We start from the raw sequence: 71546 nt of genomic DNA on the forward strand, positions 1-71546 counted from the left end.
GTGAATGGTTGATGTTCTTTCTGGTTGATCATATGAATTTTCCTCCACCCCAGCAATGTATCCAAAAATGACTTACTACTGAGCCCCTTTGATTTAGGAGGTCACATTATTTGAGAATATTCCCTTTAGGATGGTTTCAGCCCAGTGGTCTTTTTTTTTTTTTAATTTTTTTGTATTCAATCATGAGACAGAAAGAGAGAGAGGCAGAGAAACAGGCAGAGGGAGAAGCAGGCTCCCTGAACCTGATAGTTCTGCAAATGTTATAAGATGAAGGTGGAAGGGCGACCTTTTGGTTGTAAAAGATCCTTGAAAGTAGAGGTGAAGTTAGGTTTAGTTCTGGTTTGGGCCTGGCAGTGGTAGTGTGTCCTCAGTAACTGCTCGATCTCTGCTTTCTTATTTGTCATATAGACATTCTAGAAATGCTTGTCTACACTGTAAACTATTCTAGTGGTCACATGGAGTAATTTAGGTAAGACTATTTCACCAAACACTATGTAGCCCATTAGTTATTTCTGTTGTTAATGTTCTTCCTGTAGAAGATGAGAGCACAGAGAGGGATTGGGGGCTCTTCATCTTGGACAGATCTTCCATAATGGTAATGAGATCTCCTTTATTTGATCCTTCCTAGACCAATAGCAGAGATTGGGATGCATTTTACTGGGTTTGGGAGCAGATCCGGTAAGAGATGGATGAGCATGTTCCCCAAACATTGCTTATTGGCTGGTACAAGCTTGATCCTCTAAACCTGCTTTAGTTAGCACCCTGAGCTAATGAGACCAGCCACCAGGTCCAAATCTCTATGGCCAAAATTCCATTCCAGTAACAAAGAGATTTCTCTATGAAATGGCAAAGCAGGTATAATGCTGGCTACCAGAGGAAGAGAAGGCGGAGGCAGAAATCTGGGATTTCAGACAACTCTATTCTCACTGTCATTGCCATCACTCCTTGTCTCCAGAAGTCAGAGGAAGCTGACCGGCTACAGGTCCTAAAAGTAGAAATTATATGTGAGGGATTCAACTAAACTCCTGGAAATGGCTGGGAATATTCAAGTCCTGCTTGGCACCCTAAATTCAAATCATCACATTTTGGATTTTAAAATTAGTGCAGGAAATAACGCTGTGTAAAACAGTATTCCCAGCTCCACCCATCTGCTGTGAAAGGAGAGCAGAGCACAGGCTGCTTCTCTATTCTATTTCTGAAGGCCAGCACTCCCAGGAACCAGGGGGGAGGTTTACAAAACAGGGGAGGGGGAGGGAATAGCAGTTTGCTTAGAAAATGCCGCCACAGATTCAAGAAAATCCCATGAGAAGCTCAATGGGGAGCTGACCATTCCTATCAGTCTTAGGATGGTCCACAGAAGAGCCAGCGGCTTTATCACCTGCCTCTTCACCATTCCATCCATTTGCGATTACCTGGTAGAAATTGAGCCAAAATGAAGAGAAAGGCAAAGACCAAAGAAGACATCTTTCTGCTCAGGGTCACCTCTGAGGGAAGCCTCTTCAGAGCAGAGGTTTGGGGCCTCTGGGAGGACAGAAGACTCCCTTATATTTGCGAGAAATGGGGAACGTTCTTGGTCAGTGAAGTGAATCAATGAAGAAAGCACATTTATATGCTCCATTTCCCAGGATCAAGGCCCGATGTGATGGTCCCCATAAAGCCTTACCTTCGGAGAGTTCTGGCTGGGGGAGTGCAAGGAACAGGAGGCAGGAGCTGGAAAAGCAGGAGCCTCCCACTGATCCTCCTGGCCCAGCAAGTAGGAGCCTGCTACTCCCCTTCTCTCTCTCACAATTCAGTTTTCTCCTCCAAAGAATAAGGAGCAACTATGGTTACTGAGAGACAACACAGTTCCTTCTGCCAGCCTCAGGGTTTGTGTCCAGTTCGAGTGATGATGATTGGGACATGCTTGGGACACGGGGATTGCCCTGTAAGAAGAGCCCAGAAGCAGGCACTGTTCCATCTCTGGCTTTCCTTTGTGCTACCTGTGAATGTCCCCAGGAGCAAAGGGAAAGGGGTGGCAGTCATTTCACCAAAGGAGCTCTGAATCCCTGAGCCTGTACCAATGTCACCTGGCAGCACGAAGGCATAATTACCACATCCTTTTCGTTCTCCAAGAATCTGGGTATCAAAATTAACATTTATATCCCGGTACCCTCAAATGAGTCCCGTCCTATTGCCTCTGCTTATTCAAGGCTCTGCTCTTCATTTTGGGAAGGCAAGATGGGGGCACTGAACCACGTAGACTAAAGTCAGATTGGTTTAGCAAGTATGTGACCTCGGTTGTGTAGTTTGTTGAACTAGTTTCTAAATCTTTAAATGGGGATGTAATAAAGTATGGACTTTATAGGATATTTAAAAGGTCTCACTGAAATGATTATAAAGTGGCTACCGACTGTTCGCTTGGACTCAGTGCAGATGTACCTAGATCTGGGGTTGGGGTGTCTCAGGGCCTAGCATACCATTCACCCCTCCCTGAGATAAGCGTGCCATGGTGTAGGTGGGCAACTTGGCAGGAACAGGCTCCAAGTCGCGGGGTCCTGGTTGAGATGCTGGCAGGTGTCCTTGCAGGGGGACTGGGAGGCGAGAGCCCAGGGAGGAGGCGGCGACAAGGGGCCATGTGTAGCGCGTCACAGATGGAGGCCTCGTAGGAACTCCTGCCCTAACAGGGATGAGGACGGTTCCCTACCGACATGCAGGCCTGTGCCCCGTAGTGATGAGCGGGTGGCGGGACACTCCCCCGTGTGCAGGCTCAGGTGAGGGCCCGCGCTCCTGCACCTGTCAGCCCGGAGGCCAAACAGCCTCCCCTGCGGCAGTGAGTGCGCTCAGAGTTTTGGTTCATCATATTCCCCCATAAAAAAAGAAACTGTCCTCCCCTCGCAGACACTCGCAACCCCCTGGTTCATCGCTGATCCACGCTCATCCTGGGCGGTCAATCAGCACTAGGGCTGAACAGGATCCGGAACCTGACTCCAGGGGATCGCTGTCAACCTCGCCATCCTCTTAGAGGACTAGGAGCCACGGGGATCCCTTCTCCCAAAGAAACCCAAATCGAAGTCCTACATCCGGCATCCCAAACCTCCATTCTCCCTACAGCCTCCGTGCAAATTAATGGAAACTCTTGCCTCATTTTGGGGGGTGGCTCTCCCTTGACTATGTATGTAGCGTCTCCCCCCCCCATTTTTTTTAGAATGTTTTCCTTCACATGTGTGCCCCTTATTAAAGGAATCATAATGAAAGAGGGACTGGTCATAGGGGTGTTCGGATGGAGGGGCCAAGGCAACCTGGGATCTCCAAGTTCAAGTTGAAAAGTCTTCTGGATTACCCAGGGTGAGAATGGGGGTGGCAGGATACACCAGGCCTTCGTGGTTTCTCAGACAACAAGGGTGGCTCCTACCTGGTCTAGGTCTGAGGACCTGTCCTCCTTCCTGACACCCCCTCCGAGTGCCACTGGGATTGAGTCAGGGGTGTTTTCGGTTGTGGTGATCCTGAGACTCAGGTATTGATGAGGTGAGGCATGTGCAGGCATGTGGGGATGCCTCAGGTCAGGATTTAAGAGATTGTAGTTTGGAGGCGGGGCTGTTATTTGGCACCTGAATTGGTTCCTCCTTGCTGGGGATGGTGCTTCCAGTCAGGTATGGGGCTACACGAGAAGGCGGGAGCAGCAGTTCTCTGGTTCTGGAGCATATCCAGAAATACCGCAAAGGCTCCAGAGGGTGAGAACCTCCTCTCTGGCCTCCTGTGCTTGCTGCATCTACTCCTGGGTCCTTAGGGGGGTCTTAGAACAATTTTATTGAGCCTGGTGGGCCATGGATGCCTTCCCTGGGTCTTGCAGGCAGTCACAAATGGTTGCTGGAACCAGAGGTGACTCATAATATTTCCCAGAGGCTCAGGCCTACCAGCGTTAACCAGAGTAAAACTACTTAATAGAATGGCACAAAAAAGAGACACTGTCTTGCACTGCAGATAGGAGCATGAGGGTGCTATGTTGGGTTTTGCAACCAGGAAAACCTATTCATGTTGAAAATACAAGCAAGCCCACCGTTAAAAACACCGCCTGTAGACCGTCCCTCAAAGTAACAAACCTCTTATTAAGTAAAGGAAGATACTCATGTTGACATCACTGCCAGAGGCAGAGAAAGGATACAAGCATATTAGCCAAGCAGAGCAGGTGGTGTAACAATGTGAGGGTCATTTTGCATGGTGACAGTCAATTCAGTGAGTTATGTCAATAAAAAATATACAAAAAAATTTTAAAAACAACAAAAAAGAAAACCCTATTGCTGATGCTAAAAAAAAAAAAAAAAAAAGAAAGAAAGAAAAAAAGAAAAAAAGAATTATGTCACAGGCAGAGGACCCAAAGAACATTTCAGCATTTCAGCCTGTGATTCTTTTCATTATTTTCATAAGATTATGTATCATGAAATTAACAATCTTAACGATTTGGGGGTGTAGAGTTCATTGGTATCAAGTACATTCATACTGTTGTGTCTGATATTTCCCACACATTTCTTCACCCTTCCCTTATATTCCCTTCACTATTATTTATATTCCCCAAATGAATGAGAACATATAATGTTTGTCCTTCTCCGATTGACTCACTTCACTCAGCATAATACCCTCCAGTTCCGGGGAACCCTGGGTGGCGCAGCGGTTTAGCGCCTGCCTTTGGCTCAGGGCACGATCTTGGAGGCCCGGGATCGAATCCCACGTTGGGCTCCCGGTGCATGGAGTCTGCTTCTCCCTCTGCCTGTGTCTCTGCCTCTCTCTCTCTCTCTGTAACTCTCGTAAATAAATAAAAATTAAAAAAATAAATTAAAAAAATATCCTCCAGTTCCATCCACTCTGAAGCAAATGGTGGGTATTCGTCATTTCTAATGGCTGAGGAATATTCCATTGTATACATAAACCACATCTTTATCCATTATCTTTCGATGGACACCGAGGCTCCTTCCACAGTTTGGCTATTGTGGACATTGCTGCTATAAACACCGGGGTGCAGGTGTCCTGGCGTTTCATTGCATCTGTATCCTGGGGTAAATCCCCAACAGTGCAATAGCTGCATCATAGGGCAGGTCTATTTTTAACTCTTTGAGGAACCTCCACACAGTTTTCCAGGGTGGCTGCACCAGTTCACATTCCCACCAACAGTGTAAGAGGGTTCCCTTTTCTCTGCATCCTCTCCAACATTTGTGGTTTCCTGCCTTGTTAATTTTCCCTATTCTCATTGGGGTGACATGAGATCTCAATGTGGTTTTTTTTTTTCATTGTGGTTTTGATTTGTATTACCCTGATGACAAGTGATGCAGAGCATTTTCTCATGTGCTTGTTGGCCATGTCTATGTCTTCCTCTGTGAGATTTCTCTTCATGTCTTTTGCCCATTTCATGATTGGATTGTTTGTTTCTTTGGTGTTGAGTTTAAGAAGTTCTTTATAGATCTTGGATACTAGCCCTTTATCTGATACGTCATTTGCAAATATCTTCTCCCATTCTGTAGGTTGTCTTGTAGTTTTGTTGACTGTATCCTTTGCTGTGCAAAAGCTTCTTATCTTGATGAAGTCCCAATAGTTCATTTTTGCTTTTGTTTCTTTTGCCTTTGTGGATGTATCTTGCAAGAAGTTACTGTGGCCGAGTTCAAAAAGGGTGTTGCCTGTGTTCTCCTCTAGGATTATGATGGAATCTTGTCTCACATTTAGATCTTTAATCCATTTTGAGTTTATCTTTGCATAAACTCAAAAGAGTTTAAAGAGTGAAAACGTGAAAAGAGTGGTCTAGTTTCATTCTTCTGCATGTGGATGTCCAATTTTCCCAGCACCATTTATTGAAGAGACTGTCTTTCTTCCAATGAATAGTCTTTCCTCCTTTATTGAATATTAGTTCACCATAAAGTTCAGGGTCCACTTCCGGGTTCTCTATTCTGTTCCATTGATCTATGTGTCTGTTTTTGTGCCAGGACCACACTGTCTTGATGACCACAGCTTTGTAGTACAACCTGAAATCTGGCATTGTGATGTCCCCGGATATGGTTTTCTTTTTTAAAATTCCCCTGGCTATTCGGGGTCTTTTCTGATTCCACACAAATCTTAAAATAATTTCTTCTAACTCTCTGAAGAAAGTCCATGGTATTTTGATAGGGATTGCATTAAACGTGTAAATTGCCCTGGGTAACATTGACATTTTCACAATATTAATTCTGCCAATCCATGAGCATGGAATATTTTTCCATCTCTTTGTGTCTTGCTCCATTTCTTTCATAAGTGTTCTATAGTTTTTAGGGTATAGATCCTTTACCTCTTTGGTTAGGTTTATTCCTAGGTATCTTATGTTTTTGGGTGCAATTGTAAATGGGATTGACTCCTTACTTTCTCTTTCTTCAGTCTCATTGTTAGTGTATAGAAATGCTACTGGTTTCCGGGCATTGATTTTGTATCCTGCCACGCTACCAAATTGCTGTATGAGTTCTAGCAATCTTGGGGTGGAGGCTTTTGGGTTTTCTATGTAGAGTATCATGTCATTTGTGAAGAGGGAGTGTTTGACTTCTTCTTTGCCAATTTGAATGCTTTTAATGTCTTTTTGTTGTCTGATTGCTGAGGCTAGGACATCTAGTACTATGTTGAATAGCAGTGGTGGGAGTGGACATCCTTAACTTGTTCCTGATCTTAGGGGAAAGGCTCCCAGTGCTTCCCCATTGAGAATGATATCTGCTGTGGGCTTTACGTAGATGGCTTTTAAGATGTTGAGGAATGTTCCCTCTATGCCTACACTCTGAAGAGTTTTGATCAGGAATGGATGCTGTATTTTGTCAAATGCTTTCTCTGCATCTAATGAGAGGATCATATGGTTCTTGGTTTTTCTCTTGCTGATATGATGAATCACATTGATTGTTTTACGAGTGTTGAACCAGCCTTGTGTCCCGGGGATAAATCCTACTTGGTCATGGTGAATAATTTTCTTAATGTGTTGTTGGATCCTATTGGCTAGTATCTTGTTGAGAATTCTTGCATCCATGTTCATCAGGGATATTGGTCTATAATTCTCCTTTTTGGTGGGGTCTTTGTCTGGTTTCAGAATTAAGGTGATGCTGGCCTCATAGAACGAATTTGGAAGTACTCCATCTCTTTCTATCTTTCCAAACAGCTTTAGTAGAATAGGTATGGTTTCTTCTTTAAACGTTTGATAGAATTCCCCTGGGAAGCCATCTGGCCCTGGACTTTTGTGTCTTGGGAGGTTTTTGATGACTGCTTCAATTTCCTCCCTAGTTATTGGCCTGTCAGGTTTTCTATTTCTTCCTGTTCCAGTTTTGGTAGTTTGTGGCTTTCCAGGAATGTGTCCATTTCTTCTAGATTGCCTAGTTTATTGGCGTACAGCTGTTCATAATATGTTTTTAAAATCATTTGTATTTCCTTGGTGTTGGTAGTGATCTCTCCTTTCTCATTCATGATTTTATTAATTTGAGTCTTCTCTCTCTTCTTTTTAATAAGGCTGGCTAATGGTTTATCTATCTTATTAATTCTTTCAAAGAACCAACTCCTGGTTTTGTGGATCTGTTCCACAGTTCTTCTGGTCTCGATTTCATTGAGTTCTGCTCGAATCTGTATTAACTCTCTTTTTCTGCTGGGTGTAGGACCTATTAGCTGTTTTTTCTCTAGCTCCTTTATGTGTAAGGTGAGCTTTTGTATTTGAGTTCTTTCCAGTTTTTGAATGGATGCTTGTATTGCGATGTATTTCCCCCTTAGGACTGCTTTTGCTGCATCCCAAAGATTTTGAACGGTTGTATCTTCATTCTCATTAGTTTCCATGAATCTTTTTAATTCTTCCTTAAATTCCTGGTTGACCCTTTCATCTTTTAGCAGGATGGTCCTTAACCTCCACGTGTTTGAGGTCCTTCCAAACTTCTTGTTGTGATTTAGTTCTAATTTCAAGGCATTATGGTCTGAGAGCATGCAGGGGATGATTCCAATCTTTTGGTATCAGTTCAGACCCGATGTGTGTCCCAGTATGTGGTCTATTCTGGAGAAAGCTCCATGTGCACTTGAGAAGAATGTGTATTCAGTTGAGTTTGGAGGTAAAGTTCTGTAGATATCTGTGAAATCCATCTGGTCCAGTGTATCATTTAAAGCTCTCATTTCTTTGGAGATGTTGTGCTTAGAGGACCTATCGAGTATAGAAAGAGCTAGATTGAAGTCACCAAGTATAAGTGTATTATTATCTAAGTATTTCTTCACTTTGGTTATTAATTGATTTAAATATTTGGCAGCTCCCACATTCGGGGCATACCAAGAAATATCGAATTGTTTATGAAAGGAAGACTGCACTAATGTCTACATTACCATGGGAAAACATTCAGTTATAAAGACATGACTTAGAAGGTAGAATACAAAACTGTTATATTCTATATGATCCCAACTATGTAAAACCAAACTAACCAAAAGATGCCCTAAGAAGGCCAAAAGTCAAAATGTTAGGGGCTGTATTCAAGTAGTGTATCTGCAATGATTTTTCTTTTCTTTTACTTAACTGTCTTTACCAAAATTTTCTCGATTGGGGGCAATTTTTTTTTTTAACTATTAGTTACCAAAAAAAGAAAGCCTGATAGAACTTTTGAATTTCAGTTAATCAATTTAAGTCGGGGCCTATAAGAAAGGATTTGTACATTTATAAAACTATGAAACATTCCAGGCTACTCCCTGAATCCACTGTGTATAATGAGTAACTTCCAAAAGGTAGAGGGCTACCGCCTCTCCCCACCCAGGTGTAAAGTGTCTCCAGATCCTCCTGCCTGATGAAAAATGCCGAACCAGGCAGCCCTGCAAGTCCAGATGAGCCAGTGAGTGGCTCCCCTTAGTGGTCCCTGCTGCCCCAACACTGCTGGCCCCTGGTTAAAACACTGCCAGCATTTAAGGAAACAAAACAAAACAATGCTAAGCCAAACAGAAAGGTAGCAGATTTACCAAAAGTAACAGAAATACTCACACTTACCAATAACTTATTTACAATATAGTAGTAGCTCCTTAATACTACATCTAAGAGGACAATTATTTTCTCCTATCTTCTGTGCATATGTCAAGTTTCAAAAAAAGCAATCACCACAATAACTGCAGAAAGGTAATCCTGGTTTAGAAACAAAATAAACTACAATAACAGTGGGCAGAGAAAAGCACAAAGTTTAGAAATTTATAAAAAGTTCTTCCTATAAAAGAGATTCCCTTTAAAACATTTGTTTACTGTATACGATGTAAGGTACCCACCTCCCTACCCCCTAAAAAGGGCAAAACCTTCAAACACTTTCTACCAAAGTATCTGCTGGTTTGTTCATTCAACAAACACTGACTGAAGGCTCATAATGTGTGAGGCACTGGGGTCTCAAAGGAGGAGACAGACTTGTCCCTGCCTTAAGGACATCTCTGTCTTCTGAAAGCAGGAGGCAGACACATCACCTACCACAATACAGCAATTGAAAGCAGATGCCACTGCTTTCTTACAATCAAAGAATATGCTGCAATTCTTATTGAATTACTTACACAGAAGTCCTCACATAGAAACTTTCCTGACTTACTAGGAGGCAAAAACACAACTATTTGAAGAATACTTCTAGAAGGGACAGGCATTAAGTTACGTCTTGTGATATTTGCCCCGAAACATCATAATGCCTAGTGCAGTCAGTTCACTTTCCTTTAAGCGATGGAGGATTTTTTACTCTGAGAATGAGACCCCTTGAATCTGAGAATGAGTGACCAGTCCTAAATATAGATCAAGACTAGTCAGTACCATCAAAGGCTGAGACTCAGGAGTGCAGATTTCAATTAAAGTACTCAGTCTCCCCTTCCATCTGCTGATTTTCAATGTGCTCCTGTACCAGCCGCTCCAGGTCTTTCCTTACATTCGGGTGGTCTTCCAAATCGTCCTAGAGGGATCTCACGAGGTCCAGGCTCCTGTGGTTCTCAGCCTTGACTGGGCTTCGGACAACCTGGAGGCACCGCTCCTTCAGAGTATCCCCTGGCAGGGTGGTGTCGCCAAGAATTGGCTGCCCTTCAACATTGAGAGGTGGCACACATAGCTCAGCTGGGTGAACCAGGAGCCCATCATATGTCCCGGCATCTCGGAAGAGCCAAAGGTGACCGCGGTAGCTGTGGATGCGGCCCGTGCCCGGCGGCAGCGTGGGGTAGGGCTGCGGGTCGCCGTGGAGCTGAGCCACACGCGCAGCACGAGGCGCGGGCAGCGGATGCAGAAGACGACCTGGGCCGGCTCCCCGGGCTCCCCGGGCTCCCCGAGCGCAGCACCGGCCGCGGCCGCCGGCTCCTCCACGGTCCCCGCCTTCGGGGCATTACCTCCCGGAGCCTGGACAGCCCGAGGCCGCCGCCGGGGACGTGCGGCCTCACGGGGCGGGGCGGGGCGTGCGGGCCCCGAGCTCTTTTCATTTGCTGAACTAGAACTGTCCCCATTGAACACACCCCATTGCCTCTCTGCACCCCATCCCCTGAGGACCACCATACAGCACCCTGCCTCTGTGAACCTGACGTGTATAAGAAGAATCACACAGTATTTTTCTTTTGTGAATGGCTTATTACGCTTAGCATAATGCCCTGCAGGTTCACCGATGTTCTGGAATCTGTACATCATAATCTCCTTCCTTTGTAAGCCTGAGCAATACTCTATTATATGGATATATCTCATCTTGCTTATCAATTTATCGGTAGCCTATGGTTTAGCTTAAACACATAATATGAATGGATGTTTCTAAAAATGTGGAGGTTTCTTAAATGCGTTGGTTCTACCCCTGTGAATGATGACAAATTGTTAGCCTAGGTGAGATGGAGAGGGATCCGGAGAGGCGAGGAGGATATAAGTCTACCATCTCTATGGAAATATATCACTTTGTAAAAACAAAAACAAAACCAAAACAAAGCAAAAAAACATAATCAGGTATTTTTCTAGAGGATCACGCTGGCAAAGGAAATCTTCCTCAGGGCTCCCCTTCACCACAGACCCCGTCACTGTCTCTAGAGGGGGACATGCAATATTTCAAGGGGCTCATTGGAGGAACACACTCAAACTCATACACTGGGGACATGAAGCAGTGTGTAAATTATGAATTATAGGTCTGTTGGAGAACCCTCCATAATCATCTTCCAAAAAATCTGACCTGTTTCATGAAAAGAGAGACTATACAATGTCATATGGCATCAACAACAAAAATAATCCATGATAAAAATTTATTGATAAAAATAATCAATTATAAAAGTCATCATGAATAATAGTAATTCCACTGCTATTAATATGGGACATAATGATAAATAAGGAGGTTGGGTATAGAATCCTCTAAGTGAATGATAACGTGACTGTGCTGGGCCTTACAGGGTAGAGAGTTTAAAACCCTGCGTGTGCACATGACATCTGTAACATGAGGCAGAGATGAGCAACAGGAGGGAAAAAGCCAGCCAGAATGAGGGTCTAGGCCAACTTGGGAAATTGCATGCAGACCCCTTGAGGGAAAGCCCGTGGGGCAGAGGGGGTGCAGCAGGACAGCCACCAGATTTCAGGAGCTTGGTCTGTGGCAGGCCAGGCAGGACCCCACGTCCACACCTGCACAGAAGAGCCCAGCGTCAAGTGGACATTCAAGCTGCCTTTTCTATTCCCACCCTCTCTGCCCAACATCCCTTCTGTTTCTTTTCCCCTTAGACCCTGGAGCTCCAGGACTCTAAGTTCACATCTCCGAGGTCACTTAAAGTATTTGCAGAGGATCAGATGGGCGTGGGCTGGAGGAGGGTGTCACCCACGATACTCCCATACTAGCAGGGAGGACATTGCCTTGCGAGTGGTTGCCAAGCTCCCTTGGAAGACGGAGAGTAGTCGTGGGATGGACAGGATGGGCGTTCACAATCTCTGTGCCTTCCGGTACTGCACCAGCAGCCTCTCCTGTGTACCTGAGAGGACTTAGATCTCCAGTTTCGGGCTGGCCTAGGGAGCCTTTTCTGTACCTACGATGTTAGCTACAGTGGCTCTAGGATTCCAGATCAGATAACCTCATGTGGATGTTCATATGGACAGAGACACCAGGTCCCACCTTTCCAAGAAGGCAAGAGTTATTATGGGGACCCCTGATGTGACTAATGTTGTGGCAGTTCTGTTCATCCAAGGACAACTTTCCAGGACTTCTAGGCTGGCACAAGCAGCCAGTGGGCCCTAGAGGGAATTTTGAATTTTAACAGAGGCATATGTGTAAAGGATGTCCTTCAGGAGGCTCCTGTGGTATCGAGGGCTGGTCCTGCTTCTGGAGGCTGACTTGGAATATTTCAAGATGCTGCTCCTGAGCAAAATAAATATCATGTAGTGCAGAAGGGGTTGCTTTCCTGTGGAGAAACTCTACTGAAGGTTGTATATCAAACAACTGCAAAAACAATTCATGGCAAGAACATAATGAAAATAATGATGAATAACAAGATCACAGAAATGATCATAGTTAGGGAATTGTCATTGCTAATGATAATCATAACCTAACGAGATGGGGGATCAGAAGACAGGTTTCCCTAAGTGAGGGGCACAGGAATATCATTTTTCTTTTTTTTTTCTTTTTTAAAAGAATGTATTTATTCACAGAGACCCAGAGAGAGACAGAGAGAGAGAGACAGAGAGAGGGAGAGGCAGAGACACAGGCAGAGGGAGTCGCAGGCTCCATGCAGGGAGCCCAACGTGGGACTCAATCCCGGGTCTCCATGATCAGGCCCTGGGCCGCAGGCAGCGCTAAACAGCTGCACCACCGGGGCTGCCCAGGAATATCATTTTTCATGAGGTAGTTGGAGTCACTGTTCTAGATTCAACAGTGAAATATGTGCCATGTGGGCAAAGCCTGTTAGCAAATAAAAAAAAGAAGCCCAACCCAGTGGTGGGCATTAGATCTAGTGTGCCAACCATGGAAGAAGGGCCTGTGGGCAAAGGTAGAAGGACCTTGGTCCGGGGCCCTGAAGACCCCTCCCACCTTCCAGGAGCAAGGACAGCTGGTTGACAGGGTGTGGCTCCATGTAAGGACAGACACGGGACCCAATCCACACCCGGTATGCAGAAGCCCCACTAGAACCAACATTGAGCTCCTAGTGTTCTGTTACCCTTTGTATGCTAGCTGCCTCTCTGCCACCTGTTTTTTCTTTGCCAGGACCATCAGCTTCAGACATCTCGAGGTCCCTGTATGGGCCAGTTATTACAGAACTTATTCCCTTCTGACCTGCAGGGTGGGACGCGAAATGGTAGGATCCATGCATAAGCTTCCCGGAGGACTTTGTCAACAGAGGCAGAGTTTGACTCAGCTGCAAAGAGCCATCTGCCTCAAGACAACTGCTCCCCAGAGTGAGTGACAGGCAATGATTATTCACAGAGGCCACTTGGCTTCAATTTAGGATAAGTGTATGGGTCCTGCTTGTTCCTCAGCACCCTGTGGGGTGGGCTGATGCTGTGAGGTTGCCCAGTGGTCAGACTTCTCCCTCTGCCTGTGTTTCTTCCTCCCCACCCTTTCCAACCATGTTCGCCTTGATGTCACTGCCTAGGAAACACCCAGCTCCCTGAACTCCATCTCATCTGCAGTCGGGGACAACAGAGGAAAGACTCCAGGGAAGACAGGGCCTGCACACAAGAGGAATCAAATTCTACTGAGGCTGAAACTAACATAAAGACTGATGACACTGTGTGTGACAGTGTTTTGTTGATTGAAGCATTTGAATTGTGAACAAGGAAGAGGTCCACGAATTAATGGGGACCAAAAAATCAGATGGGTGTGGGCGGAGGAGACAAGTTGATTAGGGGACCTTACCTCTTCTTGGATTGCAAAGAAGATAAGAGAGAAGTAGGTGGAAATATATGGAGATTGAAGCATTTTTGTTTTTCAATGAAAATTTCAGTCTGGGTGATGCCATCACTTGTTGCAATATTAGGAGGGAGAATCGGATTGGGGAGGAGTACTTTCAAATAAAGTGTATATGTTTTAAATTATACAGATATATGTAAGTATACAGAAAATATATCTAAAATTCATGATACAGAAAGAATAGGAACCCAACACAAATGTAGAAATAAATTGCCTGAGATGAAAGGTAATTCCTTTCCTGTTCTGAGGGAGATGAATGAAAGTGTGAAAAATGGTAAATCTAGTGGTTGAAAGCATCTACATCCCAAATTATCTACTTCATTTATGAAATAATTTATACACCATCTGATGAAGGTGAAAGTAGCATCCATGGGGACTACATGACAATGGCAAAGGTCTGACGTACTCTTTGACGAGCAGAAAAGGAACTGGAATGCGTGGCTTACTAGGCCTGCCAAGCATTTTTGGAGAAAGAAATAAAATGACATCACATACAATGGGATATTTACTATGTCCTCTGGTGTAGTTATTTCCTCTTGGAAATTTTAAGGAATTTTAAGCCAGAAGAGCCTATCTCTCCAGCTGTTAAGAATCCCACTCAAATGTGTAAATTGACTGTGAATGGCCTGGAAACAAAGTTATTGACCATATTTTATCATATGATACTGTTTTCATTTCTCCTCTAACCAAGAAATAAAATATAAGATTGTTTTCTCCATTTTCTTTGGATTATTAATAAATTCTTTTTTAAATTTATTTTTTAATGATGTTCAATTTGCCAACATATAAAATAACACCCTGTTCTCCTCTGGCTGGCGGTGGGGGTGGGGGCGGGGGGTGGCCCCGGAGGTGGAGGCGGAACAGGGGATGGGCGGGTGGGGTCCGCTACAAGAAAGGGGGCGCTGGCTGCAGATGAGGGGTGACCCGGTGAGAGGATGTGTCCTGTGCCTGAAGTTCTTCTCTCTAGAGACTCCTGACGCTGTTGCTTTTTTGTTTGGAAGTTTGTTTGTTTGGTTTTTTGTTGTTGTTGTTTTCATACAGGTTTGCTTTTATGTCCACACTCAGCCCATTGAGAGAACCTGGCACAACCTGAATGGCCCCAGGACCCTGTGGAGCGCGGCCTCCCTGTTGCGTCCTGCACGCAGCCACACTGGCCCAGGCACATGGAACAGACAAGTCCTTGAGGGGAGACGGCTTGGCTGTGCACCTCAGGAGGCCGAGGGGCCACTGTGGCCGTGCACGAGAGTGGGATTAACAAATGCTGGTGGCGTGATTTTAAAAACCTCAAACAAGAAAAATCTTAAAGTAGTGCCTTTCATCCTCCACGTGCAAGTAGTGCCTTCCACGAACCTTATTTCCTTGCCCTTTTGCAATGTGCAGGAATGAGTGAGTGGCTGGCGTCCGATGCTCTCTAGGTCAGACTCCTCCCCGGCACAAGAAATTACAGTCACGTGAAGCAAACTGCCCTTTGTCTTGAAAGAAATTGTTTCAAAAGAAAAGTTTTTTTAAAAGATTTGTTTGATGTTATCAGCCTCGTTCTTATCAACTTGAAATGTTGGCATTTTCTAACTGTGTTTTGTTGGGTACAGTAATTCAGTATTCCTGTCAAAATTGAAAAGTGCCCTAATTGAATGTGTTTGAATGTTATCCTTGCACAGTTCTTTATATTGAGAGACAAAATGTTTTACCTCACTGTTGGACATAGATGCCAAGCTTTTCAACTTTAGGAGAAAAAAAAATCATATTTTCCTGTATTGTAAATTTTAGACTATTTTATATACATTGTATTAAAACTGCCACATCAATTTTAATGTAGAGATTCTGCAAATCCTAGGGGAGGTGGTGGCCCTGGTGAGCCAGAGCCTGTAGGAGGGAGAACGGGACTTCAAGGTGAAAGTGAGGTCCATCCTGTGCTGCCTGCACCACCAGCCCAACTGGTCCCTGGAGGTGGTGGAGCTGTGTCCGAAGTACCAGCAGACTGTGGTGGCCATCGACCTGGCAGGAGATGAGACCATTAAAGGGAGCAGTGTCTTCCCGGGACACGTGAAGGCCGACCAGGAGGCTGTGAGGAGAGGCATCCACCGCACTGTGCACGCAGGGGAGGTGGGCTTGGCGGAGGTGGTCCAAGAGGCTGTGGACGCGCTCAAGACGGAGAGGCTGGGCCACGGCTACCACACGCTGGAGGACGAGGCCCTTTATGCCAGGCTGCGGCAGGAAAACATGCACTTCGAGATCTGCCCCCGGTCCAGCTACCTCACAGGCGCCTGGAAGTCGGACACGGAGCACACGGTGGTTCGGCTTAAAAATGACCAGGCTAACTACTCCCTCAACACAGATGACCCACTCATCTTCAAGTCCACTCTGGACACGAATTATCAGATGACCAAACAGGGCTGGACTTTACCAAGGAGGAGTTGAAGAGACTGAACATCAATGTGGCAAAGTTTAGTTTCCTCCCAGAAGATGAAAAGAAGCAGCTTCTTGATCTGCTCTCTAAAGCCTATGGGATGCTATCTTTGGATGCTGCAGCATCCCTGCAGACATATGGCCACCTCTCCAAGCCCTCCCCCTGGGGACGGAGCCTCAGTTCTCTGGGGTTGAACGGCACTCACCTTTACTCTTTCAAGGAGGACGATGATGACCATAGTCAACTTCTGCTGCTCTTGAAGCCATGTGCCTTTCTCTACACAGGAATACCTGGGCACACCACATCTCTCCTGACTACGGGCCAGAGTCTGGTTGAATCTGAAGCCTCCCTCCTATAGTGACGCATGCTGAAAATGTGGTGCTCAGTAAAGAAGCCAATGGGTGGTATTGTGGGAAAAAAAAAAAAAGGGAGATGATCATCTTTCTTTATTTTTTATTTTTTATTTTTTTTTTGGAGGACTGACTTTATTTATTAGGGAACCAAGAACAGATCACGTACCCTGGAACCTGGGTTATGCAGGAAGGTAGAAAATATCTACAGTGACTGGGTGACAGAACGGAGCACAGCACAAGGTCCCAGGCCAGCCCACCATGGGAAACTGCCCCACTCACTGCACGGAAGACTAAAACCGAGTGGTTTTAGCAGCTGCCCCAAGACTCCAGTAATGATGAAATGGAACAAGGATTCTATACGGCTCCCCTCAGCTTCCCTGGAGAGAGTGGATGTAAATAGGTCAGAGGCCTGTCCGTGACAAAGTGGGGCAGCCAAGGCTGCCTCTGTCCTGGCCACTTGGGGCTGGAGCAAAGGCAAGCCTGGCCTCCCCCCGGGGCAGATGGCAAGGCCAGTCAAATCCACAAGCCGCCTCACGGGCTGGGGGAGGTTGGAAGATGTGGCATCAGGGAAGCGTTCCCACACCAGGTATCCATCCCTCAGAACAGCCGTGGATCCACGGTGACCCTGCTCACCCCACTGCCTCCACAGGGGTATGGAAACAACCCCTGCAGCCCACACTGAAAGTGTGACAAGGCTGGAGGAGAAGGTAGGAGGCCAGGGAAGCCTGGGGTGTGGAGCCGCCAACAGAAGTGGAGCCCTGGAGGCTTCTGTGAAATGGGCCGACAAGTGTCCCCAACTTCATGTGCACCCACAATCCCAGAATGGCCCCTTGTTTGGAAAAGCAATGAGGGTGACAGTGGTGACACGGACCTGCAGATCTTCTGCGTCTCCACGGGCACCCTATCAACCCACGTGTTGCCTTGCGCCACATGGAGGGCTGCTACGCCAAGGATGAGAGCCAGACGTCCTTTGGGTCCATGTACCCCACAAGCATTGAGGGAGCTACACGACTCTTCTGTGATGTCTACAACCCTCAGAGCAAGACATCCTGTAAACGGCTCCAGGCGCTGTGCCCAAGCACTCCCGGGACCCCAAAGTGCCAGCTGATGAGATATGTGGGTGCCCTCTTGTACGTGATGTCTGAGCTCACGGGTGACTTCTGCCGCCTGCCCAAACGCCAGTGTACCCGCATTACTGCTGGGAAAAGTTGCGGCTGCTGGAGTGGACCTGGAGCGTGTGCGCGTGTGGCACAAGCTGGATGAGCTGTTTGAGCAGGAACGCACCGTTCGCACGGCCGTGACTGACCGGGCAGGATTACTGGCCTGATGCTGCACCACACGATCCAGCATGACCCGCTCACTACCGCCCCACGCTCCAGTGCTGACCACTGAGCCTCACTGGCCCCGAAGTCCCCAGGCCCTGCATTCCAGGCCCGGGAGCCCCCCCGAATCCCCCGTTTGTCTGCTCTGCCATTCATCTGTTTCTCCAATGGTCCCTGAGTTTCTCCCTGTGCCCATCCACCATTTGACTACCCAGCTGCACTTATCAGAGGTTCTCTGGATATTCTTCTGTCCTTCTCTGTCCCTCTGTCTCTCCATTCTCTGTGCCTGGGTGGGACTGTGCAGTTTGCTCACTGTTGCCTCCCCTCTCCCTGGTTTTGTTAATAAAATTTTGAAGAACCAGAAAAAAAAAAAAAAAGATGATCTCTACAGGGATAAATGCTGGAAAGCCTGAAGCTCAATCAATTGATGTTGAAAACACTTAAAGGGAGTAAAGGCTTGATCTGAATGGTCTAGAACATGTACTATAATTTATTTTTTTTAATTTTTATGATAGTCACACAGAGAGAGAGAGAGAGAGAGGCAGAGACATAGGCAGAGGGAGAAGCAGGCTCCATGCACCAGGAGCCCGACGTGGGATTCGATCCTGGGTCTCCAGGATCACGCCCTGGGCCAAAGGCAGGCGCTAAACTGCTGCGCCACCCAGGGATCCCATGTACTGTAATTTAATAGAAGAGATGGTCGTCTTAATATTTAATGATTTAAAAGAACTTCTCAGTCCTTGCGAAGAGTACAGTCCAAGGATAAATCAAATTTCTGAACGCATTTTATGCTACATATGTGTATACTTTGCGATCCTCAGGTGTTCATGCCAAATATTCTCTTTCAATAAGTCCTTCAATACGTTTCTTAATAACAACTGGACTTGGTAAGAATCGAGCCTTCACCTGCTGAGTTACCTCTGCTACTAACACGCTGTGCTGCATCTTCTTTCTGTATTTCATTGTCCGCACGATAGCAGCTTTGATCTCATGTTTTCTGTCGTCATCTACTTTCTGCCTCGTTTCTTTCCTTTCTGGGTCAGATTCACCTTGTTTGGCAGCAACTGTTTGAATCTTGACTCTGTGTAGTCTGGATGTGAACTGATCATTAACTGTGAATATGTGGCCATTTTCTATTTCCTTGGACTTGGGTTCTTTTGTAAGAACCCGCTGTGTTGGTTTACCACAGGCGAGGGACTGCAGGGCTCTAGCAAGGTCTCTTTCAGGGATATCTGTTTCTTGTTGAATTTCCTCAAATGTGTATTTTTCTCTGGATGATTGAATTCATACATCTTTTATTCTTCTTTTGGCAAACATCAGATAATATGAGCAAAACCATATTTCTTGCTCACTAGAGTTACATACATTCTTTTTTGCTTTATATAAGTTTGTAAACATATGTTGAGTGGATAAAATTCTTGGCTAAGGACATACTCTGACATATACTTTTCTGAGTTAGGAGAAAAGAAAGCTTATGAAACTTCCATTAGACCATAATCACACAGCAAACTAAATTAGTCTCTGCTGTTTTTAAATTAACATCTGCCATTTTTTAAAGACTTCAGTTTTTGGTTACAGCTAAAATGATTTTTATCTGAAGTTTATGAAAGAACAGAAGCTGACCACACAAATCTTACTCATAAGCATATTGGCCGTTTCAAAATAAAAAATAATAAAAATAAACCTATAATCAAGGAAATTCCACTCATCTTATTAGAAAAAAAATAGCTACGAATGTTATTGTAAATATAGATGGCAATTTGTAATAACTAGGCTTCATGATATTTGCTTTACTCCTTAATGCTTCTCTTTTGATTTTAAACTAACAGATTACTTCATAATAAAGGCAAGCCATTTAGCATTTTATAATTTAATTCTTTTATAAATTTCAGACCCCAAAAATTTCAGATCAAGTATTACAAAACAGTCAGCCTTCAGAATATATTTTGTTTGGCAGACAGAATGGTTTTTCTTCTTTTGAATTGGAATACCTTCATGCAGTACGTAACTTGCTCTAAGCTGACCCATCCCTACTAGCTTCCCACATTGTCACCAGCCGGGCATGTGAGGCTGACACCCGTTTTTAATATTATAAAACTCAGTATTAACCTACAAAAATTAAGTTGCATTCATGGAGCAAAAATTCAAATATATCATAAACTTCATGCTAAGTCTTAATACTCATTCCTAATTTGGGAAAAATAGATCAAACCCAAAAGGACTCATCTTACTAATACTTAGTTACATAAAACATTATCAATAAGAAATGTTTCTATATATGGATACTGTCTTCTTAGAATAGTGTTAACAGTAACCTGAAATCTGAGGTAGATGAATCATTTATATCACAGAGTATTATATACTGTCTCTCCTATACAGTCTTGGCTCCCAAACAGTGGGCTTCAACTTCATCCCTACATATAATATAAACATTCTCAAATATTTGAAATAAAGGAAAGGTGTCATTAATAAGGCTAACTAAAATTACAACAAAGGCTTTCTTCTAATCCTAGAGGATGAAACAAAAAGAGAGGTCTTGTAAAACAAATTGGAAATGAGGAAGAATTTGAAGTCAAGTTGGCCCTGGACCCTTTTACATTGCTACTCCTTCTCTTTGTTCAAGTTAAAGAATAAGAGAGACCACCAACTGCTCCTTAGTGGAACAGGCTGCAAAGAAAACAAAGCAGCTAAGTGATGATGAGGAAAACAAAGAATATAAAAATTTGTAGTTATGAAGATGATCAAGAAATGATGGAGCTCCTGGCTGGCTCAGTTGGTAGGGCATGCAACTCTTTATCTATCTCAGGGTCATGAATTCAAGCCCTATGTTGGGCAGAGAGATTACTTAAAAAAACTTAAAAATAAACTAAAAAATAAAAGACATTAAAAAAACTGTAAAAAAAATGATAGTAGTAATTCTATTCTGAAGTTTAAGAAACAGCAAGGAGTAACAAATAAATTAGAGAGACAGTAATCTCCCTGTTTTTTTTTTTTTTTTTGCTTCCACTCCATTTTAATTTGAATACAAATACAGAAAGAATCATGTCTTCTGCTCATAACTCACTCTTTGACTATAGAATAAGTCAAAACTTGTAAATGCATCATTGAAAACATATTAACACTCCACCTGCAGCCTTTGAGATTTCAGCCATAGTTCACTACCAGTGTTGTGTGAGAAAGCCATATAATTTCATGTCTCCTTGTTTCTCTTTATGCTGCTCTGCCTCAGAAACCCCTTTTTTCCTCTCCTGGGTAGCTCAGTGGTTGAACACCTGCCTTCGGCCCAGGGCATAATCCTGGAGACACGGGATCGAGTCCCACTTCGGGCTTCCTGCATGGAGCCTGCTTCTCCCTCTGCTTGTGTCTCTGTCTCTCTCTCTGTGTCTCTCATGGATAAATCAATAAAATCTGAGTTGCTCAGTCGGTTACGCATCCACCTTGACCTTGGCTCAGGTCATGATCTCTTGGTTGTCGGATAAAGCCAGATGCCAAGCTTTGCATGTTCGGCAAGAAGTCTGCTTGGAACGCTTTGTCTCTCCTTCTGTCTTTCCCCCTGCTCGTACTCTCCCTCTTTCTCTCACTTTTTTTTAAGTGTTAGAAACGTTTATTTGTCAAAATATTAAAGAAAAGTGGGAGGGGTGAAGTAAAACAAGGCTAAATTTCAGCTAATGCTGCACCACGATCACAGGTCAGACATAAAAGAAAACAAACAAACAAAACAACAACCTCCACCCCAAACCCCAATGGTCCTAGCAGTTTCAGAAGATTAGCTTCAATGTTAGAGTCCAGAGCTAACAGAAGAGTAAAAGGTCTCTTGCCACTACATGGTCATTTTAAAGGGAAAGGAGATGTTGCAGGTAGACAGGGAGAAGGGTTCAATTCCTAAGGAAAGCAAGATAAGAGGGGGTTCCACTGTACAGGAAAAAGGGGATGCCAGCATAATCCTTACCTAGGGCTGCTCAGAGGCTGAGAATATAAGGAATGGAGTGAAAGGCTACAGGGACTAGTATCAAGAGGAAAGAAAAGTCAACTTAGAAGAATTAAATTAAGAAAGAAAACACAGTTGGTCAGAAACTCCTTTGTTTACTGAAACATGAAGCAATGGAAACATCCCGGCAAGGGGGACGCGCGGAGCAAGTTCTCATATATGACTGCAGCCCGAGGGTTCAGTCCGCAATGATCCTACCTCCAGTTTTTTTTTTTTTTAATTTATTTATGACAGTCAGAGAGAGAGAGAGAGAGAGAGGCACAGACACAGGCAGAGGGAGAAGCAGGCTCCATGCACTGTGAGCCTGATGTGGGATTCGATCCCGGGTCTCCAGGATCGAGCCCTGGGCCAAAGGCAGGCGCCAAACGTCAGAAGCACCCAGGGATCCCCCTACCTCCAGTTTTTAAAAGGCTGAGCACCGCGCTCGGTCCACATATGCTCCCGCTCACACCGGGCCATGTCATACAGAGAATTCCGTGCAGCTGCTGAAGCCTGCGACAGCTCACTCTCTGGCCCATAACCGTAGCCCTCTCCAACCGTGGGGAGCACAGCTGCAGCACGACGCAGGGGGCTCCTGTCCCTTCCATAATAGGACGAGGTGTTGGCAGCGGCAGCAGCCATAGAGCCCAAGTGGCAGCAGCCCCTGAGCTCGGCAACAGGTGTCTGTCGTAGGGATTAACAGAAGTGGGGTTGAGGTGACTGGTCACAGCTGTGCTCTGGACTTGAGGCAGATGGGACATGGACTGCTCCGCCTAGTTGTACGCAGAGGCTGCTGCTGCCGCTGCCACTACCTCATAAGAGCGGACCCGGTAACGCTTCTAGGAGTCGAGTGCTCCATATGCATCGTTGTAACACATGGATTCCCCGCAGCCCATGGGGAAGGCGTGCGCACTGCTCCATACTGTCCGTTATACTGCTCGGTAAAGTCCGCCACATGACCTGTACGATCTACTGGACACTCTTTTGACCAGTGCCCCTCTTTCCCATCGGTGTGATAGCAGCCACTCTGGTCTCCCATCCCAGGGGCAGTCCGAACTCGGCTTGTGGATAACTGCACTGGAGGCTCATTTGACACCTTGTAGCTTAAATAGGAGTGGTTTGAGGAGACAGTGTGTGCCTCTCAGTTCCCCTGGCTGCTTGTGGTCTCCAGGGGAGGTGGGATTTTATTTATTGAGTCCTTCCTGTAAGGCCAGCACTATGTATCCTGAGAAGCAAAATGAGGGTCTGGCCATGATTTGTAATGTTGGAACACCAAGGAGGACAAGTGGTGTCCCAGGGAGGCCTTGCATTGTGGCCTTACTGCATGTGGGGACCATCTGTGATTTTGGTTTATATTTGGGGTGTCTCTGAGGCAAGAGTGCCCTGAGTTCCTTACCCTAAAAGGAACAACTCTTAGACAGTGGCCCAAGAGTTTGTAAGAGGTGCTGATGGAGCCATTTGCTGACCAGGGCATCCAGTGCTAAATGGCAGCCTAAAGCTTGGCTTCTTTTGCTGACTGTTGGGTGGGTTGTGTCCTTTATTAGGGACGTAAATATTCCACATGAGCTCCCCCCTGTAGCATGGTGCTCATACCATCCATAAAGTAGACAAACTCCATTGCAGTTCACTCAGTTGATGTCATTGGGGCTCCCTACATAGCCAAGGGGACTGGGGAGGGGTGACCTCCTCTGGTATGGTGGCATCCAGCAAGGGACTGAGGAAGAACAGGGGAGACCTCCCCCTGCAAGTGGGATAAGCCAGTCGCCTCAAGCTTGAGTCTCTCCTGCATTGAGGAGACCTCAGTAGCTATGCCTCCCAAGGCTCAATGCACAGCTGGATGTGGAGGGTCACACGCCAGTGTCTATAGGAACCTCTCTTTCCAGGAGAGCCCAGGATGTGGGCAGCATTTGTTACTTGGTTGGTGTATAGTGTAGACAAGGAGGATATTTTCTTGCATATGAGGGCCTTGGGCACTGTATGTCCATTATGGATATGTGGGCCAGAAAAAAAAAAAAAGGCAAGTCCATTGCTTGTCGTGGGAAACAAGTCCGACCTAGAGGAGAGAGGCAGGTGCCCATCGAAGAGGCGAGGACTAAAGCAGAGGAGTGGGGCGTGCAGTACGTGGAGACATCGGCTAAAACACGAGCCAATGTGGACAAGGTGTTCTTTGACCTAAGGAAAGAAATCAGAGCCAAAAAAAATGTCCGAGAACAAAGACAAGAATGGCAAGAAAAGCAGCAAGAACAAGAAAGTTTTAAAGAAAGATGTTGCTTAATCTGAAAGCCAAGATGGCGGATGAAGTCAGTCACCACTAAGGACATAGGGCGGGCTCATTAAGAGAAGAGTAGAGTTGACTCCTTGATGTATTCCTTGCTCTCCCCAACCTCATTCACACATACTACTTTAAATGGGGAAAATATTTGTGAATCAGTGGCTGGCAGAAGAAATAAGCCCTTGTCCATGCATTGGAATGGCTACTTTGTTGGGAGGTTTTGGAATTTCCTTCTTCCCTTCTCCTTCCCAAAAGTTTTATCACATACGTAGTGCTATAGGTAAGAAATAAGTGTTAACTAAAAAGAAGTGTACTGTCATAGCATCTTATTTCCCTCCCTAGTTTTATAATATCACCATCTTTTGTTTTGAAATAAAAACGTCTAATTAGGTCTGGGGAAGGGAGTAGGATAAGACTCTCCCTAACTCTTATCAGCTTAACAGAAGTATTCAAATAAATCCATTAAGCTCTAATAAAAATTCAGAGATTTGGGGGATAAGTTTTTTTGGCAATACCCCAAAGATCTGAAGCACAGTGAAAAAATAAAAATAAATATGAATTGGGCCAAATATGTCAGTAACAAGCTCACAAACCCTTCCCACATATTGAAAATGAAAGTTGAATTCTTTGCATTTAAATATTAGCCAACGATAGCCTGTGTTAGCTATTTCTCTCCTGTAGCATCCTGATTTTGTGTAGAAGCTTCTTTTTAGCAGAGTAAGTGAAGACTCGAGAGTAATATACTTTACAAATGACACAGTTTTCTAACCAGATCAAGACTATATCTTTGGATACACCATCTCCTAATTGCCAGATGGTTAGGCCCATCCTTCTCTGCTGGTAACCAATGTATGTCCTTCTGGCCAACCTCTGCATGCAGAGGTTAAGAGAGCCTCTTTGTGTGTTTCTTTTAAGTATAATGAGTTCTTCTGAAGAATGTGATGAGTTGAAATTGTATTTTCAAATCATGAAGCCAGAGCCTGCGTCAGACCTTCTGCTACCTCTCATAGATTTGCTCTAATTCTGAATGTAAAATTAGGAGAAGTGGAAAAGGATAAGATAAGCCATTGCCTTTTTACCTCTGAGAATTGGCTGCTATTCTATGTAATTTTCTTCTCAGACAGCCATAGAGTTGGTTAGAAAATGGCTTTTACTGATGAGATATTGTTAAGCATTGTTGTATGAATATTCTCAATTTAGCACCAGAAAATTTTTCCTAGGAAAGGAGTCCTGTGTGATGAAAACCCAGTATTCAGCATATTTTCCCCCATTTTTTGGAAGTGACATTTCACACACAATGCCAAAAGTGAATTGGGGTGGGGAGAGTGGGAAACTTTCAAATTTATAGTTATTACAGAAATTGTGGAAATTATGATCTGACTGGAAAGCAATCTTGTATCACCTCTCAAAGAATCATGGTCTTTTTTTAAATAAAAAAAGCAGACAAAAAAAAAAAAAACATTTGTTGTTTCCTGCCTTGTTAACGTTCCCCATTCTCACTGGTGTGAGGTGGGATCTCATGGTGGTTTTGATTTGTATTTCCCCGATGGCCAGTGATGCGGAGCATTTTCTCATGTGCTTGTTGGCCATGTGTATGTCTTCCTCTGTGAGATTTCTGTTCATGTCTTTTGCCCATTTCATGGTTGGATTGTTTGCTTCTTTGGTGTTGAGTTTAATAAGTTCTTTATAGATCTTGGTTTCTAGCCCTTTATCTGGTGTGTCATTTGCAAATATCTTCTCCCGTTCTGTAGGTTGTCTTTCAGTTTTGCTGTGCAGAAGCTTCTTATCTTGATGAAGTCCCAATAGGACATTTTTGCTTTTGTTTCTCTTGCCTTCATGGATGTATCTCGCAAGTAGTTGCTGTGGCCAAGTTCAAAAAGGGTGTTGCCTGTGTTCTCCTCTAGGATTATGATGGAATCTTGTCTCACATTGAGATCTCTCACCCATTTTGAGTTTATCTTTGTGTATGGTGAAAGAGAGTGGTCCAGTTTCATTCGTCTGCATGTGGATGTCCAATTTTCCCAACACCATTTATTGAAGAGACTGTCTTTCTTCCAGTGGATAGTCTTTCCTGCTTTGTCGAATATTAGTTGAACATAGAGCTGAGGGTCCACTTCTGCATTTTCTATTCTGTTCCATTGATCTATGTGTCTGTCTTTGTTCCAGGACCACGCTGTCTTGATGACCACAGCTTTGTAGTACAACCTGAAATCTGGCCTTGTGATGCCCCCAGCTATGGTTTTCTTTTTTAATATCCCCCTGGCTATTCGGGGTCTTTTCTGATTCCACACAAATCTTAAGATGATTTGTTCCAACTCTCTGAAGAAAGTCCATGGAATTTTGATAGGGATTGTATTGAATGTGTAAATTACCCTAGGTAGCACTGGAATTTTCACATTATTAATTCTTCCAATCCATGAGCATGGAATATTTTTCCATCTCTTTGTGTCTTCCTCCATTTCTTTCAGAAGTGTTCTGTAGTTTTTAGGGTATAGATCCTTTACCCCTTTGGTGAGGTTAATTCCTAGGTATCTTATGCTTTTGGGTGCAATTGTAAATGGGATTGACTCCTTAACTTCTCTTTCTTCAGTCTTATTGTTAGTGTACAGAAATCCCACTGATTTCTGGGGATTGATTGTGTATCCTGCCACACTGCCAAATTGCTGTAGGAGTTCTAGGAATCTTGGGGTGGAGTTATTGGGTTTTCTATGTACTGTATCATGTCATCGGCGAAGAGGGAGTGTTTGACTTCTTCTTTGCCAATTTGAATGCCTTTTATTTCTTTTTGCTGCCTGATTGCTGAGGCTAGGACTTCTAGTACTATGTTGAATAGCAGTGGTAAGAGAGGACATCCCTGTCTCATTCCTGATCTTAGGGGAAAGGCTCCCAGTGCTTCCAAGTTGACAATGATATATGCTGTGGGCTTTTTGTAGATGGCTTTTAAGATGTTGAGGAATGTTCCCTCTATCCCTACACTCTCAAGAGTTTTGATCAGGAAGATGGCGGAAGAGTAGGTTCGGCAAATCACCTGTCCCCAACAAATTACCTAGATAACCTTCAAATCATCCTGAAAATCTACGAATTCGGCCTGAGATTTAAAGAGAGAACAGCTGGAATGCTATAGTGAGAAGAGTTCACACTTCTATCAAGGTAAGAAGACAGGGAAAAAGAAATAAAGAAACAAAAGGCCTCCAAGGGGGAAGGGCCCCGCGAGGAGCCGGGCTGAGGCCGCGGCGAGTGTCCCCAGGACAGGAGAGCCCCGTCCCGGAGAAGCAGGAGCTGCACCAACCTTCCCGGGCGGAAAGGGGCTCACAGGGAGTTAGAGCAGGACCCAGGAGGGCGGGGATGCCCTCGGGCTCCCTGGGACACTAACAGACACCTGCACCCTGGGGGGTGCGCCGAGCTCCCTAAGGGCTGCAGCGCGCAGGGCGGGACCCGGAGCAGCTCGGAGGGGCTCGGGTGGCGGCTCTGGGGAGGGGGCTGCGGGGTGGGAGCGAGAATCCAACATCGCAGGCCCCAGAGCACAGGGCGCCGGGACACAGCCCAGGATCTGGCCTCCCCCGGGACAGGCAGAGGCCGGGAGGGCCCAGGACAGCAAGGATGCTCCTGCCCGGAGCTGAGCAGATCAGCGGCCCCGCCCCGGAGCCCCCAGGCCCTGCAGACGGAGAGCCCCGGAGCTACTGCGGGAGCTGACTCCAGGGCTGCAGAGCTGGCCCCGCCACTGCGGTTGTTCCTCCTGGGGCCTCACGGGGTGAACAGCCCCCACTGAGCCCTGCACCAGGCAGGGGGCAGAGCAGCTCCCCCAAGTGCTAACACCTGAGAATCAGCACAGCAGGCCCCTCCCCCATGAGACCAGCTAGACTGCCCTGTTCCAGGGGAAGTCAAGGGACTTAAAGTATACAGAATCGGAAGATACTCCCTCGTGGTTTTTGTTTTTGTTTTTGTTTTTGTTTTTGTTTTGCTTTGTTTTGTGTTTTTTTTTTTCTTTCTTTCTTTTTGATTTCTGATTCAAAGATATCAGAAGATACTCCCACGTGTTTTTTGGGTGTTTTGTTTTGTGTTTTTTTTCTTTCTTTCTTTTTGATTTCTGATTGCTTCTTTTGATTTCTTTTCAAAGTATTTCTGATTGCTTCTGTTGATTTCTTTTCAAAGTATACAGAATCAGAAGATACTCCCACGTGTTTTTTGTTTTTTTTTTTTGTTGTTGTTGTTGTTGTTGTTTTGTTTTGTGTTTTTTTGTCTTTCTTTCTTTTCCATTTCTGATTGGTTCTTTTGATTTCTGATTGAACTCCCCCCCCCCTTTTTTTTCACCTTTCTTTCTTTTTCTTTCTTTTTTACCCCCTTTTTTCTTCTTTCTCTTTTTTTTTTCTCTTTTCTTTCCTTCCCTCTCTTTTCCTCCTTTTCCCAATACAACTTGTTTTAGGCCAATCTGCACTGAGCAAAATGACTACAAGGAAAACCTCACATCAAAAAAAGTTTCAGAAACAGTCCTCTCTCCCACAGAGTTACAAAATCTGGAATACAATTCAGTGTCAGAAAGCCAATTTCGAAGCACAATTATACAGCTACTGGTGGCTCTAGAAAAAACCGTAAAGGACTCAAGAGACTTCATGACTGCAGAATTTAGGTCCAATCAGGCAGAAATTAAAAATCAATTAAATAAGATGCAATCCAAGCTAGAAGTCCTAACGACGAGGCTTAACGAGGTGGAAGAACAAGTGAGTGACATAGAAGACAAGTTGATGGCAAAGAGGGAAACTGAGGAAAAAAGAGACAGACAATTAAGAGACCATGAAGACAGATTAAGGGAAATTAACGACAGCCTGAGGAAGAAAAACCCACGTTTAATTGGGGTTCCCGAGGGCGCCGAAAGGGACAGAGGGCCAGAATATGTATTTGAACAAATCCTAGCTGAAAACTTTCCTAATCTGGGAAGGGAAACAGGCATTCAGATCCAGGAAATAGAGAGATCCCCCCCCCCTAAAATCAATAAAAACCGTTCAACACCTCCACATTTAATTGTGAAGCTTGCAAATTCCAAAGATAAAGAGAAGATCCTTAAAGCAGCAAGAGAAAAAAAGTGCCTGACTTTTATGGGGAGGAATGTTAGGGTAACAGCAGACCTCTCCACAGAGACCTGGCAGGCCAGAAAGGGCTGGCAGGATATATTCATGGTCCTAAATGAGAAGAACATGCAACCAAGAATACTTTATCCAGCAAGGCTCTCATTCAAAATGGAAAGAGAGGTAAAGAACTTCCAAGTCAGTCAGGAACTGAAAGAATATGTGACCTCCAAACCAGCTCTGCAAGAAATTTTAAGAGGGACTCTTAAAATTCCCCTTTAAGAGGAAGTTCAGTGGAATAATGCACAAAAAACAAGGACTGAATAGATATCATGATGACACTAAACTCATACCTGTCAATAGTAACTCTGAACATGAACGGGCTTAATGACCCCACCAAAAGGCGCAGGGTTTCAGACTGGATAAAAAAGCAGGACCCATCTATTTGCTGTCTACAAGAGACTCATTATAGACAGAAGGACACCTACAACCTGAAAATAAAAGGTTGGAGAACCATTTACAATTCAAATGGTCCTCAAAAGAAAGCAGGGGTAGCCATCCTCATATCAGATAAATTAAAATTTATCCTGAAGACTATAGTGAGAGATGAAGAGGGACACTATCTCATACTCAAAGCCTCTATCCAACAAGAGGAATTAACAATCCTCAATATATATGCCCCGAATGTGGGAGCTGCCAAATATTTAAACCAATTAATAACCAAACTGAAGAAATACTTTGATAATAATACACTTATACTTGGTGACTTCAATCTAGCTCTTTCTACCCTTGACAGGTCTTCTAAGCACATCTCCAAAGAAACGAGAGCTTTAAATGATACACTGGACCAGATGGATTTCACAGATATCTACAGAACTTTACATCCAAACTCAACTGAATACACATTCTTCTCAAGTGCACATGGAGCTTTCTCCAGAATAGACCACATACTGGGTCACAAATAGGGTCTGAACCGATACCAAAAGATCGGGATGGTCCCCTGTATATTCTCAGACCATAATGCCTTGAAATTAGAACTTGATCACAACAAGAAGTTTGGAAGGACACAAACACATGGAGGATAAGGACCATCCTGCTAAAAGATGAAAAGGTCAACCAGTAAATTAAGGAAGAATTAAAAAGATTCATGGAAACTAATGAGAATGAAGATACAACCGTTCAAAATCTTTGGGATGCAGCAAAAGCAGTCCTGAGGGGGAAATACATCGCAATACAAGCATCCATTCAAAAACTGGAAAGAACTCAAATACAAAAGCTCACCTTACACATAAAGGAGCTAGAGAAAAAGCAGCAAATGGACCCCACCCCCATCAGAAGAAGAGAGTTAATTAAAATTCGAGCAGAACTAAATGAAATCGAGACCAAAAGAACTGTGGAACAGATCCACAGAACCAAGAGTTGGTTCTTTTAAAGAATTAATAAGATAGATAAACCATTAGCCAACCTAATCAAAAAGAAGAGAGAGAAGACTCAAATTAATAAAATCATGAATGAGAAAGGAGAGATCACTACCAACACCAAGGAAATACAAACGATCTTAAAAACATATTATGAACAGCTGTACGCCAATAAACTAGGCAATCTAGAAGAAATGGACGCATTCCTGGAAAGCCATAAACTACCAAAACAGGAGCAGGAAGCAATAGAAAACCTGAACAGAAAAAAAAAAAAAACCTGAACAGGCCAATAACCAGGGAAGAAATTGAAGCAGTCATCAAAAACCTCCCAAGACCCAAGAGTCCAGGGCCAGATGGCTTCCCAGGGGAATTCTATCAAACGTTTAAAGAAGAAATCATACTTATTCTACTAAAGCTGTTTGGAAAGATAGAAAGAGATGGAGTACTTCCAAATTCGTTCTATGAGGCCAGCATCACCTTAATTCTGAAACCAGACAAAGACCCCACCAAAAAGGAGAATTATAGACCAATATCCCTGATGAACATGGATGCAAAAATTCTCAACAAGATACTAGCCAATAGGATCCAACAACACATTAAGAAAATTATTCACCATGACCAAGTAGGATTTATCCCCGGGACACAAGGCTGGTTCAACACTCGTAAAACAATCAATGTGATTCATCATATCAGCAAGAGAAAAACCAAGAACCATATGATCCTCTCATTAGATGCAGAGAAAGCATTTGACAAAATACAGCATCCATTCCTGATCAAAACACTTCAGAGTGTTGGGATAGAGGGAACTTTCCTCAACATCTTAAAAGCCATCTACGAAAAGCCCACAGCAAATATCATTCTCAATGGGGAAGCACTGGGAGCCTTTCCCCTAAGATCAGGAACAAGACAGGGATGTCCACTCTCACCACTGCTATTCAACATAGTAATGGAAGTCCTCGCCTCAGCAATCAGACAACAAAAAGACATTAAAGGCATTCAAATTGGCAAAGAAGAAGTCAAACACTCCCTCTTCACAAATGACATGATACTCTACATAGAAAACCCAAAAGCCTCCACCCCAAGATTGCTAGAACTCATACAGCAATTTGGTAGCGTGGCCGGATACAAAATCAATGCACAGAAATCAATGGCATTTCTATACACTAACAATGAGACTGAAGAAAGATAAATTAGGGAGTCAATCCCATTTACAATTGCACCCAAAAACATAAGATACCTAGGAATAAACCTAACCAAAGAGGTAAAGGATCTACACCCTAAAAAATATAGAACACTTATGAAAGAAATGGAGCAAGACACAAAGAGATGGAAAAATATTCCATGCTCATGGATTGGCAGAATTAATATTGTGAAAATGTCAATGTTACCCAGGACAATTTACACGTTTAATGCAATCCCTATCAAAATACCATGGACTTTCTTCAGAGAGTTAGAAGAAATTATTTTAAGATTTGTGTGGAATCAGAAAAGACCCCGAATAGCCAGGGGAATTTTAAAAAAGAAAACCATATCCGGGGGCATCACAATGCCAGGTTTCAGGTTGTACTTCAAAGCTGCGGTCATCAAGACTGTGTAGTACTGGCACAGAAACAGACACATAGGTCAATGGAACAGAATAGAGAACCCAGAAGTGGACCCTGAACTTTATAGTCAGCTAATATTTGATAAAGGAGGAAAGACTATCCATTGGAAGAAAGACAGTCTCTTCAATAAATGGTGTTGGGAAAATTGGACATCCACATGCAGAAGAATGCAACTGGACCACTCTCTTTCATCATACACAAAGATAAACTCAAAATGGATGAGAGACCTAAATGTGAGACAAGATTCCATCAAAATCCTAGAGGAGAACACAGGCAACACCCTTTTTGAACTTGGCCACAGTAATTTCTTGCAAGATACATCCACAAAGGCAAAAGAAACAAAAGCAAAAATGAACTATTGGGACTTCATCAAGATAAGAAGCTTTTGCACAGCAAACGACAACAACAGTCAACAAAACTAAGACAACCTACAGAATGGGAGAAGATATTTGTAAATGAACTATCAGATAAAGGGCTAGTTTCCAAAATCTATAAAGAACTTATTAAACTCAACACCAAAGACACAAACAATCCAATCATGAAATGGGCAAAAGACATGAAGAGAAATCTCACAGAGGAAGACATAGACATGGCCAACATGCACATGAGAAAATGCTCTGCATCACTTGCCATCAGGGAAATACAAATCAAAACCACAATGAGATACCACCTCACACCAGTGAGAATGGGGAAAATTAACAAGGCAGGAAACAACAAATGTTGGAGAGGATGGGGAGAAAAGGGATCCCTCTTACACTGTTGGTGGGAATGTGAACTGGTGCAGCCACTCTGGAAAACTGTGTGGAGGTTCCTCAAAGGGTTAAAAATAGACCTGCCCTACGAGCCAGCAATTACACTGTTGGGGATTTACCCCAAAGATTCAGATGCAACGAAACGCTGGGACACCTGCACCCTGATGTTTCTAGCAGCATGTCCACAATAGCCACACTGTGTAAGGAGCCTTGGTGTCCATCGAAAGATGAATGGATAAAGAAGATGTGGTCTATGTATACAATGGAATATTCCTCAGCCATTAGAAATGACAAATACCCACCATATGCTTCAATCTGGATGGAACTGGAGGGTATTATGCTGAGTGAAGTAAGTCAATCGGAGAAGGACAAACAGTGTATGTTCTCATTCATTTGGGGAATATAAATAATAGTGAAAGGGAATATAAGGGAAGGGAGAAGAAATGTGTGGGAAATATCAGGAAGGGAGACAGAACATAAATACTCCTAACTCTGGGAAACGAACTAGGGGTGGTGGAAGGGGAGGAGGGCGGGGGGTGGGGGAGAATGGGTGACGGGCACTGAGGGGGACACTTGACGGATGAGCACTGGGTGTTTTTCTGTATGTTGGTAAATTGAACACCAATAAAAATTAATTTATTAAAGAAAAGAGTTTTGATCAGGCATAGATGCTGTATTTTGTCAAATGCCTTCTCTGCATCTATTGAAAGGATCATATGGTTCTTGTTTTTTCTCTTGCTGATCTGATCAATCACATTGATTGCTTTATGAGTGTTGAACGAGCCTTGCATCCTGGGGATAAATCCCACTTGATCATGGTGAATAATCTTCTTAACCTATTGTTGGATCCTACTGGCTAGTATCTTGTTGAGAATGTTTGCATCCATGTTCATCAGGGATATTGGCATCTAATTCTCCTTTTTGGTGGGGTCTTTGTCTGGTTTTGGAATTAAGGTGATGCTGGCCTCATAGAACGAGTTTGGAAGCACTCCATCTCTTTCTATCTTTCGGAACAGCTTTAGTAGAATAGGTATGGTTTCTTCTTTAAACATTTGATAAAATTTCCCTGGGAAATCATCTGGCCCTGGACTTTTGGTCTTGGGAAGTTTTTGATGACGGTTTCAAATTCCTCCCTGGTTATCGGCCTGTTCAGGTTTTCAATTTCTTCCTGTTCCAGTTTTGGTAGTTTGTAGTTTTCCAGAAATGTGTCCATTCCTTTTGGATGGCCTAATTTATTGGCGTATAGCTGCCATAATCAGTTTTTAAAATCGTTTCTATTTCCTGGTGTTGGTGGTGATCTCTCCTATCTCATTCATGATTTTATTAGTTTCAGTCTTCTCTCTCTTCTTTTTAATAAGGCTGGCTAATGGTCTATCTATCTTATTAATTCTTCCAAAGGACCAACTCCTGGTTTTGTGGATCTGTTCCACAGTTCTTCTGGTCTCCATTTCATTGAGTTCTGTTTGGATCTTTATTAATTTTCTTCTTCTGCTAAGAGTAGGATCTGTTTGCTGTTTTGTCGCCAGCTCCTTTAGGTGCAAGGTTAGCTTTTGTATTTGGGTTCTTTCCAGTTTTTGGATGGATGCTTGTATTGTGATGTATTTACCCATCAGGACTGCTTTTGCTGTATCCCAAAGATTTGGAGTGGTTGTATCTTCATTCTCATTAGTTTCCATGAATCTTTTTAATTCTTCCCTGACTTCGTGGTTGACCCTTTCATCTTTTACAGGATGGTCCTTAACCTCCACGTGTTTGAAATCCTTTCAAATTTCTTGTGATTTAGTTCTAGTTTCAAAGCATTATGGTCTGAAAATATGCAGGGAATGATCCAAATCTTTTGGTATCGGTTAAGAACTGATGTGGGACCCAGTATGTGGTCTATTCTGGAGAAAGCTCCATGTGCACTTGAGAAGACTGTGTATTCAGTTGTGTTTGGACATAAAGTTCTGTAACTATCTGTGAAATCCATCTGGTCCAGTGTAGCATTTAAAGCTCTTGTTTCCTAGGAGATGTTGTGCTTAGAAGACCTGTCGATTGTAGAAAGCACTATATTCAAGTCACCAAGTATAAGTGTATTATTATCTAAGTGTGTCTTAACTTGGATTATTAATTGATTGATATACTTGGCAGCTCCCGCATTTCGGGAATAAATATTCATGATTGTTAGGTCCTCTAGTTGGATAGATCCTTTAAGGATGATATAGTGTCCCTCTTCTTCTCTTACTACAATCTTTGGGACAATCTTTAATTTCTCCAAGGATGGCTACCCCTGCTTTCTTTTGAGGACCATTAGAATGGTCCATGGTTCTCCAACTGTTATTTTCGGGCTGCAGGTGTCCTTATGTCGAAAATGAGTCTCTCGGAGACAGCAAATAGATGGGTCTTGCTTTTTTATCCAGTCTGAAACCCTGCGCCTTTTGATGGGGCCATTAAGCCCATTCACGTTCAGAGTTACTATTGAAAGATAGGAATTTAGTCTCGTCATTCAGTCCCTGTTTTTTGTGGATTGTTTCCTTGGACTTCCTCTTTCTATTCCAGGGTCCCCCTAATATTTCTGGCAGAGCCAGCTTGGTGGTCACAAATTCTTTCAGTTCCTGCCTATCTTGGAAGCTCTTTATCTCTCCTATTCTGAATGAGAGCCTTGCTGGATAAAGTATTCTGGGCTGCAGGTTCTTCTCATTTAGGACCCTGACTAAATCCTGCCGGCTCTTTCTGGCCTGCCAGGTCTCTGTGGAGAGGTCTGCTGTTGTCCTAATGCTTCTCCCCATAAAAACTACTGCTTACTTGTCTCTTGCTGCTTTAAGGATCTTCTCTTTATCTTTGAAATTTGCAAGCTTCACTATTAAATGTCGAGGTGTTGAGCGGTTTTTATGGATTTTAGGGGGGATCTCTCTATCTCCTGGATCTGAATGCCTGTTTCCCTTCCCCAGTTAGGAAAGTTGTCAGCTATGATTTGTACAAATACAGTTTCTGGACCTCTATACCTTTGGGCGCCCTCGGGAATCCCAATTAAATGTAGATTTATTCCTTCTGGGGCTGTCATTTATTTCCCTTGACCTATCCTCATGGCCTTTGTTTTTCTCCTTTTTCCTCAGTTTCTGCCTTTGCCATCAACCTGTCTTCTATGTCACTCACTCGTTCTTTTACCTCGTTAACCCTCGTCATTAGGACCTTCAGTTTGGATTGCATCTCATTTAATTGATTTTTAATTTTGGTCTGATTAGATATAAATTCCTTGTCAAATGACAAGGTATCAAGACCATCTTCCTGGGGTATCTCAGGCTTTGAGCCCTATGTTCTCACCAAGAAAATTATTTCATAAGGCAAAAACAGGCACCCTGAGGCATAGAAAGTCAAACCAACTAGGTCCAGGTAATGGGGGATGTTGGGAACTTGTGTGCGTATCCCAGTGGGGGAGCTTTAAAGAATGGAGGTGGAAGGAGGGCTCTCTGGCCAGCCACATGATACCCATCAGATTTCAAGTATTTGGCCAGCCCTGGGTGCATGCAAAGAAGGCAGTCAAACCAACTAGGTCCAGGTAATGGGGGATGTTGGGAACTTGTGTGCGTATCCCAGTGGGGGAGCTTTAAAGAATGGAGGTGGAAGGAGGGCTCTCTGGCCAGCCACATGATACCCATCAGATTTCAAGTATTTGGCCAGCCCTGGGTGCATGCAAAGAAGGCAGGGGCCAGACGCACAGCCAGTGTCCATGAACCATGCTATGACTCCCAGTAAACCCCAGCATTTTTTTAGCCTTAGTATCCCATTGCCCTTCTGCCACCTCTTCCATCGAACCACTGGAGTTTCAGGTAATCATATTTGCATATAGAAGCTCTGGGCTTTTGGAGTGTGAGCCTCTGTCAACCAGACCAGCAGGGGTGACAAAGGCCAGCAGAGGAGTTTCATACTGCTTTTGAGTGAACCTACAAAGTGCTGAAGTTGCTTTAGCAGGTGGGCAGTCACCACCCAGTGCCTTCATAGGCAAGTTCCCCTTTTTTGGAACAAGGAGAGGACTTTAAACATTTCCAGGGACTCAGGCTGGCTGAGATTGCCCAATGGTGGTTCCCTGTCGCTGAGCTAAAGTACAAAATTCTAAGGATATTTGGGCAGGTGTCAGCTGAAACCTCTCCAGGAAGACAAGAGCTGCCCCTTGGTTCCCAAGTAGACTCAAAAATATTTGACGACTCTGGCCATCCAAGAACAAAATCCCTATGTCTTCCCGCTCATCACAGGAGTTATCTGGACCTACAGGAGCTCTCATAAAGTTTTATTAGAGATTCAGTTAGGTCATGGGAAGCCTGGTTGGAATCAAGTTTTCACATGATCGGTTCTCAGGGTCTGAGCTGAAGCAGATAATTCTGAGGATGCTTCAGTTCAGGATATCTTTCTCCATCATCTTCACGGAGGCGAGTGAATCCTGGGCCCCCATGTGTTCTTTAAAAATTTTTCGGAGGTTCTGGGGGACCAAGGATGCCCGGAAATGGCCACAGCTTGCTATGTAGAGAGGGTTTCTGGGAGGGGTTCAGAGGGAAAATCAGGCATAGTCCAGTTAACTCCCTGAAATGAGGATGCAGTAGAGATGGAGGAGATAAAAAGAGAAGGTAGAGATACTTGGGGAGGGAACCTGAGCTCCATGAATAGGGACCAGCAACCCCAACTGTCAGAGTAGACAAGCACATCTCCCCACCCCTCACCCCTGCCCCCAGTCCTTATCCCCTGGGTGTTCAGTCACAGCCGAGGTCAGTGCTTGCTTTGGAAGTGCTGCTGTTTAGAGAGCGCTACAGAGTTCCTGTCCTGCTCAACATGACATTCTCCCCAGGGCTCCTTCTTTTCTCATTTTTAATATATCTGATTTCATTTCCCCTTTTTTTGTGTGTTTCAATCCCAACCTCTCTGCCTATTGTTCGACCCTCTTAAAAAGTTCAATCTGATCAGGTATGTCTATCAATCTCTTCATCTTGTAGAACTCTGTCTCAGAGATTTCTGAGGTGTCACAACCAATATTGTTGCCAGCTGTGCATGTTGCTCACTGACGCGTGGAGATGTCTCTTGGCTCTCATCTTGGGATTCCCACGAGAGTAATCTCTTGAGTTTTCCACTAGTTTCCTATTGTCACTGTAATGAATTACCATACACTTAGTATCTAAAAACAACAGAAAATACTTCTTTTTTTATACAGGTTTGGAGGTCTAAAACGTACATTGAGTCATTTTAATAGTCGTATGTTTTTTTTTTTTTTTTAATTAATTTTTATTGGTGTTCAATTTACCAACATACAGAAAAACACCCAGAATAGTCGTATGTTTGTATCTCAGTGGAGAAACCTCTGTGGATTCTCTTTGTTTCTTACATACTTCATTGTCTCATTTGATGGAAATACTTTGCTGCAGTTTTCACAATTGGCATTGGTTCTTTAAAATCAAAAAACTTTGCCGAGTAAAATTATATATGGAGAAAATATAGAAGTGATGTATACAGAATTGTTTCATTGAAGATCTAGTAGGTTCCTTGAGAATAGAGAGTCTGCCCAATTTGTCCATATGTCTGCAATATGTGTAACAAAAAAAGAACCACCAGAACCACCTTCATCATTACTTTTTCCCCATTTTGAGTTACTGACATTGGTAACTAAGCACCATTGTTACCTCTGTGTTTACTTCTTACATTTCAGCAAACCCTAGGTTTTTGTTCATCAAAACAAATGAATAAATATCCTACCTCAAGTGTAATAATATCGCCTATTCCTCCGTGAATGTACTTGGCCAGGACATTTAGATACTGGATGTTCTCTTTTATACTTCCAGTTATTTCCTTGGTCAAAAGCAGGGAGACTGATGCAGGCTATGGTAAGGCATGGCTGGAGAGGATGGTTAAGACCTCTAGTTCCTGTTTCTACCCTTAATGTAGAGGGCACATTCGGTTTGGGAGTCAGCTGGAATCTCAGGAGGAATCCATTTGAGAAGACCAGAGTTGAAAGGTAACAGGGGGAGCCAACGGTGGAATAAAGCCATAAAAAAAGAGTTAAGCCCCAAAGATCAGTTGTATGGAGCTAATTTTCTTAGACTCAGTTTTCCATATAAGTAGATCCTTATCATTTCCCTCTGCCTGGGCCCAAGAGCGGTATCATGGCTCTGTCATGCTATTATCTGAAAGTCACTAACTGTTGGAGAATATAAGCAGAGGAGGTTTGGAGACAAATAACACTATTAGGAAAATGCCCCATTTTCTGTTACCCATATCCTGTTCTGTTTCAGTGATGAAGCACAGATGGTTCTAAACACCTGGAAAGCCCCTGACTGCAGTTCATCCAAGTCCATCTTACCAGACCTAGGGTGTGATGCACACAATCCGAAGGGAGCATTTAGGTACCAGGGATCTATGGTTCTCTCCAACACTGACTATCCCATAGGACGTAGTGGGATGTAGGTAGTGTAGGTAGTGGAGACTTTGGCCTATGTGTAGGGTTGTCTCAAGTGCTCAGCTACTGAAACTGAATAAGTCTTTTAGAGATTTGTTTTGTTACCTGAGGAGACTTGGTTCAAAAATGAATAGATTGGGAAAGGTGATGATAATGGTTCTCATGGGTGAAGGTGTCCATACAGACAGGTGGAAAATGACTTCATTTCATTCTGCAGCTGACCAGAACTAGTAGAATGTCTCTGTTTGCATAATGAGGACATTTCAATACCTCCCTACAGGTACCTGGGTTCAGGGGTGTCTTACGATAGCAGAACGGCCTTCAAGGGAGGACAGAGAGTCCTTGTTCGTTTGGATGCTCATGGAAATGGGCAGTTTTGAATGGAAATAACTGTCAAATGGGAACATAAGCTACGGACACTTTGGCAATAGAATGGAACAGCAATCTTTCAGGTCAGTTAAAGTGATTTTGACTAGGTTGACAAGAAGTTGGTCTGAACGAGGGCAGGGTATTTTGTCTGAGAACTTGTTTCAGACTCTGCTAACTACAGTCAAACTCAGTCATTCTGTTGTGAGCTCCCACAGGCTTCCCATCAGGCTGTGGAAACGCCATGTTCTATGTTAGTTTGCTGGACATGTATCTTCCAATGAAAGTCTGAGCTTCTAGGGCACCGGGGTGGCTCAACCGGTTAAGCATGTCCGCTTGGCTCAGGTCATGATCCTGGAGTCCAGGTATCCAGCCCCGCTTTGCTCAGCTGGAGTCTGCTTCTCCGTCTGCCCCTGCCTGCCCACTTGTGTATGCCAGCTCTCTCTCAATTTATAAATAAATAAATAAATAAATAAATAAATAAATAAATAAATAAATAAGTAAATCTATCTGTAAAGTCTGAACTTCGGATCCCCGAGCAACGAGGTGAGCCATTTGTTCAGTTCCTCTCAACATCTCCTTTTCAAAAAGTGCAGGACGGTGAAATACCACTGGGCTTAACAGTAGAACTTCTAGATTTGAGTTCTGATGCTCCACTCTGGCTTCTAACTGGAAGTGTGGGACACAGAACCTGGGCACTTTCAAATCTCAGATGCTCCTCTGGTCGGTGATCTATAGTTGCCAAACATCACTATGCAGGAGATTTGACTGGACATGTGGCTTTAAAAATTCAGATTTTTATTTTTTTTTTATTTTTTTTTTAGAATAATTCAGATTTTTAATTTAAGAATTCCGAATATGAAAGTGTGAGACTCGGGGACAGACCTCTGATTTTCTAAAATATTCTAGGTGACTAGAATCATCTTTTTATTTTTGTAGTTTTTTTAAATTTTTATTTATTTATGATAGTCACACACAGAGAGGGAGAGAGACGCAGAGACACAGGCAGAGGGAGAAGCAGGCTCCATGCACCGGGAGCCCGACATCGGATTCGATACCGGGTCTCCAGTTTTGCGCCCTGGGCCAAAGGCAGGTGCTAAACCGCTGCACCACCCAGGGATCCCTAGAATAAACTTTCTAAAAAAGATTTTATTTATTTATTTATGAGAGTCACCGAGACAGAGGCAGAGACACAGGCGAGGGGGAAGCAGGCTTCCTATGGGGAGCCCGATGTGGGACTCAATCCCCGGACCCCAGGATCATGATCTGAGTCAAAGGCAGATGCTCAACCATTGAGCCACCCAGGCATCCCGAGGTGACTAGAATCAATTTGGCTCTGGAAACACTGATTTTTATTACCTCCAAGGCCACTTCGAGCTCTAACATTTTAACATTCTAAGAATTCTTGTAAATCTGAGTGTGACACTTATACTTAGTTTTTATGATTGAACAACAAACATGGTGTGTGTGTGTGTGTGTGTGCATGTGTGTGTGCATGTGTGTGTGCATATAGGCATAATATGTAGCATGAAATGTAGAACGATATCCAATCCCTAATCTAGGTAAATGAGAACAATGTTAGAGAGAACAGAGGAAAAGTTATGGCACAATTTGCACATACTGGGGAATAATCTATGTACATTTATGCTGTCAGGGAATTGTGTGATTTGTAAGGAGAGTAAGCCGAACAAGTCATTTTTAACTTGAGTGCCTGAGTAAGTGGTAAAAATATTTACTAAGATCTAGAATACTAACTGAAGCTCAGTTTCGGAAAGGAAGGGATAAACTGCAATAAAAAGTAGTTATTTAGGGGTGCCCATCAGAGATCCAGTTAGGGAAGACCAATGCCCTGTAAAACTTTAGCATGAAGTTAATGTCGGAAATACAGTGTAGGATTTTTATCAGACAAAGCTCATTTAGGTCAACAGAAATCATGCTGGGTATTCTGAACATGAAATGTAATGCAAAGGATTGCTACACAGGTAGCAGATGGTCAAAAGTCCACAGAGATTAATAACTACTGACCCGGAGGAGCAAATGGGAAAGGCGCTATCAGCAGCAGGGTCCGAAATCCTTGTGTTAGCTCCTTACAGGTGGAGGCTTGATGTATGAGTATGGGACACAGCACAGCTGGTGCTCAGACCTCTAAGTCAGGAGCAGCGCATGAATGATGCTTAAGACTTTAAGGAAGGAGTGTTCCATGACGGGGGCCCAGACAAGAGGGGTGAGGACACCTGCAGAAAATGTTCAGACTTTTGAGGAGAAGATACGGCCGAACAGGGGCCATGGAGAAATAGGGTACACAGCAAAACAGGTTGTGGCCCAGCTGGGCCTCTTAATGGGTGCACCCCCTGGGTGCTGCTAGTTCCTTCAAGGGATCTTGCAAGGGTGCTGAGAAAGCCAAAAGGAGTTGGAGCCTAGAGCCAACATTCTGTTGCTGTTGGGGTGCTGCTGGCCAGAGCTGGAAATGGAAAGGAGTATCTTTACCCTTCATCTTAAATTCCTGCCTACTGCCATGTCTTGCATTAAAGGGGCTAATGGGGAGCAACTGGCCTCCAGGTCTGGCAGATGCAGTGTGCAGGGCATCCATGCACTGCCATGGAGTGAAGTAGAGAATGGAGGCTTGGAGCCTGGAAGGGCTGGTGAGTAGGTAATGCCACATCAATAGGAGAGGCTGAAACCACAGGAGCTCGTGGAATTGCTTAGAGACATGTGTAATATGCGGATGGATAAAACCAGGGTGTGTGCAAACCCAGGAAAGGGAGAACATAGGAGAACAGGGAAGGAGAGGAAGAAAGGAGCTGGAAGAGTTCTATCTTTGAGGGCAGAGGAGACAGGAATGAAGGAGGAGACAGACCACATGGCGAAATGCTCACGAAAGTACCAAGGTAACAAAAAATACCAACCATCGATTGCTGAGGGTGCCCCTGGAGTCTTTACAAAGAGCATGGTGACCAAAACATGTCTAAGAGGTCATGGTCTCCTCATTAAGAGAAATCCCAGCAGCATGATGGTGGTAGAGGATATTTCTGTGAGACGAGAAGCAGAGGAAAATATTATATACACCACTGTTAATTTTGCAAGGAAAGGGGAGAGAAAAAAAAACCCAGAAAGAACAGGGGATGAGACCTAAATACATTTAGATTCTCAAAGGCAGTTAGTTTTATCTGAGGCCTGGGTAAACAACTTCTGGGAAGACCCCAGGACCTGCGCTACATGCAAAAAGAGAGCTTTTTCCACCCACACCCACTTGGCTCTTGCGTGGTTTTCAGAATAAAAAGATCACCCCATTAGCCATGAAGATATGTAGCTGTGCCAGAATATTTTTTAAAAACATGTTTTCATTTCTTACTTTAGAGCCTGTTTGCCATTACTATCAGCCCAGAAAAGCAAGGATCACAGGGTCACAGGAGGGATCTGGGAAAGTGTCCAATTCTTCTGCGCTGTGTCCACTTCTTATTCCACCCAGCTGCTCACCGGAGCTGCTAAAAAGTATTCCGTGTTCAGGCTTCTGCTCGCAGCCAGGGCCCTGTTTTGTGGACATGCTAAGAACATAAGACCAAAAGCCTGAAGTGTTGCTGTGCCTAAGCCAGCAACAGTGGCTTCTTCTTGGGTCTCTATCGCCTCCGCTGTAATGAAGGTGTTGAATTAGACTATCTCTAGGAACCCTGCTCTTGAAGAGGCCATGACTGCTACATTCTCACTACAAGTGGCCAGCATGAAGATGCTACCCAATCTTTGGCCAGTTTAACCTTTGACACAGGCCCTTTTCATTATGGCACTTGATGTCCCTAATTGAGGAGGGAGGGGAAGCCATGCTAACAGCGATCTGTGAAGGAGCTGGAGAAGCATGAGCCAGCAGTACCACTAAGGCGGCCACAATTTGTGTCCATCAGGTGGGCCATTTACTATGTGGTTGAGTCGTCTCATATTACAGACACCAGAGTCTGAACGACAAAGACCCAGAGTCACACCTCTGTCTGAAGCCAGGGTTTTAGAACATTTCAACCATGGTCCCACCTTTCCATTCTACCTGTTTCATCTGTTAATCTGCTCACTCACTTTATCAATCCATAAAATAATTAATGGGCCTCTGCCAGCCAGTGGGGATTCCAAAGGCCAACATAACACAGTGCCTTCCCCCAGGCCCCTCAGGCCTACAGAGGGTATTTCTCTGCAGTGTCAGAAGCTGGATTGACAGCTTCATTCATAGAATGCCCATGTTGGAGGTCAAGAGAAAAAAATCCAGGGATGTTTGCCACATGGAGCTCACAGCCAGAGGATCTTTGCTTCTCACTTTCTGTAGCTCCTGCTTGGCTTTTAATTATTCTTCCTTTTTTTGCAGCAAAGTGGTGTCAGTTCAGCTCTACAGCCCCCAACCTTATCTTCAAAGGAAAGGCACTCAACTGCACAGCGACCATCCATCTTCTGGCACTGCATCCTTCTGCGTATAGCTCCATGAGCTGAGGGAAGAAAGCAAGGCCTCAGTTATCCAGTAATTGGTGACCAGAAAACAACATAACATCACTGGGGCCAAAATCACAATTCCCTCTTACTGAGTGTCCTGCAGACACAGAGTACACACCTAGCGATCAGAAAAAGCACATGTCACCTGAGCAGCTGTATGGGAGCTCAGATTCCCCGCACAACTTACACAGTGTCCCTACTAGGTATTCAATTCCCTCTGCCATAGTCATTTCTAGGATATCTAGAAGCAGAGCATGTCTTCCTGGGATGGAGGCAGTCTACTTTCTAATTTCAATAACATTCCTTCCCAATGTGTGATTGTTTTCATGTCTCCATATTAATAGTCTCAGACATATAACAAAAGGGAAAGATGGTGCTGTTTATACTGTAGGCCGGTCAACGAGAGACCACATGCAACGATAGACCACAGCCATGTGGCTGTGGAGTTTCAAGATTTTAGGTGCAAAGATAAAAGAAACCCGAGGCTGATCTGTTCTGTAAGAAATATCAATGAATAATCGGTTTAATTCTGGAATTGCCAGTGATATGGACAACAAGTTTTTCTTCTGAACAAAGATTAAGCTGAAGAGAGTAAAGGTATTTTGAGATAAGTGATTGAAAAAAGTTTTTGGTGATAGATGTTCTCAGGAGAAATAATACAAAGAACTGGCAGTCACTCCCAAAGGGAGCTGTTCTTGGAAAATACAGCTTTGAGGAGGAGAAAGAACACATATTGCTGTCGTATACCTGAGATAATGCCATGCTGAAGAAACATTGAACCTGTTCATGCCCCAGTTAGGACTCAGACCAACAGAAAGGAATAGCACAGCCTTAGATTTCTGCTCAAAGTAAGGGGAAATTTTTAAAATATTCCAATGTTGAACTTGGGATATTGTAATAGACTACAGAAATTCATCAGGCATCTAGCCAATCAACTGACATGGAATACTCATAAGGTGTTTAAATACTTAATTGAGGCAGATAATAAGAATGAGAATGATGATTAAAAAACAATGATAATGTTTACCTAAAGCCATCATCAGGAATATTTGGAGGGCTACAGATAGAAATCTTTAATAAGTTAAAAAAAAAAAAAAAAAAGACAAGGGGTTATGATGCCCGGAGAAATCAGGGAGATTCAAAGCTTTGAGATGAATGTTTTCAGTGCAAATTCGAATTGCTTGCCCTAATTGAAAGCAATGGTCTCATATTTTTGTGAAGGATGTCATTATTCAGAATTGTTTGTGTTTCTTAGTAGCCATTTTTTTGTACTCTCTCTGTACCTTAAATACGAATAAACATTCATTGCAAATAAAAAAAAATAAAAAAAAATAAAAAAAAACAATGATAAGCAGACAATAATAATAGTGTACTTTCTCAGGGCACAGAGGATGTGCCTGGCTTTGTTTAAGCAGATTATAGAAACAGAGGGCTTGTTAAACCTTCCCCAAACAGTTACTTCTCACTTCAAACAATGAGTAATGGAATCTCTGGATAACACGAGGAGACTCAGCAAAGGACATCAGTCCCAGGCCCCGTGGCTCTGTATGGTTGCATGGGTAAGTTTGGACAATGAAACAGGAATCAAATGATGTAGATGCTTCTGTGCAATCTTTTTGATCATACGCTTTACATGCTTTTCAGCCCTTCCTGTCAGAGCATCTTCAGAACCAGATGAAAGACACATGTTTAGGACACAAAGTTGACCTTCCTCCCTAGGCTCAAAGTAACTTGGTGGAGAAGAGTCTTCTTTCTAACCATAATTGTCAACTTACCTGTTTTTTGGATTTTTCCCTAAAAGAAAAATAAACTATTTTTTCATTTACTCTCTTTTTAAATGTCTTTGTAAAAATAAGTTTGCCTCTAATTAACATAACAAGTATCTTAGTCTGTCAAACAATCGTATTATAATTATTATTACCCCTTCTAGAAAGGAAACTGAAACACAGTGGTTCACACAATGTAGAAAGATTAGACCTGAGATCCAACTTCAGGTGTTTTGGTATAAAAAAAATGTGTGTTCATCACTTCTTCTACTGATCATTGAACTCAATTACAGCTCTGAGATGCTGTGTGGTTGTGGTGATTGTGGCGCTCTTACTTGGAGCCCACACTACGTTTGTTGCTATGATTCAAATTTACCTGAGCCGAGTTTGGGAACAAGGAGCCCTTAATGAGTCAGAGACTTGTTGAATGGGAATGTAGAAGATGGCTTAAAATGTGTTTCTCTACCTGGATCCATTGTCTGACCTCCAGGAAACGGCTGGAGCAGAAATCAAGTAACTGACCTGATAAATGAGACTTTGAAATGTAAGGGCATGATTTTATACCTGTTTTCAAAAGTGCAAGGTGAAGAACACTTCCCAAGAAGGCCCTTCTGATCCCACAGTTCGAACCACAGTTCTACTTCCATGGCTTTTATATTTTGTATCATTTATGGCACTTAATGAGAACTGTTTTGTGTTATAGTTTTTATGAATCTTCCCATCACACCCATTCACTTATTTGTATATTTGAAATTTATCAAATACCTATTTACTATTCTGGGGAACCTATTTTTTACCAACACAGAAATAATAAAATAATAAACTTCAAGTAAATTAAGCATGAAGATCATACTCTGATTACAAATTTTTCCTCAATTTTACGTACTTTTTCTTTAGTGCCCAAACCATTGGTTATTAAGTGTTATATGTATTGGTTTGATAGGCCTATTGAGGCCTGATTGTGTAATAAGTAAGTGCAGAAATTCAGAAATCATGAAGTAGTAAAGTGCTTCATAATACATGAGGAACCCCCACTAGTAATGTCTTAATAACAGAAGTATAGTTGAGAAGGGATGGATATAAAAGTTTCTTGGTGGGGGCGATGGCACCTGAGTGTCTCAGTTGGGCATCAGACTCTTAATTTTGGCCCAGGCCTTGATCTCAGGTCATGGGATTAAGCACCACATCAGTCTCTGTGTTCCCTGGGGAGTCTGCTTGAGATTCTCTCGCTCCCTCTGCTTCTCTTCCAGCTCTTTCTCTCTCTCCAAAATAAATAAATAAATATTTTTAAAATGTCTTAGGGATAGAGTCTTGGCAGTACTGAGCAAAAAGAGACCATTTTAAACCTCTCAAAGATCTAAAAGCAAACCAATAAAGATGTTAGTTTTTTAAATGACATAATTTTCTATTAGTATGTGAGAACTAGAAAGAAATTCTAAGTAATCTAAGATTAGGAGATTTGGACCAACTAATAAAACATAAAAATAGGAAAAAAAACATAAAGACGATACTAAGATTCTCTTAACATAAGTTTTGTTTCAATTAGGCTATAAAAGCTATACTTGTCTAACTTAACAAGTGTGCTTGAAATTTGCCTCTGAAAGTTTCTCTCATTTTAGAGCTATCACTTGGGCACACGCTGAAGCTGTGTGGACAATTACAGAAGATGGAAAGAGCTAAATGTAAAGAGAAGTCTGAATGCTTGGTGGAGCTTTGGGGGAAATTAACCAGACACCCTTCTGTGTGGAGATAGTCCAGCTCAGTAGTTTTGTGTTTAAGCTCAAGAAAAGATTTCTAGTAACTGCTTTGTGCAGGGACATTTTTAGAATGCAGGGATGAGTCATGCAGTTTTCTAAAGTCTGAACTTTCTTCTCAAAAGACAGATTGCCACCCTTACATCTATTAGGATTTCCCTCTTACCTGAGAAAATGTGAGCAAGGACAATGAGAGCAGCAGAAACAAAGAAAAAAATTCTCATGGCTCCAGACATCAGTAGAGAGAGGATAAAGGAGTTATAGTTGCTAGAATCCAGCTCTTTTATCAAGGGAAGTTGATTAAAACAAGTTCTACAGCTCTGAAAGGGCTGGAAGACAACTTCAGTTTGAAATGTCCATTAAAAGGAAACTATTTTTCATCCTCCACTGAGTAACCTGTGGGCTGCTGGATCAGGAGTTACCTCAATGATGTCTATCGGAGAGAAATGCAGACAGCTAGTCCCCCTGCCTGGATTCCTACATTCTATGTCTCTGCCTAGACATCTATTCCCTGAAACCCCATCTCAGGTGCCTACACTTCCAGAAGATCTATAACCCCCACTCCTTTTCTTCTTTAAGATGTTACTTGCAACTTGGTCTCTTATAAGATTAACTTGGTGGTTACTAATGGGTACCTGTTATAATTGCTTTTCAAAAATTATAGGATGTGAAGAATTTTTATCCATCCAGTTTGACTATCAACTCAACAGAAAAACCAATTCTCCTTCCATCCTTTTCTCTCCACTGATTCCTCGAAACTGTGCTTTGCAGCAGTAGCCATTCAAAATATATTGGTTCTTAGACTTAATTGATTGCTGTCTAATTAGGGAAACTCATGAATAGTCAAATAATTTATTCAGAAATCTTACTAGGATCCCTGGGTGGCGCAGCGGTTTGGCGCCTGCCTTTGGCCCAGGGCGCGATCCTGGAGACTTGGGATCGAATCCCACATCGGGCTCCCGGTGCATGGAGCCTGCTTCTCCCTCTGCCTGTGTCTCTGCCTCTCTCTTTCTCTCTCTCTCACTGTGTGCCTATCATAAATGAATAAAATAAAAAAATTAAAAAAAAAAGAAATCTTACTAAATGTTTAAAGTTTTTACATTTGTAACTATTATTATTAAGGATAATGGTATTATGACAAAATATGACCATACCTCATATGTTATGGGAATAGCTTTCATTCAACAATATATTCATGATTTTTAGGTCCTCTTGTTGGATAGATCCTTTAATTATAATATAGTGTCCCTCTACATCTCTCACTACAGTCTTCGGGATAAACTTTAGTTTCTCTGATCTAAGGATGGCTACCCCTGTTTTCTTTTGAGGACCATTCGAATGGTCCATGATTCTCCAAACTTTTATTTTCAGGCTGTAGGTGTCCTTTTGTCCAAAATGAGTCTCTTGGAGACAGCAAATAGATGGGTCTTGCTTTTTTATCCAGTCTGAAACCTTGCGCCTTTTGATGGGTTCATTAAGCCCATTCACATTCACAGTAACTATTGAAAGATATGGATTTAGTGTCATCATGATACCTGTTCAGTCCCTGTGTTTGTGGATTGTTCCCTTGGACATCCTCTTTCTTTTACAGGGTCCCCCTTAATATTTCTGGCAGAGCCGGCTTGGTGGTCACATATTCTTTCAGTTTCTGCCTGTCTTGGAAGCTCTTTATCTCTCTTTCTATTGTGAATGAGAGCCTTGCTGGATAAAGTATTCTGGGCTGCAGGTTCTTCTCATTTAGGACCCTGAGTATATCCTGCTGGCGCTTTCTCGCCTGCCAGGTCTCTGTGGAGAGGTCTGCTCATTTCCTAATGCTACTCCCCATAAAAGTTAGTAATTTATTGTCTCTTGCTGCTTTAAGGATCTTCTCTTTATCTTTGAAATTTGCAAGCTTCACTATTAAATGCTGGGGTGTTGATGATTTTTATTGATTTTAGGGGGGATCTCTCTATCTCCTGGATCTGAATGCCTGTTTCCCTTCCCAAGTTAGGGAAGTTCTCAGCTATGATTTGTTCAAATACAGTTTCTGGACCTCTGTCCCTTTCGGCACCCTCGGGAACCCCAATTAAGCGTAGACTTTTCCTTTTGAGGCTGTCATTTATTTCCCTTAACCTATCCTCATGGTCTTTTATTTTTAATTTTTTTTTACTTTTTTAAATTTTATTTATTTATTTATTTATTTATTTATTTATTTATGATAGGCACAGAGAGAGAGAGAGAGGCAGATACATAGGCTGAGGGAGAAGCAGGCTCCATGCACCGGGAGCCCGATATTGGATTCGATCCCAGGTCTCTAGGATCGCGTGGTGGGCCAAAGGCAGGCGCCAAACCACTGCGCCACCCAGGGTTCCTCCTCATGGTCTTTTAATTGTCTTTCTCTTTTTTCCTCAGTTTCCATCCTTCCCATCAACCTGTCTTCTATGTCACTCACTCATTGTTCTACCTCATTAACTCTCGTCCTTAGGACCTCCAGTTTGGAGTGCATCTCATTTAATTGATTTTTAATTTTGGACTGATTAGATGTAAATTCTGCAGTCTTAGGTCTCTTGAGTCCTTTATGCTTTTTTCTAGAGCCACCAGAAGCTTTATAATTGTGCTTCTGAATTGGCTTTCTGACATTGAATTGTAATCCAAATTTTGTAACTCTGTGGGAGAGAGAAGTGTTTCTGATTCTTTGTTTTGAGGTGAGTTTTTCCTTCTAGTCAGTTTGCTCAGTGCAGCGTGACCAACAGCATGTTGTACTGAAAAAAGGAGAAAAAGAAAAATAGAAGAATAAAGAATAAAAAGGGGGGGTAGGGAAACAACAGAAACAAACAGAAAAATAAAAAGAAGGGGGAGTATCCTTGATTCTATATACTGTAAATCCCTCGACTTCCCTTGGAACTTTCCAGTGCTGCTTGGTCAATAACTTGCTTTTCCTCGGACCTTCTAGCTGGTCTTCTGGAATGGGCCTGCTGTGCTGATTCTCATGTGTGTGCACCTGGGGGATCCGCCGAGCCCTCAGCCACGTGTACAGTTCAGTGGTATTCTTTATGTTGTGAGGCCCCTGCTCAGGCCCAGGTACAGGGTGACACCAGGAGGGACAACCACAGTGGTGGCGGCCAGTTGTCCAGCCCGCCCTGGAGTCACCTACCACAGTCACTACCGCAGCTCCCAGTGCGCAGGGGTCTGGGTGCTCTGGGTTTGGGGCGTGATCTGCACAGTTCAGGGCTCAGTTGTAGGAGTGACCTGGCTCTCCTGTGTCCTCCCAGCCCCTGCCTGTCCCGGGGGGTGCCGGATCATCAGCTGTGTCCCCCAGTGTCCTGGACTCCTGGCCTGCCACACTATGATTGGACCTAAAGTCCCACAATGTAGCATTTAAAAAAATTAGAGTAAATTTTGTGTGAAGTTAACTTATCCTTTGTTACAATAAAACACATAAGGCCTTATACAGGTTAAAGAAAAACTCAAAATATAGAAACAGTGAAATGTCAGGGGAGGGCAAACCTCTGGTGGGCTGCAGCGATCACGAGCCCTGTGGTGGGAGCTGGGGCGGGCTCCTGAGGTGGTCAGGGTGCTGCTCAGGGGTCAAAGCCAGTTGTTCTGGAGGCAGGTGGCGGCTCTGGCACTCTGGGGACCCCGATTGCAGGTTCCGGGGCCTACTCCTCTGGGGTGGCCACGGGTGCAGGTGGTTCCTCCAGGACAGAGCAGTGAACTAGATCAGTGACCACTATCTGCAGGGGCTTCGACTCCCAGCGGGCGCCTCAGCGCGGGCCAAGCCCTCAGCCTCAGCAGCCAGGATGGCCTCGATCCCCTCAGGCCCTGACAGGGCAGCAGGCCCCATGGTCGGAGCTGGGGCGCGCTCCTGAGCTGCTTCAGGATATTTTGCTCGGGCCGAAGCTGTCGCTCCAATGAGGCAAAGAATCACCATCAGGACAGACTGTCCACGACCCTCCCAAATCAAGGCCACTCTTCCCACCTCTCCACGTGTGTGAGGCCAAGAGGCCTGGGAGTTGTCCCCAGCTGGCAGCCCATGGGGTGGGGTGTTAGCCCACCCCCTGCTCCTGGCCCAGCTGCATGGAGGCTGGATCCATGCCCCCCGCCATAGTCCCCAGCTCGGCCACCCCCAGGGCTCCTCACCCCCAGCCTCTGGCTCTGCTGCATGGAGGCGTCTGAATTGCTGGATTTAACGCCGGGCACGGAGTTCCACTTCTGAGCCTGGCATGCACTGCCTCAGGAATTCCAGAATCATCCTCAGGGAGGAAAGTTCTGGGAGCTGACAAACGTCATCCCAATAATCCAGCCATATTTCCAGCATGCAGGAGATGGCCCTGGGGAAGGACAGGAGGGCACAGGCGTCAGAAGACAGGGCGCCCTCACTCACAGGTGTCCTGGGGAAGTCCTGCAGGACCTGGGGCCCCAGTCTCCCTCTCGGGATGTTGGAGGCAAGTCCTGCTCCTCGTCCCCCTGCCACCTGGCAGTCCTGCCTGCCACAGGCCTGCTCCCCGAGGAGGGGCTGGCACACAGCCTCTGCGCGGGGATCCCACGCCCAGCGGGGTGAACCTCATTGTCTTTCCTGGGGAAGCGGGGCTCCCTCCTCACCCTGGTCCCTGCCCACCTGCCCCTTGAGTCCACCGGCAGGCGTACGGGTACGGGGGGCGTCTGGACTGTCATTGCCCTCACTGCACACACTGTCCTCTGGGAAGGTCCAAGCTAGGAGGGCTGGGGCTATGTGTCCTGCCAGGCCTTGCCAGGAGCCACCCGGGACCGCAACCTTCCTTCCTGTGTTTCTGTGCTGCCTCCCTCATGAGGGGCTCCCAGGGGGGTCCTTCCACTGACCCTAATCTCCCATCTCCCACGGGGCGGGACCGCCAGGTCCGGGAACCCTCACCGGGCCTCCTGAGCACCTGCTGTGCCCCCGGGTCCAGGTGCCACCAGATTGGGGAGTGTGATGCTCCACACCCCTTCTGCTCTGCGTCCCAGGTGGGGTGGACACCTGTGGATGAGGACACCTGTAGGTCACCGTGGAGGACACTCCAGGGGCCACAGACACAGGCTCTGTCCAACATGAGCGGTTGGAGGGCCGTGAGCAGGGCCTGGCTTCTCGGGAGGATCGAATGAGGGAGCTGCTAGGAACCGGGAGCTCCAGCAGCTTCTGTCCAATCTGGTGAAGACCATTCTCAGGGGCTGACTGGGGGCCCGCGCAGAGGGTGGACGTGGGGGCTTGGTGCACAGCTGCAGCATTCCCAGGTGAGGTTTGGCAGGTGTGGGCTGGGGCCCTTCCTTGGCGAGAGGACGGGTGTCTTCCTGGGCTGCGGGGTCATGGCTGGGCATCCAAATGCACGTCTGCTTCCTGGAGGACACAGATTCCCTGAAATCCCCACAGGGGCTTCCTTGATGATCCTGGAAGTTGCTGGCTGGGGCTCCACTGCGCTTTCTTTCGGGGGTTTGGAGACCTGTCTAGGGGCATCTGGGCACATTTCTTGCCTGGAGTCTGGAGGGGCATCGGGGAGTTGTCTGCCAATGCGTTGCTGACAGCGGGACAGGTGTTCTCCTCAGGACACTTGAGTGGTGCCTGGGTTTTTCCCAGCCCATGTCACTGGGAGCCAGCCTGGTGACCCTTGAGGGAGGCTCTGCAGGGCCTCTTGGGTCTCTGCTGCACAACCAGGCTATCAGCCCTGACACAGGTTTGGTGAGTCGGCTGACGGGTGTCAGCAATTGGCACTTCCTGGGCACTAGGAGGTCCACCAGGTGGGCTGAGGCTAACTTTATGGGTACTCAGAGGAGATGTGGAATGGGTCTGGACAGTCTCATCAGGGGTCTCAGTAGATGCCTTCATTGGCAGGGTAAGTTTAGGGATTAAAACTTTCAGGTCAAACGGAGATATCATGTAGAGCATCCTACACACGTTTTTTTATTGGACTCCATGGGTACAGAATCAATATCCTAAAACATGGTGGCTTCAGAGATGACAATTTTATTCTCTTCGTGTCCAGGGATGACAAGTGAACATCAAGAATTCAGCAGGGCCCCAGGGCTTGTGATGCCCAATCACTGACGAAGGCCTGGCAAAATGTTCCTGTTTCTCTTGGCCTCTGGTCAGTAAAGAAGACAAATAGACTTAGGTTTCCACCTTTCCTAAGACTTATACAATTTCCTAAACTTCATTATTCTTCACTATTCTATCCTACACAACGCTGCCTCCTTTTCCAATGCAAAGGATCATGGTCACAAGTAGGAATGAATTGTCATGTCGATTCAAAAATGTTCAGCAGACACGACCAATTCTGTAGGCGGAAGAAGCCATAACGACACTTTCAAACCACAAGCTAGCCCAGTGCCCTCCTACCTGCATCTAAACCTGCCAAGCCCACAATGTGGAAAAAGGCACAAGCCTACAACATATTCCAACTGAATCAAGAGAATATACAGGATATTGGGGTGGAATTCCCTGAGGAACAGTTAAAATGAGGCATATAAACACTGGATTTAGGATATAGACTCTTGTAGGAAAGGGAGTTTCAAAGGAATGTTTCACAAAAGCATAAAACCAGCCAGAGAATTTCGCTTGTGATGGACCCGGGCCACAGCTAGGCAGAAACTGGTATTCATCAAAACCTTCACAATCTTTGTAGATTGGGATCATAGTCGAGAGAGATGGAAGTGTAGAAGCAAAGCAAAGGATGCCATATTCCCAAATAATTGGTTACAGCTACAAACATTCTGGCTGGTGAGGAGAACGTGTTCCTATGTGATACCTGAGCTCCTTTGGAGAGTGATCTTCCCTGTCCTAGAGCACTGACGTCAAACACTCCTTAGCTCGCTTGAGGTTACTGAGGAAGAAAAAGGACATTCATAGAGATATCCACTGAACATAGAAACTGATCAAATTCTGTTCAGACAGGAGCAGGGGCAGTTAGGGAGGTTGAGAAAGACCTGAAGGTGCTGTCTGATGAGAGAGTCACGATTAAGACCTGGAATGGCCTGAAAGGTCTCTATGAGAAAGGGACCACACCCAAATCCCTTAATCCAATCAAGCGATTATAGCCGATTGGAAGATCTTGCTCTTTCTGATATTTCAGTTTTTAACTGAAAGTTAGTTGAGAAAATGGATATAATATCTTGAATAACCTCAAACCCTGACCCCAGTTTTAATACCATTAGGTCTAAATTGAGCAGAAGTGTTGGTAAAATACCAATAGATCAGGAAACATGAGTCCTGAGGTTAATTTCCACAGTAAAATGTACCAATATAATTTCACTTGCAGAAATTCCAATCCCCACCAAATCCGCATGGACTCACACCTCCATTCACAGAGACACACACACACAGGCGCACACACACAGTCATAGAAATCGTTCTCATGAGGGCATCACTAGCCTCATTGCAGCTACTGATTGGCTCAATCCCTGCAGCATCTAAGAGGATTAGGGGGACGTCTTTCAAGTGGCTGAAATGTCACATGCCCTTGGGGCAGTATAAAAGTCCGGGAGCACGGAAGTGGCCATTCCTGACCATCCCTCTCTCCCACGGGACACACAGTCTCCTGCAGTGGAGTCTGTCCAGGACCTTTCTCAGCCTCTCCTGATGGGTGTGAGGACCACAATTGCACTTCAGGTGAGTTTTTGGGCCACTGGTCCTACCATCCCTGACTGAGCAATGGGACAGTGAGGAAATGATGGAGGGATTGGCCCTTCCTCCACGGGTTAAGGACTCTTTCTGGTCTAACATGTTCTGAGGACAGAGACTGAGCCAAGGCATGGCTGTGAATGCCCAGGACACCTGGAGGTTCCAATGCCAATGAATGGGGCCTCAGGTGTCACATTGGTGTGGGGTGGTGGACAAGCAGGGACAGAAGGCCCGTAAATGTCTCAGTGGGCCCTGCAGGCCTAGAGAACACACAGGATCAGGGCACCTGGGCAGCTCCATTGTTTCGGGGACTGACTTGGGTCGTGTCATGATCTCAGGAGATGGATCCAGGCCCTCACTGGCTTTCCTGATAACTGGAGTGTGTGCTTCTCCCTCTGTCCTTCCTATAGCTCAGGTGATCACTCTCCCTCATACATACACACACACACACACACACTCTCCCATAAATAATTGACCTTTTTTTCAATAGAAGAATCACCTGGTTCCCAAGGTGAGAAGAAATTCACCTCCCAAAGCTTCGATGGCAGTTAATTGGGGGCACTGCCACGAAGACATGGAATGGAAGTGTTCAGATGGGCAGCTTCCCATCGAGTAGAGGAGAATGTGTTTTCCCAAGAAATTTGGACTTAACTGTGGCTTCCTCTGGTGTCACAAGGGGCATTCACATGAAAGGGAAGCCCATTTACTTGATGCTTTTGCCCTTTGCGTGCTCCATGGTGCATCCCACTGGACCTCAACCGTGAGAGGTCTTGTCCCTGGTTTTGCTTCCAAAGGTGATTTTAGAGAGACTTATTGATACTGTCAACAAGAGTCGTTGCTTAAGGGCAGCCTTCCTCAGAGCGGAAATGTGGCTTGGCCGGGAGAGCGTAGGCAGGAAGGAGGAAAGAGAAGTGACAGGGGGAAATGTGTGTTTGGCACGACTGTCCTGAAGCTCACTGAGGCCTCCTTGGGAAGACGGTACAGGGACCAGGCCCATGTCATGGTGAATAGGACTCACGTGTTTCTTTTCCCTCAGGCTACCCAAAATCCATCCCCAGAGCAGACTGACTTGTCCCTCCAGGCCGTGGGACAGATGGTGGCCCATCACTCCCAGCTTGGGCCCGACAGACCCTTGAAAACCCAGAAAGGCAAGAAGCCACAGACAGCAGGACTGGCCCTCAGAGTTCCCAGCACAGAGGAGGATCCCAGGGTGAGTGGGGAGGCTGCCATGGGTTTTGAAGCAGGAGATCTGCCAGGGGTCTTGAGACAGGCTAGGCTCCCGGAAGATCATGGCCCAGACTCAGTTGTCCATCGTGATATGGGCAGGAAATCCCCCAGGCTATACACTGGGACACTCAGAGGCTCTGAGCATCAGCCCCAGGGCACCATTAGATCAGATTGAGCCTTGTGTTTGTCCCAAATCTTAATGATGTTTCCACCTGTCCTCAACCTGACACCTCCAATCCCTCTTCCCCTTTCCTCCGTTCCACGGGACGGGGAGTAAGCATCCAGAGGTCTTCACTATACTGACACCTCACTAGCCAGATAGGATGTCCCCTGTCCTCATCCCATGTGCCACTCCATGAGGATGGCCTCCCATTCGTGTGCTTGGCAGGTTCACTGGCATTTCAGTGGTTGCATTGACCCCAGCTCCTTCCTCACCCAGGTAAAGTGCAGGGACTGTGGGGCCTTTGGACACAAGGCATCAAGCACCAGATGCCCCATAAAACACTGGGGCACTACCCTCGTTCCTGTGGCCTTGGGCTCCAGGGGGCTGGAGGACTGTGGAGCCGGGAAGTCAGTGGGACCAGTGGCACCAGGCTGGGCTGTTGAACCAGGCTGAGAGGGAGAAGGCAGAGAGACGAAGGTGAGGAATGGGGCTGGAAACCCGAATGCCAGGGATGATACGACAGACCCCGAAGCCGTGTGCATGCACAGGGTGCAGGGCAGCTGCGGGTAGAGCCAGGCTGGGCGAGGCAGGCAGAGGAGCTCCCAGGCTAACAGGGTCCACATTTGGGTGATGGAGCTGTCCCTGCTGATTTGGTGTGGGGTTTTGTAGCTGGACAATGTCCCTGCACCAGGGAATGTATGGAGCTTGGCACATGCCAAGGCAGACTCTCTCATAGGCTCTGCATGAAACAAACTGCCTGGATGACCTGGTGGGACACTGTAGTCAGGGGGGAGCAGAGGTGGGCATAGAGTGGCTGAGGAATGAAAGGACCAGGTTGGGCCAAGCCCTGAGCAGGTGTCTGGCTGGAAGCCAGGGAAGGGAGTTCCTTCTCCTTTCCATGCTTTGATTTCTCGTGCAGGCAAGAAGCCGAGCAGAGGAAGGCCCTGCTCCACAGGTTCCCCAGGAGACCCCGGGATGGGCAGAAGCGCACCTGGAAGGAAGACACGGAATCTTGTGACTATGTGAGGGTGAGTGTGCGCTGCTTCCCGGGCTGTGCCCTTGGGGACTGGCTGGGCTCCATGGGCCTCCTGGGGGAGGCGGGACTGCACTTCCTCTCTGACTAGTGGCAGTTGAGTAGCGTGGTCTTTGCACCCTTTTTTCCCTTGGTGCCCATGATGTTGCCTTATGCCTTCTATGTGTGTGATCCGTGGCTTGTTGGCATGTGATGGTCATTGGCGGCACTCCTGGAGCACATACCAACCTCAGAGAACAGGCCTCTGTCCTTCATGACACATCACCCCCCTGCCCATCCCCACTAAGGAGCTGCCACCATGACTCTCCAGCAGCAGGACTCCTATCACCTCATGAGCAGAGCGGATGGAAGAGCTGGTCCAATGGAGGAAACATCACTGTGAGGCAGGACTTTGCGTGTTCCCCCGGCCACCCCCCATGTCTAAAGTGCATCACCAGCTTCCTGTCATGCCTTTGTTCCGGACCAGCTGTGCAGCCCCATTCCCTACTCCTAGGTCAACAGATCCCATCTGTTTCTTTCCCTGTTCCAGGGGAGGGGGTGGTTACTAAGCACTTGGCCATTTGTTGGTTTCTTTCTTTTTTTCCTGAATGTTCATTTTGCCTTGGTGCCGAGGCCAAACTGATGGAGTCCCATGTGTTCTCTTTTCCCACAGCGTCCACACAGGCCGATGCCCGTCTACACCACCAGGAGGCCTTCTATCCCTGAGCCTGCCCTGCTGATGGAACCACGTACTGACAATCCAGTCGTGAGTGTCCGGTCCCATTCCACATCTCGTCTCAGAAGCCCTAAAGTTACCCTCAGGACACCTGGTGGACCTCCTGGTGCCCAGTAAGGTCCGATCGCTGACACCCCTCAGCCGGCTCGCCAACCCTATGTCAGAGCTGATAGCCTGGTTGTGCAGCAGAGACCCAAGAGGCCCTGCAGAGTCTCCCGCGAGGGTCCCCAGGCTGACACCAAGGACCATGGGCTGGAACACACCCAGGCACCACCCAAGTATCCTGAGGAGAACACCTGTCCCACTCTCAGCAATGCGTTGGCAGACAATTCCCAAATGCACCTCCAGACGCCAGGCAAGAAATGTGCCAAGATGCCCCTAGACAGGTCCCAGAACTCCCAAAAGAAAGCGCAGTGGAGCCCCAGGCAGCACACAGACAGGAACATCCAGGGAGCCCCTGTGGGGATTTCGGGGAGTCTGTGTCCTCCAGGAAGCAGACGTGCCCGTGGATGCACAGCCGGGTGCCCGCAGACTAGGAAGACACCTGCCCTCCGGCCAAGCAAGGGCCAGCAGCCCACACCTGCCACACCTCACCTGGAAACGCTGCAGCCCTGCACCAAGCCCCCCAGCTGCCCTCTGAGCGGGCCCCCACTCAGCTCCTGAGAATGGTCTTCACCAGATTGGACTGAAGCTGCTGGAGCTCCGGGTTCCTAGCAGTTCCCTCATTCCTTCCTCCTGAGAAGCCAGGCCCTGCTCAGGGCCCTCCTGCCCCCCACATGTCGGACAAAGCCTGTGTCTGTGGCCCCTGGAGTGTCCTCCAAGGTGACCTACAGGTGTCCTCATCCTCAGAAGACACTGAGAGCGAATGAGCCAGCTCCTGGCCTCGGACATTGTCCTCCAGCCCACTGAACCCTGACGGAGTGTCTGTGGACCTGAGGACGTGGCCCCCTCTGGGACTCTTGTGGGGAATCAGCGCTTGCTCTGCTGCATTGCATGGAAATTCCCGGGTCCACAGTGTGCTTCTTGTCATGCTCCTGGGGCCGTGCACAGACACTGAACCCCAAAACCCACCTTGCACTTTTCTTTAGGGAAATCTGTGTACTGTGGCAAGGGGTAGTCCTCCCTCTGGAATGTCAATTTTCTCTTCTGCAAATGGGTTTTCCAATAAATGGAGGGAAATTTGAATCAGCACTTGTTACTCCATTGGAAATAGAATCTAAGTTGTTAAGGTCTCTGGTGTACACATGTCCGCCTTTGGGGTTTTGGCATTGAGCACCCACTGTGGGCCGTACTAATGGACATATTGTTTTCTACTGAGATGAGTTTTTCTAGACTTTGGTGTTAGCTTTGTGGGAATTGTGATGGGCAATATTTCATCTGTGCATTTCAGTTATTCTCAGAGTTAATTTAGATTTGTGTGTAGTGTTTTATTTTCCTTAATAAAATGTTAGCACCGATGAAATGCATGCATGTGTTTCTTTTGATTTTGTGTTCCTTTTTTTTAAATCTCAGCAATTCTGAAACTCTCTATAGTTAATTTAATTCCTCCAGCCTTAATTAACTGAGACAAGACAACAGCTTGATAGTTTTGGGGGATATGTAGACTTTGAGGGTCTCCTGCACACCCAGTCTCCTTCATGAAGTACTGCATAGGGAACATTGATCCCTGTTCACCCTGTGAGGGAGCCCTGTTTACTGTATGGGCCCTGGGTCGCAGGTTGGTCTGTAATGGGATGAGTGGGTGGTTTCCCTCTATACATATTCTGGATCCATCTTTAATGTTGGATCATGATGCCTCCTTTCTGAGACCTGGGCAAGGAGATTTTTTACCCTCCTGATGATTTCCTAAGGAGGCAATGGTTGACAAGTTGTCCAAAGAGCACAAGACCAAGGCCACGGTGTCTCTCTCTCTCTCTTTCTCTCTCTCTCTCTCTCTCTCTCTCTCTCTCATTCTCTCTCAGTCTCTCTCTCTCAGGGATATCTCTGATATGGGCCCATGGAAACAAAACAATACAACACCATGCCAAATGAGAACAAACCAATCCAAGCACTCCCATACTTGTATTCAGAGAATTTCTTTCTTTCTTTCTTTCTTTCTTTCTTTCTTTCTTTCTTTCTTTTTTTTTTTTTTTTTTTTTTTGGGAAAAACAACTGACTGCTCTTTTCTCACTCCAGAGCATCTGCTTAAGGGTGTTCCCTTTCTCTGTGCAGATGCCTGTAGGTGGAGGGTAGAGGAGCACCTCGATGAGCACACTAGGGTTTAAAATGTCAAAAGGCAGTAGAAAAGCCACAGTGTGGGATCCTTCTCCCGCCCCCAAGCCCTAAGTAACTCCCATTCATGCAATCATTATGTGACCCAGGTCAGAGTCTGGCCCCTTAAGCCTCAGGCCCCTGTCTCATCCCATGAATGCTGCCCTATTGCTATCTCATGGCTTCTGAGGAAAATGCAGCTTCCTGGGCACTCAAGAGATGCGTACATAAATAGAAATATTCCCTACTTTCTGGAAGCCTATGAAAATCCCAGAGGTCCAAAGGTAGGAAGGCCTATCCTCATGGGGGCATGTTGGGATTGGAACTAGCAAAGTAGCCTAAGGATTCTTGGACATGCAGGAATATAGGGCACAGGGGTGAGGAGGCAGGCAGGCTTGAGCAAAGGGCCTTAATGCTGGGCTCTCCAGCACAATTGGGACTTCATGGGCAGTGGAGGGGATTCTGTCCATGTGCACAGGGAGACCAGGGAGAAAGGCTAGCAGAAGAAGTCCTGAGCAGGCCTGTTCTCCCCCTCTCGTCACCTCACGTGTCTTGCTTCCCAGCCATCAAAAAAACAAACCAAACCAAACCAAACACAACCAAACACAGCCAAACCAAACCCAAACCTTTCTTCCCAAAGGAAAATCCACTCTCATCCAGATATGGAAGATGACAGAGTTATCTGAACAAACTGGTATAGGTTATGGATATTAGTAATAGATGTATTTAGCACAGTTGAATGCACATTGGGTGAATCCTCCCCTCCTTCATCCGTGGGGAAAATGAGCCCTTGCAGGTGAAAGGATTAGAAGCAGTGAGCAGCCAGCTCTGAGTGTGGAAATGATGCTGAGGACCAGGGGTCAGTGTGAGCATGTCTGACCGTGTCCTCATGCATCCCTCATCCCATTGCTTATCTTCTCTCTATATTGAAAGACCATTTGTCCAAACCAGCATGGGTGGAGTGTCGGCAGCAATGTGTATGGTCATATACGACCAGCACCGATTTGAAAACACAGGGCACCTACACAAAGAAATGACAAACTGCCATGTAAGTCGATGGCCTTGTATGGTGACAGAATTCTTTTCACGAAATTATGGGCACAAAATATATATTGAGAAGTCAACCCATAAACCTGGGGCTTGGTAATATTTGGAAATGCAAATAGGCAATGAAATGCTTATATTTCAGGAGTTAAATGCATCCTGCCTGATTGTATCATGTTGATTGAATCACAGCCCCTTCCAAATCCACCCCAACCTTTGACTGAAGAGAAGGCGACTGGCAAGGACCCATCTCCCACAGGGAATTGCTCCGTATCCCAGCAACTCTAACCTGTCCAGACACTTTACTGTCATCCATCTGTGTGACAATCTCCTGACAAAGAAGAGGTGGGCACAGAATTTCAGATCACTTCCACTCCAATTTTGGCCTTTGGGTGACACCTCAGAAAGACATTCTCAACTGAATGAATGTGGGTTTTGAGGTTAACTAAAGGGTGCTATGCAACAATTATATTTCTTTGGGGCAAGATTGACTAATGCATTATTGAAAGGTAATTAATGCGTGATTATGCTGATTCTTATGATTTGGGCGGCCATTCTCATGTTCTTTCAAACTTTGGTCTCATATTTCCATTATTTCCTTTCAGAATGAATTATAACATTCATGAATCACAGTTATTAGAAAATAATGTGACAATTTGAATTTTGTGGAGAAAATATCAGGGTTTCTTTAAATTTTATTTATTCATCAGACAGACTGAGATAGAGAGCTAAGGGGATAGATCTGTGCCAGTTGGAGAGTGAGATGGAGCCTCTCACTGAGCAGGGATCCAGACTGTGCACGGCAGACCCCAAAACCAAACCACATTGTTGGGAAAGTCTTGAAAATGTCTCTGAGTTGGGAGGTGGATCGGACACGAGAGAGGAGGTCAGTGTAGCAAAGTGCAAAGGACTTCAGTGCTTCCCACACCCTGAAATACTGAGTAACACCGGGCTCCACGGATCTAATCGACTTGGATGTGGGGACATAGATGCCAAGACATGAACATGTTTCATTGTTTCTTTCTGTTTAAGATTTGTTTGTTTATTTATTTGAGAAAGGGAGAGACCAGAGAGAGACCACAGAGTAGCTGGAGAGAGGGGGGCCGAAAAAGAGAGGGAGAGAGATTCTCAGGGAGACTCCCCAGTGGCAGTGCTGCTGGATTCAGGGCTCCCTCCCACATTCCTGAGACCCACATGTTTGGCCTTATTTCTCATTTCCAGGTAAGAAGCATGAGACAGCAAGGCCCTCAAGCAGACATTATCTAGGACACTCCAAGGGCAAAAGCAGCCACATTGGAAGTAATTGGCAGCATCGGATTCCCTCCTGACGGTGGGGCTCCTCCTTATCCCCCACTGTCTCCCGTCTCTGCACCCAGTGTCTTCACTCCATGCTCTTCCTCTGTGAGATATTTCTTAAAATTCCATTCTCTCCCCGAGTTCCCTTGCTTGCTTGTGGAGTCTTCAGGTTCCATGTTTCCTTCAATTGTTTGTTTCTGTGTGATCGCTGGGATGTGAGCCCCAACATGCTAGAGCCACCACGTGGAACTGATTTACTGAGATGTCTCCAAATGGAAAAAGCCCTAATGCAACAAAATGTGTTGATTCCATATATATTCCAAATCGTGTATCACACACAGTATCACTAAAAATTTTAAAGACAGCTATGGTTTTCCTTTTAATATTCCCCTGGCTATTTGGGGTCTTTTCTGTTTCCACACAAATCTTAAGATGATTTGTTCCCACTCTTTTTGAAAGTCCTCTCAAAGTGTTTTGATAGGGATTGCATTAAAGGTGTAAATTGCCCTGGGTAGCACTGACATTTTCATAATATTAGTTCTTTCTGTCCGTGTGCATGGAATATTTTTCCATCTCTTTGTGTCTCCCTCCATTTCTTTCAGAAGTGTCCTGTAGTTTTTATGGTATAGATCCTTTACCTCTTTGGATAGGCTGATTCCTAGGAATCTTATGTTGAATAGCAGGGGTGAGAGTGGCCATCCCTGCCTTGCTCCTCATCTTAGGGGAAAGGCTCCCAGTGCTTCCCCATTGAGAATGATGTTTGCTGTGGGCTTTCCGTAGATGGCTTTTAAGATGCTGAGGAATGTCCCCTCTATCCTACTTTCTGAAGACAGGATTAGCTCGGTCCACTGCCAGAAGAGTGAATGCAATGGCTTCTTCTTATGAAACTAAAACACTGTATTGAAACCTTCTCATCTCGCCCTCTGTAACAGGAGCCTAATGTATTTAATGTCCCCTTATCACCACAGGGGTGGGGTTCGTTTCCCATTAAAATGAGCACTTTTAATAATATCACCTTGGAATGGATTGTTCTCATCTCCATGCCTTTTACTCTGCTTGATTTCTATAAAGTGGAGAGGGAGAGCTAAGATGTAGTCATCTGTGGTGTCTTCTATTGGAGCAGCTGGTAATGGGATGATGCACGCCTCACGGGAGGAGGCAATCTCCCTAGAAGCTGTTTCCCCAAGTTTCCTGCCTGAGCTCGAACCTGCCAGGAGACACGTGCCCTAGGATATCTCCTGTGAAAAGTCCTGACTTTGTTTTCTCCTGCTGGACAACACAAAACCTCAGGAAGGGGAGTCAGGTAATCCTTCAGCTTACATTCACCCACCATGGACAGGAACCTACCCTCCTTGTCAAGCTCATAGACCATTGATTGGATGTGGCCTCCCAGCTTAAACCTCCATATAGTGCCATGGAATCTAGCCTTGGGGCTATCACCAAAACCCAGTTTCAGCCCAGATCCCCGCTGTGAAAACAATTCCAGCCTGACATCTTGCCACAGGGTGATGGAGCCAGGACTCAACACATTGTAACCTGGAAACAGGTAGCAGATCTACCTAGAACTTCATCCAGGATTGGCAATTCTGGTGTCCCAGGAAAGAACTAATGAATCTGTTCTGTTGGAGGCTCTGCAGATTCTTTGGTCTGTCCTCATGAGTAATAGATCTCGATATAGAGTGACACCCCTCGAGTGACTAATGGATGCCTGGACAGGATGAGCATTGACGTCCAGACACCTAACCAGAGAATCCATCTGCTGACTGTCCAGCCTCCACAGCCCCCACAGTGTGCTATCCAACCATCTCCCGTCATCCCTCCTAGGGGTCTCTGCTAGCCTTGGACAGAGATGGTGTGCTTCTGGTTCAATCTACTCCCTCCACCCTAACTTCTCAGACAAGCATCTTCCTGGTCAGAGCTCTCATAACTGAAGAGACCCTGAAGAATAATGTCCCTATGTGCCATTGCATTTCCTCTGAAATGGCTGCTGGCGCTTCCCCTATATTGAGCCAGTGAGTCGGAGTGAGAAATTCCCATGGGGGGAGGATATGAATATGAGCTGCAGGTGACCTAGAGGTGGCTGTGGGAATTCCACTCACGGGAAGCAGGCAAAGAAGCTTCTGTGAGGAGCCAAACTGGAAATAAAATAACTATTTCAAGGTTCTGAAATACTGGGGAGAAAAAGCCTGCACACCAAATCATATGTGGGAATTAATTTTCAAGAATAAAAAAAAACACACAACTTTGTAATAACTTTTTAGTGCAAAAACAAACAAAGCAGATGCAATATTCTGCATAACAATTTCATTTTTTTTTATGATAGTCACACACACACAGAGAGAGAGAGAGAGAGAGAGAGAGAGAGAGAGAGAGAGGCAGAGACATAGGCAGAGGGAGAAGCAGGCTCCATGCACTGGGAGCCCGACGTGGGATTCGACCCCGGGTCTCCAGGATCGCGCCCTGGGCCAAAGGCAGGCGCCCAACCGCTGCGCCACCCAGGGATCCTTGCATAACAATTTCAGAAAAATAATATCAACAAGTACAGAAAACGTCTTCTAGGAGAAAACATGGTGTAACTTGCAGAACTCTGGATGGGATCTTTTTCTAAATCAGAAATTCAGATATTTATAAAACAATTTCAGATTAACTTGTTAATTTCTGTTTATAACCAATTTACAAATTGCCAGGATGATTTCCCTACATGTGTTAGAAAATGGATTTCACTAAGACAAACTTGACATTCCGGATTGGTAAGCACGCTTTGACATTCCTATAGATTTACCTAACGCAAAACTGCAGCATCTGTGTAGTGGGGGGAGTGTATGTGTAGGCGCACAAAAGCAGGACCCCCAGCACGTTGTGGACTTGACCGTTTCCATCCAGTGCAGCGGAGGAATTGCTGGTTCACCACATCAGTCCAGGTGGGGACGTATCCTCATTCCAATAGACACCCTCTCAGGGTCCTCTGCTGTGGAGGACAAGTCCCCGAGTCCATGAGCTGTCTCATCCCCTATGACAGTCAGCAGAGGACGGGGATACCTGCAGGACTTCTTCGGGAACTCTTGGCAGGACATGCACAAAGTTTTCCTCACTCTTTACGACACAATAAACTGTATTGGTCAAAAGAAACACTATTCCCAGACAAGAAAAAAACCTTGACACTTTATATCTCGAATCTGCCTTTGATACATGAAAATCTACAAACCAGTGTGATTTCTTCTGCACAGATCCTATTGCCCCTTACTCTCCAGTAAGGGTGGCATGTCCAAGTTTGAATACAGAGTGAAAATAACATTATGATGTGATGTTACAACTGCACATCTATGGTCACACTCAGAGGCATTTGGTGGTCATGCAATAATATCCATTCTACAATAATTTGACAATCTCTTCTGTAAAAATAAAAAGATAACGCAGAGCACCTATAACCTGACCTCAAAAACCTGTTGCTAGATTCATGAACTTGGCACTGTTTTCCAGAGGTATCAACCCAGGTCCAAATTTGAATTTGAACTGGTCTGAAATCCAGAGTCCACTTCTGTGTCAGGAGGTGCCTCAGAGCAGATGGTAGCAAAATAGTCGTAAAAACTTATGTTCAAAGGACGCTGGGCATTTCCCTTTGGAATACGAGTCCTTGTTAGTTTCCTTCTCTTCAGTGTTAATGTGGGAGAGAGTGAAGTGAACATAATATAATCAACGTGATTCCACCAGGCTGGATGCAGTTATCTCCCCCCAAATAAGCATTTAATTCCTTTCTTACAATTTCCAAGCAATGACCAAAAGCAATGTGTATTGCTAGCAAGACCCCACAAATACTTTTGTTTAGGAAAATATTCTTTCAATATAAATAGAAGAGAAGCAATGGGAAGTGGGAGCATCACGGGAGGGTCAAATAAAATCACTCCAACCCCAGGTCCACTCTCAACCATGACTGCTCACTGCCTCTCACCTGCAAGTGGCCCCCCTCTCCCCAAGGCTGAAGGAGAGGCAGGTTCCTCCATACACCCCGTATGAAATCCACACTATCCCAATATAAGATCCTGACAAAGAACCAGTTTTAAATATCAGTGTCCTCTAGTTTCAGTTGAAGGCCATATCCCATGAACACACCAGATAGATGGTTCTTCCACACACACTGAACACACACTTCACACAACACAAAATATTTCCAGGATGGGACTGTGTTCGGGTTTGGAGTGAGTGACGCTATGTTTGTGGGTGTGTGCGCCCTTGTGCACCAAAGTTAGGAGGCGCATCCCTGGACTGCTTCCCCAGACCTCTGTCCCTTCTTGCTCGTCCTCTTGGTAGGTCTGGCTCTCCCTGGCACACGCGGGACTTTGGCCACGTCCCCGGCCACCTGAGGTGGGATCATCCCAGCTGCAGTGGTGAGCAGGTCGAAGGTCTGTTGAGGATGATTCTTCGGCATCTCAGGTGTGTATTTGGAGTGGTGAAGGATGACTGCGTCCTCAGGAAGGGCAATTTCTCTTCTCCTGACATTGAGTTCAGGCTTAGGTCGGTTGCGTTCTTGGAGGCATCTCCACTGGTCTAATGTCATTTGTTGCCTTGAGGTCTCTTCCCCACGCTCCTCCAACTCAGGAAGGTTCACGGAGGGATCCGTTGCTGGCTCTCCTGAGGCCTCACCCACCACCGTGGGATCTGCCTCGGGAGATGCGAGTCCTCCCTCGACTGACTCCCTCCCAAGGTCTCTTTCCAGATCAGTCTTCTGCATATAAAAGAGGACATAGGCAGGTTGGCTCAGCGCGTAAGTCACATCACAGGCGCTGACCTTAGCATCATCCATTTTATACCACTGGCCATTTCCTGCCTTTACAAAACAGAAGTAATGTCCACTGTGGCAACTCCTCCCAGCATGCACCAGCACGGCATAGAGCACATAAACCAAGGGTCCTGCCCTCTGCTCAGACAGGTAGTGTTGCATGTCAAGGCGCTCAGGATATTGCACCTCCTTAGTCATTTTGTGGCCTGTCAAGTCTGAGAATCGTTTCAAGGCCAGGATGAGGACCTTCGGGGAAGTGTGCAAAGTCAACACCTTGGACGCAAGCACCTTCTCTAGACACTTACTACAATGGTAGGCATTTTCACCTTCCAGCAGTTGGGGCTTCACCAACTGCTCCAAAGCTTGGTTGACACTCTGAGCAGCCCCGATGTCCAGGCTGATGTCCAGGTAAGGTTCCAGAGTGCTCGAAATGCCTTGGCAGTGGAGACACTGGATTTGCGACTTCCAGTACCCCCCAAAGAGTTGCTGGATGAGGGTGCTGTCCTGAGGACGCTCAGGGTCTGAGGGCTTGTCCTCAGGCAAGCATGCTTGCTGCATTGCATCCAGAATGAACATGAGATACTCATGGACATCTTCCTGCTTGCCTCTGTGGAAGGCGGCGAGCAGGAGTGGCAGGGGCCGGAGCACACGTCCAGGACGGCAGAGAACCCGCGTCAGGTGAGACTGCAGAGTACACAGCATGCAGGATGTCTGCTTCCTACAGGTGGTCCCGTGCTGCTGGGACAGCATGTAGCTGGCGAGGGGCTCTGTGTAGGTCAGACACTGCAGGGTCGCATTCACATAGCAAGTGTTGCCCATGTTCTGAAGCCCAGCGCCCACCTGGGAAAGGCTCTTCCAACTCAGAGGCGTCTTGGTGGGAGGCAGCCCTGGTGCTGCGGGAGCCAACGGGTCAGTCGGGGAGGAGAGTGTCTTTGATGCAGGGGATGTCCTCTCGGGCACAGAGGGTCCTCCATGGACTTCAGCACCGCCTCTCCTTGACCAGCATGACTGGGGTTTGGGAGAGGCACTGAACTGAGGCTCCTCTGAGCGGGGGAGGTGGGCAGCCTCCATGCCTGCAGAAACAGTGTCCACAAGATACATTCAACCAGGAGCTTCAGGTGGCAAAGGGATGCTCCTCTCACTGAGCCAGTTTCCAAATGGCAGATTGTGACCCTCACCTCCACCTTTTATGGCTTTTGGCCCTGGGATAAGGCACAAAGTCCTCTAATCCACACTAATTGCTTGATTGGATTATGGGATTTGGGTGTGGTCCCTCTCTGAGGGAGACCATTCAGGTCAGCCCAGCTCCTAACCTTGTCTCCCACAAAAGGCAACACTTTCAGATTATTCTCAACCTCCTTAACTGTCCCTGCACCTTTCTGAACAGAATTTGTTCAGAGTTTCTATGTTCAGAGGAAACCTTTTTGAATGTCCTTTCCTTTGAGTAACGCCAAGGAAGCCAAGGAGTGTTAGACATTAGTGCTCTAGGAGACGGAAGATCACTCTCCCAAAGGAGCTATCACATAGGAACACGTTCCCCTCACCAGCAGAATGTTTGTAGCTGTAACCAATTATTTGGGAATATGGCATCCATAGCTTGCTTCTACACCTTCATCTCCGTCTACTACGATTCCAATATACAAAGATGATGAAGGTCTTGATGAATACCATTGTCTGCCTAGGTGTGTCTGAGGTCTAGAAGTGAAATCCTCTGGCTGGTTTTATGCTTTTGGGAAACATTTCTTTAAAGCTCCTTTTCTGACAGGTCTATATCTTAAATCCAGTGTTTATATGCCTAATTTTAACTTTTCCTCAGGTAATTCTACACCAATATTCTTTATGTACTTTTGATTGAATTGGAGTATGTCGTAGGCTTGCACCTTTTTTACACATTATGGTTTTGGCAGTTGTAGATGCAGGGAGGAAGGCACGGGGTTAGCTCGTGGTTTGGAAGTGTCATTATGGCTTATTCTGCTTACAGAATTGGGAGTGTCTGCTGAAACACATTTGAGTCGAAACGACAATTCATTCCTACTTGTGGCCATGACCATTTCCAGTTTATGCATTTTGAACAGTCTTAGGAAAGGCGGAAACCTAAGTCCATTTGTCTTCTTTACTAAACAGAGACCAAGACAAACAGGAGCATTTTGCCAGGCCTTGGTCAGGGACTGGGCTTCACAATCCCTGGGGCCCTGCTGAGTTCTTGATGTTCACTTGTCGTCCCTGGACACTAAGAGAATAAAAGTGTCATCTCTTAAGCCACCATGTTTTAGGATATTTATTCTGTAACCACGGTCCAAAAAAAAATTTGTGTAGGATGCTCTTTATGATATCTCCATGTTTAAATGAAAGTCTTAATTGACAAAATGAATATTACATCATGAATATCCTCAAAGTCTGACCCCATTTCTATTGCCATTAGCTCTAGATTGAGCAGAAGTGTTGGTAAAATACCATCAGTCAGGAAACATGAGTCCTGAGGTTAATTTCCACGCTGAAATGTACCAATATTTTTTCAATTGCAGAAATTTCAATCTCCACCAAATCCGCTTTATTGCAACCTTCTCTTTGCCCCACACTTGGGACCCAAAACAGAGGGGGTGGGGAGCATCGCACTCCCCAATCTGGTGGCACCTGGACCCCGGGGCACAGCAGGTGCTCAGGAGGCCCAGTGAGGGTTGCGGGACCTGGCGGTCTCGCCCCGTGGGAGATGGGAGATTAGGGTCAGTGGAAGAACCCCCCAAGGGGGCCCCTCATGAGGGAGGCAGCCCAGAGCCACAGTAGGGAAGGAGGCAGTCCTGGGTGGCTCCTGGCAAGGCCTGGCAGGACACATAGCCCGAGCCCTCCTAGCTTGGACCTTCCCAGAGGACAGTGTGTGCAGTGAGGTCAATGAAAGGCCAGACGCCCCCCGTGCCCGGACGCCTGCCGGTGGACTCAAGGGGCAGGTGGGCAGGGACCAGGCTGAGGAGGATAATGAAGGATAAGTTAACCTTGTGCAAAATTTACTCTGATTCGGGGATCCCTGGGTGGCGCAGCGGTTTGGCGCCTGCCTTTGGCCCAGGGCGCGATCCTGGAGACCCGGGATCGAATCCCACATCAGGCTCCCGGTGCATGGAGCCTGCTTCTCCCTCTGCCTGTGTCTCTGCCTCTCTCTCTTTCTCTCTGTATGACTATCATAAATAAATAAAATTTAAAAAAAAATTTACTCTGATGCTTCTAAATTTCACATCATGTCCATTCACAGTGTTGTAAGCCCCGGGGCCCAGAGCACTGGGGGACACAACCCAGGATCCAGTGCTCCCCTGGGTCAGGCAGAGTTCAGGAGGACCCAGGACAGCCAGGTCGTTCCTGCTCCCGGGCCACGGAACTGTACAAGTCAGCGCCCACGCCCCGGAGTACCCAGGCCCCTGCGCACTGGGAGCTGTGGTGGTTAATGCGGGAGCTGACGCCAGGGCTGGACAGCTGGCCGCCGGCACTGTTGTTGTCCCACCTGGTGTCACCCTGTACCTGGGTCTGAGCAGGGGCCTCACAGGATAAACAACTCCCACTGAGCCGTACACCTGAGAGGAGGCAGGGCAGCAGATGACATGATACTGTGCATAGAAAACCCAAACGACTCCACCCCAAGATTGCTAGACCTACAGCAATGTGAC

The 71546-nt window shown here is 45.5% G+C and overlaps 2 protein-coding genes and 3 pseudogenes across 2 annotated transcripts; 2 read left to right on the plus strand and 3 right to left on the minus strand.

The window, feature by feature from the left end:
* The first annotated feature begins 12905 nt into the window (after nucleotides 1-12905).
* LOC112912801 (adenosine deaminase pseudogene) lies at nucleotides 12906-16615 on the plus strand (annotated as a pseudogene).
* A 770-nt stretch (nucleotides 16616-17385) lies between these two features.
* On the plus strand, nucleotides 17386-18002 carry LOC140599542 (CXXC-type zinc finger protein 1 pseudogene; annotated as a pseudogene).
* A 4313-nt stretch (nucleotides 18003-22315) lies between these two features.
* On the minus strand, nucleotides 22316-23225 carry LOC140599543 (RNA-binding protein 4B-like; annotated as a pseudogene).
* Nucleotides 23226-44112: 20887 nt separating this feature from the next.
* LOC140599502 (beta-defensin 107A-like) lies at nucleotides 44113-48015 on the minus strand. Its single transcript, XM_072762648.1, has 2 exons — nucleotides 47946-48015; nucleotides 44113-44255 (listed from the first exon to the last, which is right to left on the minus strand). Exons 1-2 carry the CDS (start codon nucleotides 48013-48015, stop codon nucleotides 44113-44115), a joined length of 213 nt encoding a protein of 70 aa, XP_072618749.1.
* A 19344-nt stretch (nucleotides 48016-67359) lies between these two features.
* On the minus strand, nucleotides 67360-68964 carry LOC140599544 (ubiquitin carboxyl-terminal hydrolase 17-like protein 6). The gene has a single exon (XM_072762697.1). The coding sequence runs from the start codon at nucleotides 68962-68964 to the stop codon at nucleotides 67360-67362; it is 1605 nt and encodes a 534-aa protein (XP_072618798.1).
* Between the last annotated feature and the right edge of the window lie 2582 nt (nucleotides 68965-71546).

The sequence above is a fragment of the Vulpes vulpes genome, chromosome 7 (assembly GCF_048418805.1).
Source record: "Vulpes vulpes isolate BD-2025 chromosome 7, VulVul3, whole genome shotgun sequence".
NCBI classification, from domain to species: Eukaryota; Metazoa; Chordata; class Mammalia; order Carnivora; family Canidae; genus Vulpes; species Vulpes vulpes.

Excerpts from the sequence above, each read along its gene's own strand:
- LOC140599502 (XM_072762648.1), bottom strand. The coding sequence starts at position 48,015 with ATGTCTGGAGCCATGAGAATTTTTTTCTTTGTTTCTGCTGCTCTCATT. Across the intron at positions 44,256-47,945 it reads CCTTGCTCACATTTTCTCAG|CTCATGGAGCTATACGCAGA; the intron begins GTAAGAGGGAAA and ends TTCTTCCCTCAG.
- LOC140599544 (XM_072762697.1), bottom strand. The coding sequence starts at position 68,964 with ATGGAGGCTGCCCACCTCCCCCGCTCAGAGGAGCCTCAGTTCAGTGCC.